At 41.6% G+C, this 72,089-nt stretch overlaps 1 long non-coding RNA gene across 1 annotated transcript; it reads left to right on the top strand.

The window, feature by feature from the left end:
• The first annotated feature begins 36,260 nt into the window (after positions 1-36,260).
• LOC140846761 (uncharacterized) lies at positions 36,261-68,495 on the top strand. Its single transcript, XR_012126156.1, has 4 exons — positions 36,261-36,293; positions 47,309-47,455; positions 55,182-55,260; positions 65,709-68,495. It is a non-coding gene; the product is annotated as an uncharacterized lncRNA (long non-coding RNA).
• The last annotated feature ends 3,594 nt before the right edge of the window (positions 68,496-72,089 follow it).

Genomic DNA, 72,089 nt, shown 5'->3' with positions numbered 1-72,089 from the left:
AGGTGGCTGTGACGGGTGAGGGGTTGGTTCACGGGGTCTCCTGGGGAAAGAGTGAAACAGGCTCTGGGTGAGCTGGTGCTGCTTGTTGGGACATGAAAATCTGCAAGTGCAGGGCATTTTTAGGGGTGGCAGTTGCCAAGTGATCATGATTTTCTGTGCCCTCAACTTAGTGTGTCTGACCTGGAAGTATGACATTCACAAGGATTTCAAAGACGATTCTTATCCCTGGAAACGTCCCGAGGAATTCGGAACTAGAGTCAAAGGGCACGGTGGGTGGGGGTGGGGGGGGTCAGGTAAAGTTTGTGGGTCTCTCTGTGATATTCCTTGGTTCCCTAACAGTAATTTTTGATCTCATCAGGGCAGAGTCAAATAGAAACGCTAGTTCTGAGTTTTTAGGTTGACATACAATAGTAGCATGTGAACATTTGAGGATAATAAATTAGGAAATATGAATGGATTACATCACTGAAAAATCATTTAATCCTTTAAAAATGATATAACAGTAATAGTTTTAATGGACTGCTTAGTTCTTAACCACTAAAAAAGGGGGTGGCTGCAATTACCTAAAAAATCTAAGCCAATCTGTAGTGGGCTTTAGTTGTGGGTCTTCTCGTATCTTTTTTGCTTACTTTTCTATGACCTTCCCAAGGCCCCCGGCCTTCCCAAGAGGTTTCCTTTAGTGGAACCACTCTTTTTCATCCCCAGTCATGTTTTTGGTGGGGAGGCTTTACCTAATCTTCGATTCAAGGTTGAGTTCTGATAATCTTAAATCAAGCTGGCCATCCCATTTTCCTGGTTATAATACATGGCTCAGAGATGGATACAAAAACATACACCAATGAGGAGATGTTTGCTATGTTTTCTGGGAAAAAAACAGCTGCTTTCTTCTGGAACAGTGACTGGGATATGCCTGGGAGCCTCTTGGGTTTGTAACGAGGACATCTATTTAGCTGCCACTATGCGCAGACCCCGTGTGTTGGTGGTGACGGCAGGAGGGGTCGTTGGGCACTGTGTGGTCCCCGTTGATAGTCCTGGGGGACATTTTTGAATGGGACAGTTGATCTCTGCCTTAACTAAGATACTTCTGGTAACAGTTTAACTTTATTAAGCTCATTTGATTTTTGATCTCTTATTACATAAATGGCCCTAACTTGTACAGAATCCTAAGATTTTTATAACAGGAAGTTCAGCCATATGTTTAAAGAGATCACAATTTACTTGACAAGGTGCATCTATTTGTTAGAGAATGGCACACAGTGAAATTATACATTCATATTGGCTCACTGTATTCTGGAGCAGTGGTGCAAGAAGTAAATCTGGGGTCGGTACTGTGGGACCCCTGCTAAACCTCCGCTCACATTTCCTCCCATTTTTCATGATGTAGAAGGAGGGGAGTGGGGTCAGTTTAATTCAGAGCAGCAAATATCTATGGAATGCCTAGCACAGTGGACTTTTCATATTCATTTTGACTACCCAGAATGTAAATCCCCTTCCTATGTTAAGAAATGTCTGAAAAACGTGCTAGGTGTTTGCTTTCTGAGTCCTCCTGCAGCCACGGCCTGGGCACAGGATGTAGGCTCTGCAGATTGGTGAACCAGCCCCGGAACGTTAGGTCAGAAACTAGCGATGTGCAGGAACAGGGCCTCTGGAGGGTTCATTCTGGTCGGGGGTGACAGCAGCAGGAATGCTGACCAAACCTGTCCCCTGGATGAGAGCAGCTGCAGTTTCAGGGTGGGGCCCTTGGTCAGTTTTGTCAGAGGTACAGTGTTCAGTTTATTGTCTAGACCAATGGCAGTAACGTTTTGCTGAATCATTTCTGTGAATCTTAGGTTGGTTAGGTGGCCCTACAACCCAGTGGTTGTCTGAAGTGTCTGGAAAAATCAGAATGTTTATGTAGCTGTGCTAAATGCCAGTTAGAGAATAATAGCAGTCATCCCAAGAACTTTAGAGAAAAATTAGATCCTCTTCTGCAAACAACTCATGTCCTTTTGAGAAAGCTCTTGCTTGGCTCCTAGGGTCTTGTGGGGGGGAGACCAAAAGCCTCACACAGTTCACTGGGTAATCACACAGCAAAAGCTTCCCGTTAGTTAATACATCAGCCTGCAAGGTTGGATATGCCCGTAGGACACCCTTTTCAGATGGAGTGGGAATGTGGGCTCAGGTACAACCAGGGCGTGAACGCGCAGTAAGACACATGACTGGTCAGCTCACACTCATAGTGCGCCTGCTGAACCATGGCTTTGGCCGCAGAGGGTGACTGGGGCGAATCAGCCCGAGATACCTAGAAAGGCAGTGTCCTCCCCTCAGAGGTGCTGTGCAGGGTGGTGGAGAGAAAGATATTCCCATAAGGTAGAAACGCAAAGTGTCTACATTTCCTGGGAGATCCTCCTAGAGGCGTGGATCTGTCCTGGTTTACAGTGTCTGGCAGTCAACTTGTCTGGATGGCCAGGCACCTCGAAGGAACATGAATGAGGGAGGAGGGATGAGGACATGTCTGGGCGGTGTCATCAGAGGCACCGGTGAGAGCGGGCCCCGAGTGGGAGAACGTCACGTCCTGTGTGAGTGCCGCCCAAAGGCCTTCTCTGCAAGCAGGTCACCTGTCTGGCAAATGGCACAAAAGACAATATCTAAATGTTTCCATTAAGCATAGCAAAATGTTTCCTATAAACATAGGAAAATGTGCCCAAACTCATTAGCTAGCAGGAAAATACAAATTAAAGCACCAATAAGTTGCCACTAAACAGCTAATATAATGGCTAAAAATAAGAAGAAGATGGAAAACACTGTCAGTGTTTCACATGTCACATGTTGGCAAGTATGTGGAGTAACCAGGACTCTAACCCTGCTTACGGGGTGCAGGTTGACTATTTCCACTTGGGAAAATTCTTTGACAGTATCTGCTAATGTACAGCACTCATTCAGCAGCACCATGTTTGTTACATACTCACTGTAACTGCGTGCATTTGTGCACCAAACATGCCCAAAGGACTACTTGCAGAAGCTGAAGATTCACAAAGCCCAAAATCTGGAAACAACAAAAATGTCCACTAATTAGGATGGGCAAATAATTGCAATAATCAAGCAATTGAATATTCTATAGTGAAGGGCAAAAGAGACTGCGCCCACTGCCCTACGCCTGACAGCGCAGGCGGATCTCACGCACAGTGCCAATGTAAGGAAGCCGGATAGGAACTCATGCTTCGCATGATCTGTTCATGTGAAGTTCAAAAACATGCAAAACTCACATGACAGACAACAAGATGGGGGGGGTGATGTAGGGGTTTCAGGATTTGCTGGGTGTGCCAGGTGTTTCAATGTGATGGTGGCTACCTGCTCGTGTGCATGCATTTGTTTTGAGGCCAGTAATCAAGTGATACACTGTGGTGCACGTTTCTGTCTGACATTAGATTTCAGAAAAATGTTTATTTAAATAAGAAAATGTATGACAGAAGTAATCACATAATATATGATAGCATTTTAAGTGGAAAAAGCATTAATGATTGCAATGGGCTAAAAAAATATCAAATACATAAAATTCTTGAGTTTATTGTGGTCATCCTAAGAGGACAGCCCATCGATCTTTGGTCGTTACTGGGACACCAACCTACATTTAATGGTTCTGTTTGGGTTAAATGAGCCAGTCTTCCTATCATTTGTAACTGTGGCACTCCTACTATATGCCAGGGATCAGGTTAGGCCCAGGAGGTTCCCAGCGAATAAGCAGCATCAACCTTATTCAGCGTTCTGCGCTGGGCAGCCCGCGCGGCAGCTAGCTCTGGAGATCTCTCGAAGGTTCCGTGTTTTCCTGGCTACTTCATCTTTTCTAACTCTTCATCTAGGAGAAGTGGACGGCTGTCCTTCTGTAATTTAATTAAAGCCAGGGGAGTTTGTATTTGACTGGACATGTGGGATGCCTTCCCATCTGTGAACGTCCAACTGTGGACGCCCAATTTGAGGTGATCACAGCAGAGATGAGGGCTTCCGTGGAAGCAGGTCGGTTATCAGGGGGGCAGACTGCAGGGGGGGGGGGCGCGCAGCAATGGCCCCACCCTTCAGCCTATCCACCGAGCTCCCAGAAAAGGCCAGAAAACAACAGAGGAACAAGCGTGGACAATTCCTGAGATGATGTGCTTGCACAGTTCCCAGGAGGTTGACCCCTAGTTCCCTACCGATCTTTATTTCACTTGTTAATCTTATTTAATTTTTATTAGTCCTCTCAGATGCCCCCTGACAATTTAAAACTCTACGCTTTACATAGTAGCCCAGAATCCAATCAAGAGATAGGCCCATTAATTCAAAAACACTAACTTCTATGACCTTTGGTAAGTTTATGCCATCTCTGTCATCTCTTCCATAGCTGGTATAGTGATACCTGAACTCTGTTTTAAATGAAGGTCAAGTTATCTTTCTTGGAAAAATCTCTTTAAACTCCCTGGGGAAATAACTGGGAATAAACAGACATTTCAAATGTCTTCACACTCCTAGAATTTATCAGATGAAAGACTTGTCAACTCTGATCACAATAGTTAATGTTTCTCTCACATGAAGAGTCTCTAATGCTTCCGCTTTTCGTGCACTAACATTAATCTTAAGCCCACATGGAATTAAAGCTATTTTAATTAAGCATATAATCTGGCACTTACTAACCTTAAGTGTGAAGATGATAAAGCATTTTATAATGGCCAATGAATTAAGCACTCCTGGGGCTTTTATAGATGTGATTAGAAAGGGTAACTATCCAATTATTCTAGATGTAGAACTGAAAGATACAGTATCCAGCATAGAAGTTGAGGCTTTCTGGAAATGGGTGTTTGCAAAGTTGCTGAGCCAAGAATAGCCATTTATAATGTTGGAGAGGACGTATATCCTCAATCATTGATTCCATAAGTATTTATTGTGCATGTACTCTATCATTCTTTCAAGCACTGAAGATGCTGTAGTGGCACAGTTTCACATTCCAGGGGAGGACAGAGAACAAATAGGCAGTGGTTTTGGTTAGGGAAGACTAGTATTTCAAATAAAATAACCCACTGGGTTTAGCTAAAACTCTGGACACACACAAAATCTTCTAGAAGGTCTCAGGGCACTAGCAAGAGATGAGGGAATCCTGCGGCCAGGGTGGAGGGGCGCAGGGGCTTCAGGCAGTGGGCCTCGTGTTTAAATTTGCCCCCTCAGCCACTTGCTCTTTGCCAGGAGGGACATGTACCAACTGGGGCTGGGTGGCTGAACGTGACATCCTCGCAGACTAGGTAGGGCCGTAGTGACCTGGCAGAGAGCTGGACAGCACTTTTAGTAAACTTGGTCTAATAAATGTATTTAAACAGTGCTTCTCTCCCCCTCAGAATAGACATTCCTTTCAAGTACATGTGGAACATTGACAAAGACTGACTGTATGTTTGGCCATAAAGCAAACCTCAGTGCTGTTGAAAAGATTTGAAGGCATACAGTGTATGTTTTATCATAACGCAGTTATGTTAGAAGTCAATAGCAAAAAGATAACTAGAATGTCACTATATATGCTTTGAAGTAAAGAGATACATGTACATATAACCCATGGATCAAAGAAAAAAAACAATAAGATTGAAAATTATTTTGAACTGAATGATAATGGAAAATACTACATATCACAACTTGTGGGATACCAGTAAAGCTGTACTTGGAGGGAAATCTACAGCTGTAAATGCATATATTAGAAATGAAAAAAAAAAACTCTGAAAAGTCAGAGTACAGTATCCATGCCAAGAAGTGAGTAAAGAATATCAAACCCAAAGAGAATAAAAAGTAGGAAATCAGATTTAGGAGGAGAAATTATGGAAATAGAAAACTATGAACAAAAGAGAGGACCGGTGATAATCAGTAAATTCCTGGTGCGACTGAGCAGAAACGAAAGAAGGCACAAATTCCCCAAACCAGGAGCACAGGACACAGTGCTCCCGGCTCTGCAGACCCTGCAATGGCGAGAGGATGTCACGAACAGCTTAATGCCAATATATTTGAACATTTTGATAAAACGGACAACTTAGAAAAATACAGCTTACCAAAAATCATTATAAGAAGAAACAGAAAAGCTGCATAGTCCTTTATCTATTAAAGTAATCAAATTCATAATTTAAAAAAATGCTCACAACGAAAACTGTGGCCCACCAACAAGATGTGCTCCTTGACCAGACGTTAGTCAGGACTCCCTCTACGTCCTCTTCTTGACTAGGCCTCGGCCTCCGGGCTTCCTCCTTCAGTCTGGCATCACCCAGGGTTAGCAAAAGCCTTGCTCAGTCAGTTTGACCAGAATCTTTGCCCTTGAGAGCAGATTCCTCATCTCTTACCCTTGGCATCTGACCACCCCCTGGTCTGCCTGCAGCAAGACACCGAGTCAGCTTAGCCAGAATTCCACTGACCTTTGCTATTGCCCCAGCATTTTCCATCCACTGCCCCCCACCCTGTCCCTTGTCTGTATATCCCCACTTGTCCGTGCTGCATTGGGAGTGAATCAGGTTGCAGACAAGGTCTCTTTTCCCTGTGGCAATAGTTCCTGAATGAAACCTGCTTCGGCGCCCTGCCCTGTCTGGGTCTGACTCTCTAGCATGGCTACCGACTTGCTGTGAATCCTCCCTTCTTCTCTCAGGCTCCTCAGATCTTTACAAAAGCCAATATTAATGCTTTCCCAATATTGTTTCAAGAAAATGGGCTGACAAATTCTTAGTAATCAGAAAAATAAAATGTCACTGTTTTTCTGAAGCCTTACCAGAAGCTCCAAACCATGGAAAGTATCCTTTTCTTTTCCTGTTTCTTCTGTTAATTTAATCAAAACTGTAGGCCTTGTCCTCACAACAGCCACAACAATGGCTAAGAGAGGTTAAGTAACTGCCGTGACAGAACTGTTGAAGCCAGCTTGCAAAGTTGGGCTGAGGCAATTCAGCTTCCCCGTGGCATGCTGCTGCTTATTGTGCAAGCCACACTGGATCAGTACAAACAGGGAAGTCCAACGGGACTGGGCTTGATGGGGAGACGGCATGAACTTACCCCTAGGATGTGGGCTCAGTGCTGGTCAGTTACGATCCTGACCCATTCACTTAGCTTTGGGCCTTGTGTTTTTAAATATGTCAAGATGCATATTATAATACCGACTGCATAAGATTATGGTGAGAACTAAATGAAATTATGTGAGTGTTTTTATGATTATGCCTGACACTTAATAGATGCTTTAGGCTTTTCTTACCTGGATGAAGTGGCTAAACACAGTACATAGGTCTAACTTCTGAGTATTGCCTCATACTATCTCTTTTATCCACATAGAAGAGGTCTGAGCAGTATCTTCTAAAATATAGGCATTTTTCTGCCCTTTTAAAATGGTCTCTTAAAGCTAGTATTACTCCCAAGGAGAGAAAAGCTCATGTCCTTTTTAATTCTTATATCTATATAGGCACCTAGATGCTAATGTGACAAGTAGCTCTGAAATAAACATTTTAAAAAGAGTTTACTGCTTTAATAAACCATTCTCCTGTCTCTTCTTTCTCATTTTTATCAGCAATGCAGGAAAACACCTAGATGGGTTGTCAAGTCTCATCCATCATCAGAAATAAGTCAGGAATCTAATAAGAATCTCTAGGCACTTCCTGCAAAGCTGTTGTCTCTTTAACCACACCTCCATGTTCTTTTCTTTCCAAAGATTTTCCAAGTGTGATGCAGATATACTCCTAAAAATGGCAAGAAAATAGTTAAATCTGTTAAATTCAGGCTGAGGTAGGAATCATCAGACCTGTCATGCTGCGTTGTTCTGTTCCTGCCCAACAGAATCCAAAGCATCAATGAACACAGGGAAGGCAGCAGTGAAAAACTGAACAGCAGTGATGACATGAGTGCAGAATCCTTCAGCTGAGTTTTAAACACAAAATTAGAAGTCTAATTTTTCAACTTTTAGTGTTCTAAAAGCAGAAGAGCATTACAGTTTCTTTGTATCCTTGTAAAAACGTTTTCTGAATATGACTGTATTTTCTTAGAAGGATAATAGGTCAGAGTAAATTAGCAAAAATTCAGGCTTACTGTTTCCCTATATACACATTAGAGAGGTAGTTGTACAACAGCTAAGAAAACATCAGCTTTCAGTTAAGGAAATGTGTGTGGAGGCCCCAGCTCTGCTACTTACTTTAATATTTCAGTACACCAAGCCTCAGGTTCTGCTGCCAGCTCCCCAGCTTGTCTACACAGCCTTCAGTCCGTCCACTGAGCCCTGTGCCTTGGACGCTGGTTAAAATGCAATCTTAGAAATGGTGGAACTTCTAGCCTCCAAATGCTGCATTTGAAAATGAATCTATAGTAGAAAGTATTGTATAATAGCATAAAAAATAGGGTCGCAGGTCTCCTGTAAGTTAAATGAAATTCTTCCTTATTCCCCTCTTTTTCTCCTTTGAGGAAAGCATAGGAAAGTAATTCTGTTTATTGGAATTCCTGTTGTTTGGTTTCTAAGTTATAAGGGGTTTTTCTCTCTTAGTTTTTTGAACTGTGAATTCTAAATTAGTTCTGAATTAATCAGGCTGAAATTGAATTTGTGCTTTCGTTTTCCTACCAGTCGAATCTAAAATGGTTAGTAATGTTTTAAAGAATCATATTATTGCCACCTGGCCAGGGTGCTTCATGGAAACAAGAGAACTAACTGACACACAGTTTTATTCTTTTACTTAAAATTTTTCATCACTTGTAAAGGGTTTCTGCTGAGCTTCTTAGGGGCTTTTGCATTTCTCTCAGGCACTATCCCACCCCTGCTTGTGGTTGAAACCCAAAGGATTCTGATCAGGACACTAGACCAGCATAGCTCCTTGTTTCATATTAAGTTGGGGTATGAATGATTGAGAAGATATGGGGAAACTTAACAGACTCAGCAAGCTGTTTTGACTTAGTAAATTTTATGACATAAATATTACATTTAGAACACACATTAGGGTTACATCTTCTTTAAACTTAAAATTCAAGTGTGTGTGTGTGTGTGTGTGTCTGTGTGGTTGTGCACGTGTGTGTGTGGTCAGCTCATGATTCCAGCCAACGATCGGGTCCCCAGGACTGAGTGGGGCTGACGGAAGCCACAGGATCATTAGTATTTCACATCTGGGTGATTCCGGGCTGAGCGTGGACTGTTGTCTCTGAATAACGGGCCAGCCTGCGGTGCACTGACGGCCTCACTCTCTCCCTCCTCCTTAGCCTCATCACCCTGCCTTCCACCTGCCCCTCTCCTGCCTAGGGAATTTCATGGCTTGTTACTTAGCTTTTACATGTAGCATGTTTAGCAAGTCTGGTGTATTTATGTGAATATATATATAGCAGCATCATGAGCTGGGTATCCTAGGTCAACACTACAATTTACAAAATAAACAAAAATTTGAAAATTATAGAACACGTTCTTTTAAAATGAGCCGGCAGGTTTGTGGCAGGTTTGTAAATGAAGAATAATCAGTGCCCAAAGCTGAATGAAAGTAGGACATGAGAAAGGCAGGTGGAGCACTGGCACTGGACAGGTGGAGCGCGGCAGCCAGGCCTTACCCGAGGGCCCCCCAGCCCGGCGACGGGGCCCTGTTCTCAGGCCTGTGGGGCACAGAGGGGCCAGGGGCAAGGACCAGGCACCGCGCAGTCCACAGGGGCCCGACAACGTGAGGCAGGGGCAGTAAAAGCGTATGCCTTCATGTTAGGGGGAAGGGAGCATGGTCCTCCCATTGTCTCAAGAGAACAGTGGAAAACTGCTGGCTTTGAACCTCACCGCTGAGTGGAGGTAAGAAAATCTGCCTGGGAATTCGAAGCTGACAGACAGCCGCACACAGTTTTGTGGCCTGAATCCGTACTATTTAGATGGTCTCAGAAACAATAAATCACGCCTTTAGCTTAACACCATTCTGAGCTGGTGTCCCCAGGTGCTTGGAAGAAACAGATGCCATCAGTGCTGGGAGAATCCACCTTCAGCATAGGCCTCAAAAATTCCTGCTGATGAAATTTCAAGAAATAGGAGTTCTCAGTGAAAGCTCACAAAAGGCCTGGCACGATGGTGTCAGAGAAAATCAGCACAAGATCAGAATGGAATCTGCAAGGCTTTAGGCATTGGCATTACCAGACACAAAACGGGTAAATTAGATATTTAATTGTTAAAGATGTAAAGGAAGTAACACAAACAGTAAGTAAGGAACAAAAGAGGTTAGAAATGAGCAAGCAGCTTTTCGAGGGAACCAAATAGAATTTCTGGAAATAAAAACTAGTTGAAATAAAAAATTCAGTAGATAATTTTGAGAACAGATTAGATGCTGATGAAAAGAAGATTAATAAAAGGTACCTTTGAAGAGATCAACTAAAATGAGCACAGAAGGACAGACAAATAACAAATTTGAAAGAGAAGTTAAGACTTGTGGAATATAAAGTGAAAATGTCTAAATTTAGTCATGTAGGAGAAAAGGGGAGGTCAAATAGGGCAGAGAAAAATCCGGAGAGCTAAACACTAAGAGTTTTCTGCAGTGGGTGGAAGACATGACTCCTCAAACTCAGGAAGCTCTCAAAGTCCGTGCAGGATGAAGACACATCTAAACGTAATATAGTAAAATTACTGAACATCAGAAAATGAAAGGGAAGCATTTAAGAGCAGCTACAAAAAGATTACTTTCAGCTGCCAACTAGGTTGACACTGGCTTTTCACAACTAAGTAGAAGTGGACGAATATTTTCAATAACCTGAGAGAAAACACTGCGACTTTTGATCTGGAATTTGGATGCAGTGCAAGTATCTGTCATAGAACAAGGCAAGATAAAGAGAGAGACAAACACATACTGGAGCATCTGTGACCAACAGAAACTGAGACGGCAAGCACGGGGAAGGTACTCCAGTCCGAGCAGCCAGGACGCAGGAAGAAAGGCACGGGGTGGTGTGAGGCGCTGAGGTGACACTGGGAGACAGAGGCAGGAACGCCCGCTGGGGCTGAAGGAGCAAGGCCGACCTCACACACGCAGTACTGATAAGGGAAGTCCGCGGGGTGACGGGGCCGAAGGGTTCTAAGGTATCTGTCTTATTTGGGAGAGGGTAAAGAAATTAATAAATTTTATGCTTTGTTAAGTAAGTATGTTAACATGTCTAAGCACACACACACAGAATAGAAATAGAGTATATTATTTCCTGACTAGTTCAAGGAAAAGAAAGGATGAGGAAAAAATAAACTTAAAGGCAGAGAAAAGAAGAGCAACAAAAAATGTGGAAGAGGAATGATAAAAAATAACCAGCAAGGTGGGTGATAGACTGTCTGAGCAATTACAATAAAAATAAGTGGATTAGAAGCTTCAATGAAAACTTTAAGATTATCAGACCAATAAACCAAAATCCTACTGCACGGAATTTACAATTGCCCATCTGGAACTTTAGGGTACAGATAATTTGAAAAAGAAAGAATATCAAATTATATGCCTGAAAGTTACTAACTGAAAGAAAGCTGATAGTGCTGTATAATCACATGGTAAAGAGACTTTAAAGTAAGAGGTGTTACTAAGGATAAAAAAATCTATCTCATAATGATAAAAGCTCAATTAACCAGGAAGATATAATAATCTAGAATTCTGTGCCCCCAATACATGGCTGGAAAACTATATAGAGCCAGAACTGACCAAAACAAGGAAGATTAACAAAACAATACTGATGTGGGAGGTTTTAAACTCATGGATTTTAATGATTGACAGGCTAAGTAGGCAACTGTATCAATGATGACGGAGCATTTGATAGCATGACACTGCAGGATCCATGTCCCTCCTGAGCGCAGGAGTGCCTGTGAGCTTAACACAGAGTGAGTCACAGGACGGGTTTTGGAGGTTGGATTTCATATTCATTTCTTTCTCTGAATGCAATGTAATTATCTTGGAATTTAAGGACTACATGTGTAAGTGGTGCAAGAGATAATTTGAAAAATCCCATATTTTTTGCAGATTTAGAAACATGTGCCTAAATAAATCAGATGTTAAAGAATCATTAATATAAAATAGGAAATATCTTGAACTGAACAATAATTATCTACTGTGTAATAAAAGTTTGGGGATCTTGATAAAGGGAGATTGAAATATCTGTGTTGTAAAAGAAGGAAGGTCTGATGAGTGGCTGGGTGGCTAGTGTGAGTTGGCAGGACACCAGGATAAGCACAGAATGCAGAGGGAGGGAAGCAACAGTGACAATGAGCGAATATAATACATTTAAATGAATAGAAAACAAACATTTAATTGAGTAGATCGACAAAGTCAAAAGTTTCACTTGGAAGGATTATAATATCGATGAATCACTGTCAAGACTGGTCATGAGAAAGGTGTGAAGGCGCCAGAAGCAATAAAAACAGAGACAATTGTAGAGTTACAGAGATTTAAAAAACTGTGTATGAATAACTATGCCAATAAAGGTCAAAGTTTTGATGACAGAAGGACATATTTCTAGGAAAAATGTATCTAAAAAAATGACTGAAGGAAAAACAGAAACTCTTGCTGATCCTATATCTACAAAGGAAATTAAAAGAGCAATTGAAAATATTCCCTCATTGAAAAATATCAGGACCAGAGAGTTCTTACCTATGAGTTCTACCAGCATTCAAGAAACAAGTAATTCCAGTATTGCAAAACGATTGGGGAATATTAGCAAAGAAGGAGTGTACTCAACTCATTTTATGAGGATGCATTTTCTTAGGGTGCAACCCAATCAGGACTATACAAGGAAAGAAAGCTACTGGCCAGTATTACTTATGAACGTAGGAGCAAAAATCCTAAAAATAATATATTAGCAAAATGATTACAACAAATGCATAAAAAGATGACACATTATGACTAATTGGGGGTATTTCCAGAAATGCACAGTTGGGTTGATATAAAATTAATTCACCAAATTAGCAGGTTAAAGGAAGAGAAGCACTAGATGATCTCAATGGAGGCAGGAAAAGAATTTACCAAATTTCAATATGCATTTATAATAAAATCTCTTGGGATATTCTTGATAGAATGAACATTTTCAACTCAATAAAGGAGAACTACAGAAACTATGACCAACATCACACTAGTGGTAAAAGATCGAAAACACTCCCTTTAAGACCAGGAATGTAACAAGATGTCAGCCATCACCACTTCCACTCGGTGTTGCGCTGGAAGTACAAGCTGGTTGAGTAGGAAGAAAGCAAAAATGAAGGGATTAAGATTGGAAGGGAATAAATAACTACCATATCTCACATATGGTTGTATAAATAAAAGTAAAACAGAGAATCTATATGTAAATTATTAGCATTATAAGAGGGTTTTAGCAGAGCAGCTATAAAAAAGTCAATTGTATTTTTATACACTGAGGGTAGAAAATTTTATTAAAAAGCAATTTTAAAAGATAACCACTTAAAATAGCATTAGAATGTAAAGTATTTTAGAATAAATCAAACACAACATAAGCATGAACTTTATGGGATAATCATAGCGCCGTAGTGCTAGACAGTGCACTAAATCTAAGTAAATGAAAGACGAAGACTAGGTCTTGAAAGGCCAGTTGATCTGAGGATCAATCCAGTTACCGTGATGTAATTCGTGCGCTGCTGTAAACCGGACTATAGAGCTGATGCAGTTCCAAGAAAAAGTCCAGCAACTGCTCTGGTGGAACTCGATGAACTGATCCATACATCCAGGAGTGGAAAAGTCCCCACAGGGCCAAAGCACCTCTGAAGTGCAGTGAGGAAGCACATGTCTTACCAGGCAGAAGAAAACTTAGTAAATTAGAAAACGTGGTGCTGGTACAGTGATAGATGAGAAGCCCAATGCGATTGATAGCAGTGCCGTCAGAAAGATGCACACATTTATGCAAACTTAATTTTGGTCAAAGCTAACACAGCAGTCAAGCCGGGGGATAGGAAAGACTTAAAAATGGTGTTGAAGCACTTGTAAACCACCCTAAAGTTTAAAGACATAGGTAAAAGACAAAACTATAAAAATTTTACAAGACATCATGAGGGAATATATATTTATAACCCCCAGGGTAATGAAAAATTTCTTAAACAGCATACAAGCATAAATCCTAAAGGAAATGATAGATGAATTTTCCAAAATTAAAATTAGAACCTCTGTTCATCAAGAGATGCTTGGAAATAAAGAGAATCATCAGCCATAAAGGGAAGAAAATATTTGCAACCAGCAATACCAATAAAGGGTTATAATTCAGCCCCACAGGTTGGATCATGAAAAGACACGCAGTTTAAAAAAGTGGGTCAAAGACAAAGACAAAGACAAAGAGAAAGCACCGCGAGGGTGCGCAGAGCCTGCTTCTGGTGATTTCATGGGAGGTGGCAGGGTTAAGAGCTCTTGTCTGGGCCGCCCTCCTGGGTTCTGGATTCTGCTCCGCTGCTGACCATAACTGTTTAATGTTGTCGTGACTCCAGGGAGGGGAAAATCCTGGGGCAAAATACCTTTGAAACGGAAATCAGCCAAAGACCGAACAAAGGTTAAACCCGTTTACGGCTCACGAGTAGTGGTCCAGTTGCTCTCCTGCTGCAGCAGAAGCGAACAAATCCTCCCCGAGAAAAACAAAACCTCTGCAGTCCAGATAAGCCCTCACTCGTCGGGGTGACTACCCACTGGTCTGGAGACGCCTACTTCTCTCTTCTCTCCACTCCTTGGAAATGCCTGTTGATCTGGAGGTGCACCAAAGCCAGGTGAGAGATTCTGTGAATATTGCAACTTTATCCACATTGTAAAAGCCACAAACTCTCTAAATTAAAATTTCTTGGTCTTTTGAGCATTATTATCAACCAGACATTTTTCTAACACATCTCTAATTCTTAAAACGATCCTATAATGTAAGAATTATTCCTGCTTTACCGACAAGGCAACTAAGGCTCAGTCAGTTAACTGTGTTCGAAGGTCAAGCCCTTTAAGTGGTAAAAAAGGAACCGAAGTCCATCCCCACTGGCCCCAGGGTCGGACAGGTCCTTCACATTTTGTTGTCCTTCCAGGAAGACAGGAAAGAGGAGGCTTTGGGATAAATCGCCGTCGTCCTTGATTCCTCACAGCTCTAAATATTTAGAGTTCCTGCTGCTGTCCTTATTAGCCACTGTCTAATTAGCACCGGTGCTGTGACTGCGTCCATCTCGTTGTAAGTGGACAAATGGACACTGCCATGCAGGCAAGAGGCTTCCATTGCATAACCAGGTTCTATGCTGAGCTTTCAACGACTCACTTAGCTGTTTGCAGCTGCTTCTAAAAGGTTTCAAGGGTTTTTTTTCACTTGGCTAATTATTCTGAACCTTAAGAACCCAAAAGAAAGTCTAATATTTCTAAATTAAGAAGAATTTTTGTGCCACATTTTTGGCATGAAAGAAATAATTTTGGAAATAGATGGGTCAAAAAAGATTTATCTCTGGGACATTTCAGAATTTAATCAAGAAAAGTCAAAACAACACTTGAGATGAAGATTTCATTGTTGCAGATTTCACTTGGACCTCCTTTGCTTTGGAAAATTGGAGTTTGCAAGGGAGTAGGGGGCATTCTGACTGATAAGAATGGCAACTTAGTCATGTAGAGTGTACCACAGAAAAATTCCACTCCTTCAATTTGTTTAAATTTTGGGGAGGCATCAGATATCCCCAACTGCTCTGATTTACCTTTCTACTGGGTGGAAAATTGGGCAACTTCTCCTCTACCTCAAAGGCTCAAGGAAAATGATTAATTTCTTTAAAATATCATTCTTTAAAAATGTTTTCCCTTTCCACTGAAATATAGATGTCTGTACTTCTAATGGAGCAAATAACAAATAGCATGGTTTGGAAATCGAAGAGTCTAGAGTCACACCCCAGTTCTGTGACAATATGGGTGACCTCAGCTCTGAGCCTCTTAGCATCTGTGGCAGGAATGTCAGTGCCTACCTTGCAGGTTTTTTCCCAAGGCTGGATTTAGGAAGTGCACGCTAAGTGCTTGGCCTGTGAGAAGCACTCTTTAAGGGTTGTTATTATCACTAATGTTATTGTGCTATTATTATTGAAATGCACCTCTTTCTCAGGGATGACAGCAGCGCGTGTTCTAGTACCCACTCTAGGATAAAGAACTGAGCATATGGGTTGTAAAACTTCTCTGGTCTAGACGTTTTTTTGAGAAGGGAGTTTAGACTATTTTATGACACTGTATTATGCAAAAGATGTCAGGAATGTCACAGGCCCGTGAGTCAACCACTCCTCCACTCTCCCACTGTGGGCTTTAATATCAGCTCTGCATTAACTCAAACAGAAGTACCTGCAGGGTTTTCTCTTCTGCTGACTTCACTGCAGGAGTTGGGCAAAGCTCCTTTGGTCTGTGTGACTGAAAAGTCATTATTTCTTTTGAATTGGACTAAAGCAGTAAAAGATCATTATTATAGGAATTTCAGAGTATAATTGTAACCTGCGCTGTCACTGTATTTTCTCCAAATAATATATATTTTTTTCTGTAAAACAATGGACTGAATTTTAGTCATGTTCCCTAAGAAAATGGGAAGTGGACATATGAAAGAGAAGTGGTACAGAAGATTTTAATGAAATGCACACATCTATATATACACACACGTATTTTGCTTATGTAAAATCCTTTTGGTACCTTAAATACCTTAAAAATAGGGAACAATCTTCCTAAAAATAAAATGACATATGCTTTTAAATGACCTATGTTAAAAAGCGGGAAAAGTATTTGCTAATGACTGAATTTCAGGAGGAAGCAAAGCACGGAGGGGAAATGCTACAACAGTAAAGAGAGAAAAACAAAATGACATGAAATCCCAGGTGATTGCATTTAATTCCACAACCATTTTCTAACTGGATAAAGAGACTGTGAGAATGGAATACTTGCTTTTCCAGGTGGTCCTAGTCCAGAAGAAAAGACAAAAATATAAGCAGGAATGAGCATCTGGGTGGTGATGCCAGTCACAGACAGGCTTCTGCTGTTGCCCAGATCATAGGATGATGGGTCGTCACAGCTCAGGGGATGACACGGTGGTGGGGGGCAGCAGAGGGTGACCGCCTCCAAAAGTCAGTGTCTGGCCGCTGAGGCAGAGGGGCCCCTGAAGGATCAAACTCTCTGGGCTTCTATTCGGTCATCTGTGAAGGAGGTCAACTGAATGAGATCTAAGGTCACTTAAAAAACATTGTCCTGTGAAATAGGAGAGGTAAGGTGAGCAGGTGGTGGCCCACTTAAATCTCATGGACAGTGGTTCATTCCGTTTAAGTCTCTATTTCTTAGAATTCCAGGGTGAATTTCTTAGCCCTTTATTAATTTATAAACAAGTCTTCAAGACCAAATTAAGATGAGAACATTTTAATTCAAAGTTTTTACCCTAGACGCCATGTGGGATAATCTGGATAGCATGCTTCTTGAAGTCAGGCACACCTGGGTTCAGTTTCTGAAAGCTCTCCCATTTATTTGGGGGGAAGTCATTGGGGTCCCTGGACCTGCAGCTCCACCAGGGAACTTGAATCACGGCAAGTCTCAGGCCCCAGCTCAGACTTCTTAAATCAGAAACACTCTGGGCCCACAGGGACTGGCCCACAGGGACAGGCCCTCGTGCCCAGAGCTCCCTGGCCCCAGCTGGCATGTTCTTCCTGGGGCCCTTAGGAGACCCACAGCCGTGGTTCAAGGTCAGTGTTAGCCCTTGTGGAGGGAGTAAGCGCACCCCCTGGGTGTCCCGCCCAAGTGGCTGCAGCACCCCCAGCTCTGGCCCCGGGGCCCGGCTGAGCCCAGTGACCTCTGAGCTTCATTTCCCTCACCAGGAGGAGGCCATGCTCTGCGGCCGCACAGATTGCTGTAGGGTCACATGAGATCATGTATTTGGAAGCACTTTATAAAACATAGTTTTATCTACACTGTATGTGCAGCATTATGTATTAACATGAACAGTATAAATTATTCATTCTTAAAATATTTCTTTCGGTTATAGAGTTTGGTCATAAAGCATAACGGTTTCGTGTGCTTGTAAGCTTTAGTGAGTTTTCAGCTTGCTTTAACCTGGGTTTTCTGTTTTCCTTTGACCTGTAATACCTTGTGCGAGGTGCTTTGAGCGGGCTCAGTGAGACCACTTCTAGCACGGGGGTCATTCTTCATCGGAGCTGTTTCTGCTATAAGTCGTTGACAAACTATTTTTTGTTCTTTGAGGCCTGGATAAATGCAAATAAATTTTTCTGGGTTTTCACTACTTGAAATTCACAAGAAGGTGTTCAAAAATAAAATTTATGCAATCAGTATGGTGTGAGGTTATTCATGCCCAGACACCCAGTCACCTTGGACAGATGAACCCTGAGTATTTATTGTTCTTACATAGTGTTACAGCTTGTTGGACCAGTTTTCTGACAGAATAAAACCCATATATTTTCTTACAATGCATTCCATACTCTACTCCATTACCCACATTTCAAAATCACTCAGGCCTCACCACCTCTGGTTCTCAAAACATTGTTACAGGGAAAGAAATGCAGAATTACTGCCAAATGTATTTCTGACAAATGCCTCTCAGGTGATAGTATGTATTACCCCTCATTTATTCATCTGATAAGAATTTAGGTAGCCTTGACTTAGACAAAGTATCATGTCTTTTTCACAAAAGTGCTTAAATCCAAACATTTTGTACATGCTCCTGGGATCTGTGTAGTAACGAAGGGTCATCACAAGTTTGTATTTCTAAGCAACTATGGGAGAGATCGAGGATGTCTGTGGCACAGCAGTGACAGCCTGGCCACGTGCTCAAGGCCCTGCAGTGAAAGGAAGCACCCTCAGCTATGTCCACTCTTGTTATGAGTGGTTGGCAGGTGTCCTTGTACATCCAGTGCCATAGGGTGGACAGAGCGCTTTGACCTCCGACAGACCTGGGCTGGGATTCTTGGCCTGCCACACTGGGGCCAAGAATTCATCACCTTTACAATGAAGTGTTACACAGTTTAAATTAAATGCTGTTTATGAAACACCACTGCACAGCGTCTGCCAAAAAAGGTGACATTTAACAACTAGTCATGGAGTTTTAGTTCCTGAGAATTCCTGAAAATGCTGTTACTGTCAGCTCGAGGGTGAAGGCTGAGGAGTCGTGTGTCCCTGTGAAGGGCCAGCGCCTGTGGCAAGAGTGAGGAGAGTCCTGAATGGCAGCTGCTGAGCGGGGTCCCTGTCTGTCCCAGCCCTCGGCTGTCCCCACCCAGGTGGGGAAGCTCTTGGTCTCTGGTCCGTGGGTACTGCTGTGGATCGTTACTGATTCGTTCTGTCTGGACAGCGAGTGGCAGGGGTCAGCCAGGAATCAGGGTGAGAGTGATGACCCCATGCCTGTTCACGTGCAAACGTCAGAGGTTGGCAGTGGAATGCTTTAGTGCCATTTATGGAATTCACTGCAGTCTGATTAGCGTTTGCCTGGCCTTGGTGGGAGCTCTGACCTCCCTCATAGGTCTAGTTGATCCAGGAAGTTCTGAAAGTTGAAGTCTCATTATTTACCTTAATGCTGAAGAGGGATCCATAGATTTTCAAAGAAAAAATTGCTTTTTGGAAGTTCTAAGTCTTACTTGTGCCTGGGTGGTCCCGTGGGCACTGCTAGCCCTAAGCAGTCGCCAGTTCTCACTGCTCATGGTTACGCGAAGCAGCACCGGGCAGGAGCGGGGGCCGCGGGGTGTGGGGTGCGGACCTTCCAGAGAAAGGGCCGTGGAAGCCCTTTGTTTATACGTTCACCCTAAGGGGGAGGTATTCCGTTTTAAACTAAAGAGATGATGTTTTAGAAGATTAGAATACAAATTTCCATTTTGATGAAATATAATGTAAAAAAGAAAGGTTTTCATTACTCCTTTTGAGACCAATGGCATAAAACTTCTTAAACTGAGTATTTTGGAAAGAAATAACAAAATGACTAGTAACAAATTAAAAAATAACAAAGTACTTGCATTGAGCTGTAGTGTAGGACTTCTTTATATTCTTCAGTTCAATTTCAAATACTGAGTATTTTAAGAGAACTGTAGATAGGATGGGGTCAGTGTCTTATGTGTGAACACACTATGTAGAAGGATTTTTGTACTGATTAGATAGCAGTTCTACCAAGTGGTATTTAATTCTTGTATACACATCTAGGTCCCCTGATAGACTGTGCAGAGATTACATAATATATATATAGTTGTACATTCTCAGCCCTAACAAGCTTAGGTATTTAATAGGGATTTAATTAATATTTAATTTAAATAACCATAATGTGCTATAATGTTGGCAAAGGGCACTATATATTAAGAAAAACTTCTTTTAATAACTAGGCAAGATCAGTGTTTTCTTTGATCTTAGAGGTTGGACTAAGCTGAGAATTTGGTTGGAAAAAAAATGATAGTATATGGAGTTTTTATTTAGGTAACTTTAAATATAGTTATAGTCATAAATTCTTGGCTCAATATTTTAGAAATAAATAAAGAAGGCCTGGTCAATATGGACTATGACTATAATATTCTGAAGCAGTTAGAAAATGCAGTTAGAAAAACACAGTCCAGGAAACAAATGTATGTGCATTGTGATCATGACTACAAGGGCGTTCCTGGTTTTCCCTTCATTGGGAAATTCAGAAATGATGCAGAAAATGTGAAAGCAATCCATGGTCTGTTTTTATGCCAGAAGCAACCTTACCAAGTGAAAACTATGTACAAATTTCACCTGGCACCTGTCCTGCCTAATTAGGAGCATTTTCTGAGGTTTGAAGCTTTTCCTGCCATCAATGACATAATGAACGGGGGGGGGGGGGGGGGGGTGATGATGTAATGAATGGGTGGAGCTGTGGTTTCCACTGGAGCTGCTTGTACTTCTTGGAGCAAATGCACACAAATGGGTTGCTGGGCAGCAGGATTAATCTGGAACTTTTGGGTCCGATTTGATTCAGTTCTGATTTGATTCAATTCTAATAAAATCTGAAGGTCATTCATTAAAGGTTGTTTCTTAGCGATTTTAAAGCTTATTTCTCCATTTTTAAAGCACTCATTTATTAAAACATTAAAATGGTCAGATTGCATTCTAGAAACCACAACATCCTTTATATATATATTTTCTACATTTCATTTTACTTTAGATCATTGAATAGGTGCTTTATATTTTGGGAAAGGCAGATTTCAAAATGTACATCAAGTATATGGTACTTTGAAAATACTGCATGAATTTTTAATAGGTGTCAATACTGATAAATATAATTAAGAATTAAAAAAAAATATTCCATATCTCCTTGGTTTGATGTGCTGAAAACAGATGTGAGTCACCAGGCTTGTGATATATTCTTAATAAAACAGATAATATGATGTGTCACAGCTCTGAGAAAGAACAACTTACTGCCTATTCAGTCAGTGTTACTACGCTTCTATTTTTTGTGACATCTGTGTTTGTCAGTATGTTTGAGACTTCCAGTTGTCTGCTCAATAGCCATTTTCATCTTTGAAAATAGTCACAGATTCCTCACTTTTCCAGGAAGGAACATGCTCAACTAAAAGACCATATTTCTCAATCTTCTTTGTAGTTACAGGTGGCCAATTACATGTTAGTAAAAGTAATTGGGTGGTTCTAAGGCTCCTTAATTGAAAACCAGCCAGCTGGCATGTTTTGTTTTCCTCTTTAAATTTTCTCCTTCCTGCTGCCTGGCAAGTCACAATGGTTGGGGCTCCAGCAGCCATTCTGGGCCAAGAAATGACCTTGACAATGGAAGCTGTGTGTATCATGTCATGCGGAAGTAAAAAAGTAACTCATTCCCTCAGTTTAACTAAACTATAGGCAGGTTTCTTTCTGACCATAGGTTTCTTTCCTCCCTTTTCTTTGAGCATTCACTTTAGAAAGCAATTGTAAATTCTTTCTCTGCCCCTGTGAGGTGTAGATCTTGTCTCAGCTTCCTATCAGTTTTATAGCCCAGGAATGTTACCCTTGGTGACGTGGGAGCCATCCCTTTGAAATCTAATAATCAGGAAAGAGAGCTGGCCTATCTCTCAGTCTCTGTGAGAGGGTAGGAGCTTAACCAACTAACAAACTAACTAACCAGCTAATTAAGGAACACAGAAGGCCTGACCACATCGGACCTCCCCTGACCCTTGCCCTGGCCTATGTTCTCTAGTACCTTTCCACTGGGTCATCCCAGTGCTTAAAAATCCTGCTGTCTTTTGTTTCAGCAGAGTTGAATTCAGATTCCCCTATTGGAATAATCTTGAATAAAGTCTTCTTTGTTTAACTTTGTCCAGTGAAAATTTCCTTTGGGAGCCCAGGACATCTTTATGCTAGAGGAGCTCATCTTTACAGAGATGGCTAGTTAATAAATGGAGCAGGAATGACAGACAGTTGCCCTGTTATGACTGTTTAGCCAAAGACCATCAACAGGTGTTGTCACCGTTAGGTGAAAAGTTGTAGGGGAACAAGACACATCAGCCTGGTTCCAAACGGACACTATTCAGGTCACTTATGAATCGTAAAGAACAATGTACCGTTACAATACAGAGTTCTGGTAATCATCGGTTTATTAGATGGGCTCACTTAGCCATCACTAGTAAGGAACAGTCTGACACCGTGCGCCTCCTGATGTGACATAACATGAACTTTCCTTGCCAAAAGCATTGTCCTGAACCCAGCTATCACTAGGCCTATGTACAGGTTTATAGGGTGTCACTGTTTGAAAAATGAAAATGCTTCTTGTTTAGAAGGTAGAAGACTAATTAGGAGAGTAAATATTCTCCTTTGCTCTGCACAATGAGAGGTGGTAGAGCCCGAAGATAGCAGGGGGCTGGACTCTTTGTGCTGCTTGGATTTATTTGCCTTATCTGGACCACAGAACTGCGGGCTTACTGTAGGTGGTGCAGAGATAAGCGATCTTATGTAAGGCACTGTATTTTGGAGTTTCCATTATATGAAATAGAAAGTGATATAAACAGAAAGTTTGGAAATCTGACTCATCAGTCATCTAAATCAGCAAAAACTACTACGCTGAGCAAAGTCTGTTCTCTGTCAGTGAGGCACAGCCACCTCAAGGGTGCCGGGCGGACAAACCCGCTCATGCACACTTAACACAGAGCAGTCCAGGCAGGGCAGACTCGTGTTGATCGCATAATCAAAAAACCTAATTAGCATCACACAAGAATAAAGTATAGTGAATAATAAATAAGTAGCTAAATGTTGGTGAAAACGTAAAATCTTAGAAATGCGAAAGAACGAAAAGGTCTTTAGTTCAACCTTCTTTTCCTACAAATGGGAAAACTATTTCCAGGAATGCGGTGACATCCCCATGGCCACCTCATTAGTAGCCTGGTTGGGACTAAAACATCAGCCTTTGTGCTGCTGCCAGGGCACATTTTCCGCCACCGGCTGTCCCTGAATGAGGACGCGAGCAGGACCTCAGGGGCTGAATCTACTGTAGAAGTTCCACTGAATGTAATAAAGAGGGATCAGAAGTCAGGAGAATTTCCTAATAGCTTAGATGGAATTCGAACAGGATTTTGAAAAAGAAGATAAAAATAATTCTCAACATTTCATCAGAGTGATACAAATATAAGGTTTCTATCACTTATCAAGAAAGGATGAATGTATTAATAAAAAATATAATAACATGAAAAACATGTGTTCCAAATATTAGAATCAGAAACTCTTCTATTTTGACCAAAAGAAAATTGGCAACAAATTAATATTATCTCTTTTTCAAGGGCAAGTAAATATTTGATGATACTTTTCTACCCAGTGATCAATTTCTCTGCTATTAATTTCTGGAAACAAAACTCTCTATCAAGACTTATGAACTATTACTCAAACCCTGCGGGGGTCTTCCTCGCCTTTCTTCACTTCTCTCCACCCAATTCCACGTTTTAATGCAAGCATTAATTAAGGGTAGCATCGATGTTATACTCCCTGTCTTGGGATTGTCAAGAACTGGCCATTTGGGAAAGGTTTACTTTGGGATGGACATTGCAGTCACAGGTCAGTCACAGGTCCTGTGGCTTGAGAACTTCCCTGTTTGCCAGACATTTGTACGGCCCGTGGAGTGTTCTTTACGATCTTTTATGCTAGCCCTTCCCTGCAATGATTTTGTTGATAGTCTTCTGTAGATGTCTGTATTCAGGACATTAATATTCACAAGTTAAAATTTCTCATGAGCAATAATATACAGGGTTCCAGATATGGTAACTGAGGGTTCCAGAGGGTAACTGATATGGTAAAACAAGCTGACATTGGGAGAATAAACTACAAACAATGAAAATGCAAAACGAAAGACAAAACTGAGCATAAAACAAAGAGCTAAGCCTGAAATGTGAGCAAACCCTGAGGATGAATGGCTTGTAGGAATGGCAGACGATTCTGGGCAGACAGCTCCCAGGGCCTGTGGGGCACGACTCCTGCTGAAGAGTTCAGGGTCTAAAATACGAACAGAATGAGGCTCAGGAGGCATAATAAAATGTGAAATATGTTAATTATGTTGTAAATGTTCAGAGAAATGGGGGGAGGAATTGATTCACAGGCCAAGAACAGAAATTAATGAAAAAAAAATTACATAGAAATTCTAAAAATAAGAAAGCATAGTCAGTGAAATTAAGTAGATTGTTTTACAGCATATTACACATGTATCTGGAAGGAATTAGTAAATTAGAAAATTCAAGGAAATTAATGAGGCCAGTGCTTCTCTAAGTGTGGTCTATGGATCAGCATAATTCTAACATTTCCAGACTGAAAGGAAATTAGCATGGAAATTGATAGTAATCATTTTGAGTGTTTCATAACAAGGTGACAGAATAATTTGATGTTGAATCTAGTAACAAAAAAATTGAGACCTGACTTTTGACTTAAACTTTTTTTTCTAATCAATTGTTATGTTTTATAAAACTCTCTGCAATAGATTGGCAATAATGAGACTGGTCTTTCACTTCATATAGCTTGAGAGGAACTCAACTAGACTATACCAGACAGTGATAAAGGAGTGAAAGTTATAAAAGAGAAATCTAGACATGCAAGGGATTTATCATCCGTCAGACCTTGAACTGGTGATACCCATGGGACCTGTATAATTATGTTCCAAATCAGATGGAGGGCGGTATTTCTAAATTTTTACAACATAATTAATATAAATCAGAATAGTTCCAAGGAAATCAGCACTTACGGGCACTCTCTTGATGCTGTCTTTTTACAGCGGCATATTCTAAAGGCCTCAATGGAGAATCACCTGGATACAGAAGGCAAGTTGGGGAACCCTATTTTACACACTGGGGCCCAAAGCAGCTTCTTTTTCCTTCCCCATTCCATTGTTCCATAGTTCTCGTAACTTTAACCCAACATCTTCTATGAGAGCCACATTTCCAGCATCTTTTAAAATTGAGGTCATAAAAAATAATACATTTTTACAAACAATCCATTGTATAATCTTGACATACATAGTTTTACAATTTGTTTCATAATGATTTTAATGTACATTAATTCCTTAATTTTAAATGTGTAAATACATATAATTCTATAGCATTTCCCTTAAAATATTAAGAGCAATCTATGGGCAAAACAATTGGCCAATTCTTGCTTAATGGTATTTTTAATTTTAATTTTCTTATTGCTCATATGAGGGGTGAAATACATGTATTTTGAAATATATTTAGAGTTATATTTAAACATTCTCATTCTGTTACACTGAGGGAAAAAAACACTCCAGTAGAGATGAAAACTGAAGGCTTATAAAAGACAATGGTTATCAAATTTATCCAGCGTTTCTCTTCTGCACTCGGTATCCAAGATACAAAACAGCTATAAACATCAAGGACTTCAAAGCTGGAAATATTACCAGGGAAAAAGGTAAAACACGGTTTTGTACAATTAGGCCTCATTCACTTTGTTTACCATATTTTATGTTTTCATTTGCCTGGAAAAATAGGATGTGTCTTGGGGATATCAGGATATATGGAAATATATCTATTGCATGCTTTTATATGCATTGTGCTGTAGGTGGTAATCTTAATGATTATATTAGTGCCATAAAAAAAACGCTACTCTCAGATCCTAACCACGTCCATGAAAAACATCTAAGTTAGCAAAGCAAAATTTTTGCTGGCTGAAAAGCAGTGATGTTGCTTGGTTAAGTAAATATGATCAATGTAAGATAAGGTCACAAGAGAGGTGACACCAGTGTTTTGTGTACATTTTAAGAAAATTGTAAGAATTTTTTATTTAAGCGTACATACAAAAGTTTTGTAAGCCTAACCATTTAAAATCAGGTTGAATTTAATTAATTTAAAATTATTTTAATTTACATGAAAAGATTTCCTAAATGATGATTCTTTAATATTTTACGATAGAATGAGTATAGCATCTGGATTAGAGAGACTTGAATATGAATCCTTGAAAGTTCTCACTCTAAATCTCAGGCTCAACAATCAAACCCCAGAATAACAGCAGCTTTGCGGGCTTTGCGGGCTGTGGATGGGCTTTGTTTGCAAACGGAGTGTTTTCTGAGTGTTAACCTCAGACCTGGAGCACAGGCGGAAGCAAGAATGCCCACATGGATGCCAGTGCTCTGATGGGCATTATTGTCTCCTTGTGTGCATATCATCAAGTCACATATTCCAAGAGGTTCTGCCAGTACAGACAGTCCTTGTTAGGATGTCCTCAGCTGTGACAACGTGTCTGTGCTCTCCTGGCTGCTTTTTCTTAACATTTAATGATTTCTCATAACGCACCCAATGTCCTCATCCACAGGCTGGTATTCGCTCTAGTTAACTCCAGTCACTGAATAATGCGTTTATAGTAAATGTCATGGACTGCTTTTTTCTATGATCAAGAAATATCTGAGTGTTTCCCTCTTTCATTTCCATGTGTTCTGTTCAGCACATTTGGAAATTTTGGAGCCTGGAGATTTATATCGTCAAATTGCATGCAAAGGGAATCAGTTGTCAAAATAAAATGATTTGGGTTCTTTTTGGTTTTGTCCCAGGCATCAGAATTTTTCAAGTACTAGAGAAAAAATCTTCAGGTGAAACATGGTCCAAAAGTCTGAATTCCAGATGTGAGTTGAGATGGTTATGGAATGTCGTGTTTGTTAGTGCATCTCAGTGCAGCGGCACCCCAAAATCTGACATGAAGTTACTACCAATAAGTGGAACTGACACCTAAACCCACCCTTGGAGGATGTTACATTTGACTTTTATGTGATCCTTCCTTACAATAAAAACTGAATGCTTTGTATTTCTGACATGTCTGCACTTGAGGGTAATTTTCAGGCTCAAAGATGGAGTCCCAGCCAAAACGGATTGTAATCTGCGTATTTTGAGTGGCTGGAGAAGGATGATTAAGAAGCTCCTTTCTGCTAAAGGAGTCGTCCCAGCAGATTAGTGTTAGGATGGGAGGAGTTGAACTGAGAAGGTGCAGAGAGCAGGAAAGTTGCCAACACAGATGCATCCTTCCCAAAAGTGAACAGTGAGAGATCTAATGCTCTCAGAGGGCAAACCCTTCCGCCTTCAGAAGAATGCTTACTTGTCTATGTGTGTGTACGTTTCAACAAATGATCCTTGAAAAGGGATTTGATGGCAGGCCATCTGCAAGTTCACAGCATCATAGGTGGATCACACGGCTCTTTTTGTGCCCAATCATCTGGCCTAGAATTTCTGGAGTTGTTAGCATTAAGGCCGTTGAAATGTTCTATACAGTCTTCGATTCCAAGTGTAAAATGGTTGGCTTTGCAATTTATTGCTCTTCCCCTCAAAGTTTTCTTGGGGAATGATGTTGGGAGCTCGGCAGCCCGTCTGGGACCCTGGGCCACATAAGCGGCCCCCTGGGTTCGGAGGGAGGGAGGGACGTGGGACGAGGGGCAGGCGGTCCTGCTCCTCTCCGGGCGTTCTGGGAGGCGAGTAGTCTCACAATACGCTAGAACCAAGCTCTGGGATTAAACAAATGAGTTGGATGGGCTTCTGACCTACTGTCTTTGGCTCTGCCAGAATATTTGGCCTTCTCTGTGGGAAAGCTTGGTGAGGCGGACTTGGAACTTTTATATAAAATTCATCCACACCTTGTTAGCTCCAAGGCAAAAGCCAGTATCTGGCTCTTTTGTAGATTTAAAATCCAGAATCTGTGATCCTTCTTCTCAGGTTTGAGATCGGAGCTTTGTGGATTTAAATATCATTGCTTGTTTACACAATCCTGTGTTATATCATAATACTTTTTATAGCAACAATGTTCACAATTATTAATTGCTGAATTTTATATTCTATAATTAGGTTTGCTTTGTATATTTTGTCAACATATGACTAAATTATTTCAGTTGCTATGAATTATTGTCACTTAAATAGTTTTGGCTTATTTAAAAAGTATTATTAATACCCTATATTTTTATAGACAATTTTATAAATCATAAAATTCTAAAGAAGAAACACAATATCCAAAACACAATACCCAGAGATAAAGCATAGTTTGATGTATTTTTTAGTCACTTTTTCTTATTTCTTACACACACACACAGAAACATGTATATTTGTTTTCAACTAAATAGGAATTATACTGCATAAACAGATGTCTTGTCTCTGCTATTTCATTTTGTATCATGAACATTTTCCCATTTGGTATCACAAATGATACTGTATCTTGATTACATTACTCATTTCATTAATTAATTAAACCCCAATATTTAATTGTTGCATGTAAATTTTCCCCTGGAATCTAAGGTAGCATTGAATCAAATAACAGACATACATACTTTTCTACCAGCTCAACAGCTTGTTACTACAGAAATTTGTTAGCTATGTTGAGATTTTATTCAGGTGCTGTGCGAGCCAGTTCATGAATATTAAAGTGTTACCAGCATGCTAAATAATTAACTGAGGGCTTTAATTTCTAAGAAAACATTTGATGAGTTATAAACTAATATGTGCATTTTAACTGAATTTACAGACTTGTGGATTTTCGATAACTCTACTGATTAAATTCACTCATTCCTCCTGAAACAGATGTTTACTGAGCGCCCCCATGTTCAGCACACTGTCTAGGCTCTAGAAATAAATGGGCAAGTTAAATTCCCTGCCTCTTGGAGCTCATATTATAGCAGGAAACAAGAAAGAAAGTGCATGTGGTTATATCAGGTAAGAGCTATGCCAAAACAAGGAGAGCAAAGGGACCAGGTTGAGAGCCCCTGGGTAAGCTTGGGGGCACCCAAGTCAGGAGGCCTGAGGCTCCGTCCTGCAGACCCCTCTAAGGAAGGGCTGTTCGAGCAGCAGAGCTGCTGAGGTCTGTTGGCAAGGACAGGCTGCTTTCTCTCCCTTCACCAATCATATCTTTATCTTATGGGATAATTTTCCGGAGACAGCAGTTGGCATATATTATGCTTTAATAATCAGTTAAACAATCAAATTCCAAAAACCAAAAACCCAAACAACCGCAGCAGCAGACGTGCAGCATCTCTGAGCATGTGGCGGGGACAGCAGGCCAGGTGCTCCGTGCCCGGCACCTGCATCCCAGGCGGCCTCCTGTCTCACCTGCCATGCGTACCTTCCACACCGACACACGGATTTATTTCTTGCCTGGAAACATGCTCCATCCCTTCCTCTGGCATTTCTTCTTCTTTCTGTTGGAAATGTCTTCCTACTTTCCCAAAATAATCTGTTTTTCAAGACTCAACCTCAAGCCACTTTCTTAAATAATTTTGCATTGAATTTAGATTTATGAATAATGATTCTCTTTGAGGGAGGTGTGTGTGTGTTTTGTTCAGGTCCGTTTTATTTTACGGGCTGTGTTCTGAATCAGCTCCGGGACATGGAGAGCCAGTGCGGCCCGGCTTAGCCAGTGAGACCAGCAGCTGTGAAACAAGAGGCGGGCAGCTGTGCAGTGGCTGCAGGGTGGGACGGACAGAGGCTGTCTTGTCGGGGCCGGTCCCTGTCCTAAGCGCCAGACGGAGGCGAGGCAGGGAGAAAGCTGAGACGCCCAGAGACGGCATCTGAGTGGCAGCTCTCTGTGGAAGTGGCAGAATGAATTGAATTTTTAAAACAAGAATACATTCATTGTTTAGGGACAGGTTTTGGTGTATGTAGAGGATATTTGGATGGGAAATCTTAACATACTTTTGATTACCTAAAAATGTCTAAAATGTTATCTAAAAACCTTGAGGTGTTTTTAAAAGGGGCAGGAGAAGAGATGAGCACAGTGCCTGGCACATGCATGTTCTCAATATATGTTTTTTTAGCAAATCTATAAGCAGTGTATAGGGCCTTATTTACTATCCTATTTTTTTCAGTGTTTGGTAGGTTGAGAGGAGTTATGATTATAATACAAAGGTTCTGTGTTTTGGAAAAAACCTAAGAAACAAAAATATGATGTTTTGCAAATTTTGCGCTCAAATTATCAGGACTTAATGGGGAAAATAGAGTGAGGATAAGGGGAGGCCACTCACACTGGTGTAACTTTGTGACCAGATAATTACCCAAAAGTGTAATTAGTGCCCTGGGAGATCACAGCCCACTCAGGCAGGCAGTTCAGTATGGCTAGAGTCTATCACAGAGGATATGACAAGATACAGACAAAATACAGTGGAAATGCAGGCAATTCCTTAATGAGCAAAGGGCTGGCAGGTAGACAGAGGTAGAGGTCTAAGCCAGTGGCGCTGCTTTGAAGGCATGCACAGAGGGGAGGGCAGCATGCCAGGAGGAAGGGCATCGGGGCTGGGGAGCTCCTCTCCAGCAGGGTGTCCCTGGTATAAGACTCACTTTAATTCTCTGGTAGTGGAGCTGATGGAGGCCCTGCTGTTCGAGCAGGTACAGGCCGAGGGCTCTATCCTTCACGGCTGGAGGTTCTGTTTCCATTCCTGCTTTTCCAGTTCCTCTCGCCTCGGAAAAAGTTACATACAAACAAGATTATTTCCACATTGTATGACATAATTCCTCTGTTTCCCCATTGTGTTTGAGCTAATTGGTGTTGAAGAAATGCCTTGTATAGTAGAACAGACTTTTAGTGGCTTAGAATTTTGTAAAGAATGAATCAGACCCTAGACTGTTAGGTCCATGGGAATTCTAGTAGCCATTCAACAAGTCCCATTTTATAAACAAGGAAACAACTAGAGAAATTACATGCTTTGTGCAAGGCCCTATAGTAATTCAGTATTTACAAATTAAAAAGAATTAAGCCATAATACTAGGGGTACTTTGTAAATTTATCTTAGGTGAAAGAAACAAAATACAATTTTAAGAAATCTTATAATTAAATTAGTTCATTTCAACAGCAATTAATAATTGCTACTATATCAAATACAAATACTCTGCTTTTATAGGTGGCTTTATGAAGTATTAAAGCAAAAATCACCCTGGAAAAAGTTTAACAGGCAAGGAAGACTGTTTTTAAGACTATTGCAATAGGGGAGAGACACTGAAACTGAGAGGAGCTGGACCACCCAGGGACAGAGGGCTGCTTTTAAGAGTTCCGTGTTTTATAATCAGCCTCACTCAGAGAAAGAGTAAACTCTCTTGTCTTCATAACAGGTGGCTCCTGACCTTCCACACAGACGTGGGGTAGGGGTGCTACCTTCCTCCATGCTTCACCTTGTTTCAAAGGGTGGTTTCCAGGTCTTTGAGAAAGTCAGTTTTGGGCTGTAAAACTGGCAAGAAGCTTTGAAAAAGGATTTACAATGAAAACTTTTCTAGAGTAAATGATGTAAAATAAGCAAAGGGGGGCCAGGAACCTAGACTCAGGGGAAGCCTGCCTGAAGCTCTGTGATGCCGGAGGCACCACGGCCGTCTGAGAGGTCGGTACTTACAACGCTTTCTATGGCCCAGTGTCATCGGACCCTTCTCGGAACTGTGATATATTCTCGTTGTCTAATTGTTCTAGCTCCCTCTTCTTCAATGTTAAGTCTAATAGGACATGTATTTATTGTTATGTTAAAGGGACTTGATAGTCTCCCACTTTGCTGTCAGGGAAGAAAATTGATGTAAGCCTTTGTCAGGACAATTTACGCATATGCATCAAGGGCTTGAAAAATCTTCCTATTTTCAACTCTCAGCCCTTTTAAGGTCACTTTAAGCAATAGTCCTAAAGGAATAACCAGAGATGTCCTCAAATATATGCACATGAGTATAATGATTATGGTATTTGTTGTAATAGTGAAAACCTGGAAATAGCCCATGGGTCCAGAAGTAGGAGATAGCTAAAATTTTTAAAAAGCAAAAAAATTAAATTCACATTCATATTATTATGGAACTATTTTCAGCTATAAAAAATGAATGTGGAAAAGCACCTAAGAGCAAGCTAATACACTTTAAGTAAAAAAAGAACAGCGTTTCTCCAGTCTTGTTAAATATTGACATATAAATATATAATCTATGATGACAATATATGGTAATTTATAATAGAATTTTCTTATTCTTCCTTCAAGTTTCCATTCTCGCGGTTAACTTCCTCTTCAAATGTGGCGTCTACAGAACGCCAAGGTCCTCCTCCTGGTGCCCTTCACTCCACTCCACTAAAATGTGGAGGGTACTCTGATTTCTCCTAGGCGTCGTCAACACTGCAGTTGCGTGGAGCAGACCGCTCGTGCGGAATGTCTGAGGGCAGTGGAGAAGGTTCTGGCAACCAAGCTGTCAAATCAAATGGTAACATCCCTCCTCCCAGAGTCCCTGACCCGTCGCAGATCCCCTTAAGGGAGATCTTTAGAGATGAGGATGGATGGAAGCCTCTGTCTGCAGCGCGCAAACCCAGCTCCTTATCGCTTGTCTGCTTGTGACGTGGGTGAACTGTTCAGAGAGCTGTGACGGAGACGATGCTGTGACGATGCTCAGCTGCCACTGAGGGTTTGTTGTATTCCACAACCCTTAGGCTCTAGAATGCTTACCTCATTTATTTTGCTTCTCATATTGATTCCTTTCTTATGACACTGTACAAGGCTGCATATAGAAATAAAATGGATTTTTGTCTGCGTGTTAATGAAGGTTTTTAATAAGCTTAAGAATCAAGGAAATATTTGAGCTGTTCTGGCCGGGCAAAGACCTTCTAGTGATTTCACACTTATTGACCAAGATGTTGCTCAGTTTTCTGGCTGCATTCTGGAGAATGGCACAAATCAGAGGACGGCACCAATCAGAGGATGAAATTCACTGCCAAGTTCTGAGGAATTTGAGAAAGGAAAATGCAAATAACCATCACCCTAAGAAGTTGAACAAAGCTGTCCTTTGTTGATTGGTGGTTGCTTGTATTGATCTTCCCCTCCTACTCCCACTCCTCTGTCTCAGCAGACACCTGGCTATATTGAAATAATGGGTGAGAACTAGTGTTAATTAATTACCTCCTAGAATCCTGTGGATAATTTACTTCTCAGGGGACCTCTCAGATGGGCGGTATCAAAGCTCCTTTGGCTGCACATCAAGGGAATTCTCTTCTGGTAGGAACGTTACAGCCATTACAAGACATTCTCTTCCTCAGAAGCAGGTTCAGACTTTGTCTTTCGGGGTCATTCTGATAATATGTGTGGCAGCCCGTCTCTGAAGCGTGCTTAGTCGTGCTCATCTCTAACGTACACACATGTACACACACAGCCTGTAATTCCTCACATTCTCCTACAAAGATCTCTTTCTGAGCTTTGATTTTAGGTGTTTGGGAAAGGCTCTCATTTGTGCCAGCTGGCCCTCAGTATCCCCAGTTACCCTAAAGACTAGAGACACATTCTTGTGTGCACGGAAGGGTTAACCCAGTGGGTCTGGGTGGCCCAAGGCCTGCCTATTCCTCATAAAGGTTTGGCACTTGCCAGTCTCTTGAGACGACCTCTAAGCTTTTGGAATAACCTGCCTGATCAGAGTGTCATTGCTTAGACACTGGGAGCCCTGGGCCACACCAGGTAGTCTCTGCTGACGACGTGTTACATGGGGGCCTCGAGCCAGGTGGTCCCGGCTTGACCTTTGCAGTAGCCATACCCGTATGACTCACCCCCCTTAGGAACCACAGATGCTGCAGTGAGCTTCCCTGGTGGGCAAGGGGTACTGTCCCAGCCTGTTACTGGGTCTGCATGACCCCACGGTGGGGGACAACCAGAGCCTGTGCCTGGTCTTCCCTGGACCCGCCTGTGTGCATTTTCCTGCTGAAGATCTTGGTCTGTGTTCTTCGCTGTCATACACTGACCACGAGTATACTAGCTTTGCTGAGGCTGTAGGTCCTTCCGGCGAGTCACGAACCTGAGGATGGTTTTGGGGATCTCTGAACACAGATTGCGATATATATATTTGGGATAAAATGTATCCTTCAAGGTTTCTTTTCAAAGCTAGTTATTTCACTACAAAAAGTATAAAATGGTAAGCCCTTGTTACTACAGTGTGAACTTCCCTACTGTGGTTAGATGAAGGACAACGTCCACTTACTCATTTATCAGATATTTATTGAGCACCTGCTGTATGCCAGGATATGTGCTAGGAGCTGAGGACATTGCAAAGAGCAAGATACAAAACATTCCAGCCCTCCTGGAGATTAGGAAAGAAGTAAGTAAGTAAGTAAGTAAGTAAGTAAGTAAGGCCCTTATGGTCGTGTTAAACGGTGCAGGTGAAATTAGTGAGATGATCCGGAGAACACATGGGAGGTTCACTTTGAGTCAGAAAACTTCTCTGGGAAGACATTTCCCCCACCGGCAGAGGCGGAATGATGCGGACTGTGTAAAGGCGCTGGGGGCCGTCCGCAGCAGAGGCCCTGGTGGGTCCTCAGCGGAGACGGGAGGCTGGTGAGGCCGGCAGGTGCTGACAGGGGAGACGAGGGAGGGAGACGAGCCTAGAGAGGGGCAGGAACCCGAGCAGGGGCGCCTGTAGGCACAAGTAAGAAGCTTATGGTTTATTTTAAGAGCAATGGGGAGGCATCTAAGAAATGTGGGTAGTTTTCTGTTTCCACAGTTGTTCCTGATTTTTTTAGATCCCATCATCCAGTTATAAAATATACATCATCTCATCCTCCTGGGAGGGTTCTGGCACCGTACCCAGGACCGGGGAGGGGGCACTGAGGTGCAGCCAGTCCCCTGTCCACCCTGGCACCCGCTGGGGCATGTCCTGCCGCCCGTCCTTGGTCGGGACTCAGGCAGCGGCTGCTTTTGCTGCCCTCCCAGCCTTCGGGACTCTCTAGATGCCAACTCTCAGGCTCTTTTTGCCCTTCTCGGGGACACAGGGCATATTTTGTGGCTTTCCTGTGACCTGGGGCTGAGGGAAACTTGCAGAGGTCTCCCCTGTCCCTGGGGTTTAGATCTGGGCAGTGGGACATGCGGCCTCTTCTCCCTCCTCCCTGCTGGACCAGGCCTGGCCCAGGAAACCGGGCTTGCACAGCCTTCCCGGGTCCTGCGCTCCTGAGAAGGGACACAGGGTCCTTTATTGTTCTCAGGTTCTCCAAACGTGCCCAGACTTGTGGGCTTAGCTGGGCCTGGACTTAGCTCAGGGGGCGGCCGAGGCCTGAGGCTGCCTCTCAAGGTTCTAATTCTCCCCACAAGAGAATCTTTATCTTGTCCACGGCTGACAGTACATTTTTTCATCTGTTTACAGTATAAATTTCATGCCCTCAAACCTTTGCAACTCAAAACGTCCTTTTGTTTTTTAAAATAAACACCTCTGCCAACAGCTTCAAAAGCCCTTTTCCCTTGCTGTCATTCTTTCCCTGAGGCAATAAGCATAAAATGTCCTGGCAGCTGCCAGAGCTGGGCTATTACAGGAAATATGGAAGAAGCCACTTTGGTGTGTCTAAAATAATGGCTAGTTATTAATGTCAAGATACTCTCTAAACATTTCACAGCTATTTACTTCACGTACAAAATAATTCTGTGACGGAAGGAGGCTCAACGCACTTACTTTGTAGATGACGAAACAGAGGCCAAGAAAGTGAAGTGACTTGCTGGTGGTCTCACAGCTGGGAAAGGGACAGATCTTGGAATTCAAACCCACGAAGTGACAGATCTGATTACATGGTGAAATTATTTTTCCTGCTGAGAGAGGAGCAAGCGTAAAGCAGATGGGCCACCAAAGAGACCCTTACGGGAGGCAGGTAGAAAGTGCGGGCTGGGCGCACGCATGGGCATGTTGAGGTCTGGCTTGGTGGAGATGAAAACATTAGCTCACAATTTGATGTGGACCAACTCTGACTTTTAATGACAACCAGTACATATATACATATTTGACAGCTAAATATATACATATTTGACAGCAGTATTTCCAGAATCTCTAGCCTGGCTTTAGTATATCTGCATATCAATAGGTGTTCCCAAGGGGTGGAGAGTTTTAGTGCATCTACATATCAGTAGGTAATTACAACGGCGTGAGAGGGTTTATCTGGACTGGAGAGGTGGGGTGGAGCCCTCTTCTGCGGCGGCGGCTCAAGAGAGAGGTGGGACGACTGCTTGTAAGAAATAAACGGGTTTCTTAACTTTATTTCTCCCTTTGACTAATTTTGGTTTCAAAGGTATTTTGCCCAAGGATTTTCCCCCTGGAGATACAATAGGAGGGCATAATTTTAAAAAAGGCCCCAATTTGGTCAAATTATTAGCAAATGTAGGTAGGGTGTTTCTGTTCATAAAATTCAGGATACTTAGAATGTTAAAATGTTTCTGTCAAACTTTTTTTCCTTTGTGTTGCTGTGGCACTGATTCGATTTTTCTTTGCTGTCACGCAGGAAATGGTTATGTAGTTGGTGGTTGGGAAATATTACGTGGATGTTCCAAAGAGCTTAAATGAATATAAGTGTACTTAGCAACAGTTAAAATAAGAGCTCCATACATAATGGGTAGGGAAGGGAGTTTATTCCATGCGGTATGACCCACCTACCTGGGGTCCTTATTGGGAGAGATGAGGAATTTTACTTCTTGCTTATGGCATTTTTCTCCTGATATTTTATTACTTGTAGTGAAAATGTTGGAGTGATGTATCTCTCCTGCTGTAAGTTAAAAATGCTTTTTCTCTGGGACAGTCAGAATTGAAGTAAAGGGTTATTGTTTCATCTGCTGCTCTGTGTAGAAAGTTTTTCTTGTTGGTCAGGATTACTTTTGTAACTAATACTTTTATCCTTTAGAAACAAGTTCCCTCTCTGAAGCTGGACTGCCTGTTTGGTCAGCTGTTACAGCCAAGAGCAGCACACATGGGTCTGGAAAAGACTCTAATAGTTGAGAGTGTTCAGATAAATTCATGTGGGACTGTGTGCTTTCATTACTTAGTCGAGAATATGAATTTTTCTCCACAACCATGTGAATACTGCTAGTTTTTGCATTGCTTGAGAGAATGACAGTCATCTTTGTTAGCTTTCTCATTTGAAGAAAACAAATTTTCAGCCAAGTTTTCATGAAAGAGATTATTCCCCTTACTCCAGGGAGCCCTTTAAGATCTGTTGTAGATCAGAAAGTTGAACCAGGCGACAAAGACGCCTTCAGAGCCTTAATTTGCTTGTTGAGATTCTGCCAACCTTATTCTTTTTCCCTCACTCTTGAGATTCTTTTATTTTCCTTTGTTTTGAGCAGCCACAACAGGAATTTCATCTGTTCTGATCTTCCCTCTCAGTGTCAGATCTTTTCCTTTGATCAGTGTGTTAATTTATAATGAAAGTCGTCCAGCATGACTGCATCTGGTACGTGAAGCCTGGTGGCGGCTTCACAAGGCACGGTCTCTGGCGCTTCCAAGTTTACTGAGGCTGAGCATGTGGTGAACTTGCTGGAGTCCCACCTAAGCTGGGACCCACAACTTCACTTTACTTCATAAGTTTCTGAATGCCTAATTTTCCAACTTCCTCAAATAACCAACATTATTTGAAATGCTCTAATTTCTTCATTTAAGTATAAGGACCTAGGGGCTGAGTTGTATTTTCAAGTCATTATTTATGCAAAACTTCCCATAGGAAAAGCTTTCAATTTGTTTTTTAATACTCTATTTTATTTTTTCTGTTTTAAACTTGATTTCTAACAATTTAAAAATCTGGGAACTACTTAGGTAACGTAAAAAAAAAGAAAGTTGTCCCAAATCACATGAAGCGTAATTGCTCTTGATTAAAGAGCTGACCTATTTATTTTCCTACTGTATATTTGTGAGTGTGCATGACATCTGTGTATTTACACATGCACGTGCATAACTTCTACATTATCTAACCATAGTTTCAGATTGGTATTTGTAGGTAACTTCTAAAGTCGATCTAGTTTTAAACTTACAATTTGCAATATGAGCACAAAGAAGAGCAGATTCAACAATCGGTTACTTTTTCTCCATTTGTGAACAGTTTTATAACTTGATCTGTTACATAGAAAAATAACACATTTTCTGGCATTTACCACATACAATCGTATTGTGTCGTTCTAATGATAACGCGGCTGACGTTGGTCACAGCGATGATGATGGTCCTGTGTGCAAGGGACCAGGCATGCGTATCGCCTGGCTCGATCCTCAGGTATCTCTAGAAGGCATGCATTGTTACTACCATCTAGAAAGTGTATTAATACCTCTAAGAGGTGTTACATTATGCTAAAAGACCAAAAATCAGAGCACAAAGAAGTGAGACAACACAAAACTGGCAGCTGAAGAGGGAGGAGCTGGTTAGAGGAACCCGTGCCCCACAGCAGAGGCGCTGAAGGCAGCCCAGGGTTCCCCGCACACCCAAACAGGATGGCGCATCACCTGTAGCAAGAAGCCCGTGCATCAACAATGCCAGGTGGCCTGGCTTGAAGTCCCACAGTGTGACTCGATGGCCCGGGGTATAGCTGCTGGGCACAGGGATTTCCTCCACTCCAGGGAGCCCAGGATGAGGGCTGAGTACCCTGCGTGGTGCACAGGTCCCTCCTGAGCCATCTGACGGTCGTCGCGCTGTGGCTGCCTTGACCTACTTAACTGCCTGTGTGTCTTGCTACCCAAACTGTATCAGGTCAGGGCAGGTGAGACTTCTTCCCAGGCACCCTGAGCCCGGGCCGGCCACAATGCTGGGGCCACAGCCAGATGCCCCTCCCAGCCAATTGGTAATTAGGTTAATCAAGTCCACATGATCAATTATATTATGATATCTTCCATCTCATTTTATAAGTTTACTATGAATTATCTAATTCCATGGTTTGGGCCATAAAGTGTTTCTCTCTCCTTTTTAACCAGAGAAATAAAGCAATGATAAATATCTTTCACATAAAAGATCTGCTGGTTATCTGCTTTGAGTAAATTTCTTGAACTGGAATGGTTGCCTCAAAGATAATGTGTATTTTAAATTTTTTCCTATAGTGCCAAATCATAGCCCAGAAATATTTCAGCAGCATTTCCTACAGATATAATAATATTGTCTCCTCCTTCCTGGTATTTACACCCCAATATATCAGATAACCTTTCCTTGTCTTACTGAACTGGTCATAAAATCCAGAACAATGTTATTGGCATATTTATCTAAGCGAAGATCCATTTTTAATGGAAATTTTGTTTTCAAGTGATTTATTGCCTGTCCAGACAGCAAGCCTTGTTAAACTGAATTTACTTGCTCTCCTATTTAGTCTCCTCGAAGGTTCAGAACGTAGACTAATCTATGGAGTTGTTAAAGTCAGTGTTTTATAAAGCAAAGACAAGAATATCTTCTCTCCATGAAACCAGAGCTACATGTAGCGGTGTTTGTTTACTCTGTATTCTGTCCTTACAGATTCTCAGAAGTGGCTGCTGTCACACGCTTCATTTATTTTCTTGTAATGGAATAAGTGAAGATCATTAGGAATAAGGAAGTTTTGCTCACATTTAATTTTCAGGTTTCTTCAGGTTCTGGGGCCATCCTCTGCCAGCCATTCTGTTCCTGTTGCATGATATTTTCATCCATTTCATTCATTCCTCTCCAGGAAGCTAGGCTGTAACTGCAGTTCGCATAAGATTTCTCTGCCTGGGTCGTTGCTCAGGATTCATTTGAATTTGAGTCTTTATCAGGGCCTTGCCAGGGAGTTCTTTTTCTCTCCACAATGCTCTGCAGAACGCCTGCCCCCGATCGCGCCCCGCCGTCTGAGAGGCCCCGCGGCTCTGCTTGTCTGCTTGTTTCTCTGCCTTTACCGGCCGCTGGCCTTTAGCGTTTGCACCTCCTGTGGCCAGTGGCTGACACGAGAAGGTCAGAGCCCTAATGTGGCTGAAATGTTTGGTGGGGTGTCAACCCGAGAGGGTACTGATGAGTCCCTGTGATGGGAGATGGCCCTCAGAATGCTTCTCCGTTTTTAGTATTTATCTGGACACAAAAATTTAAAGTTTTGACCTTTTGAGAAGTAAAATAGAATTGAATAAGCAGTACCTTATTTAATGTCACTGTATGTTGTGTCTCATCACACTGTGATGTCAGAATTTCCTTCCTCTCGGACACTTAGGGACCCAAGAGAAGGCTGATGTTACCTGAGGGGGGCCACCAGGACTTCCACGGGCTGCTGGGGCTGCAGGCACGGCTCCTGCGCAGCAGAGGGGGCTCCACGGTTTACATTACAGCTGCTCCGGCCTCTGCACCGGTGTGATGTCCTGCAGAGCCTCCGAAGGGGGCATTAGGCAGGTCCCCTCGGGGTCCTGCACATGGGCTGTGGGAATCTAGTCTGGCTGTGCCAGTGCCCTTTGTAGTCATGCCTTAAAAAACCCCTCATGTTGTTTCCTATTTCATTTCAAGCATTCATGTTCTGTTGATCAGGTCAAGAGGTTTTTTGTTTTAGTTTTTCCCTTTTCTTTGTCTTTTTTCTGTAATCGTAGACTTTGGTGAAATGCTTGTTGATGTTGCTTGGTTTGGGTAAAGCCAGGCCGGAAGACTTGGCATGTCGCGCTGTCTCACGGGCTCGCCGGGCTGACTGGTCAGAGCTGGACCTGCCACTCCTACCAGGACCCCTTCCTGGGTTCTGGGCTCCATATCATCTGCCTTAGTTTGAAGGCCTGGAAGAAAGCTAATGGGCAGCAGGGCACATGTCTTCAGCTTACTCGTGTGTGCCCTTCCCAAGGCACGGGTCTAGGTTCTCCTGTAAGGTGTTGCTTATTAGCTAGGCTGCAGCTGGCGTGCAGTGCACAGTGCGGACGTTCCTGAAGGGCCCGTGGCGGATGGCTCCCTTCTGCCCCCTAGCTACTCACGCATATTACTTTTCTAAATGTTAGGATACTGCTGTTTTTTTTTTTTTTTTTTTTTTTTTACCCCCAATCAGGACATGAGCCTTAAGTTGCAGATATATGATCATTCAGTAATTCAGAATTTATATTTGGGCAAACCACATTAATTTCGTGATCTGTAACATGGCAATTTTAGCATTCTAGCCCTGCCTTCCTCTCAATCTCCAGAGAGTAAATTCCTGTCTCAAATTTCCTTCTGTTGCTGTTTCACAAGTTGTAATCTGCATATTCTGACTTTCACATCACTTGGAGCTTCACTTTCTGTGGAAATGTGATCTGAATTGTCAGGGCAGCAGCGATAGCTGGATTGTTCTGCTGTCGTCAGACTGAAGCTGCGGGTCCCCGCTCCTCCGTGGAGGGGTCCTCACTGCTGCCCAGCGGTGTCCACTTCAGTTCACCCCATTGTGCATTTTTTAAAATGTGAATTTAATTGTAATTTCCTTTCTCGTATTAATTTCTGTTGTCCCTAAGGCTATTTTGGCTGCAAATAAGTGCAATTTACTCAAAGCAGTTTAAACAAAAGAGCAGAAGTTATCATTACAAACTGATATTTCATGGGCGCCTCAGACAGGAAGTGTATTAGGTTTCAGGAAGGAAAAAAACAGGCCATCCTCTTCCTTTCCTCTCAGTTGAAGTCCCATCTCTGTGCACGTATTTCATTCATTTCTCTCTGCAGACCAGTATTCTGTGTGGCCACTACACCAGCTCTGGCTAAGATGTCTTCAGCCATAGTGTCTGTGTCCCCATCCCACCCTCAGCTGACTGGTCTGACTGGTCTGACAGGTTCAGGAGGCATTCGTGTCCAGCTGCTCTGGCCTGAGAGGTCTACACCGGACAGAGAGAGTGCGTAGTAATAGGAACCCCAGGGCAACATTTAGAATGGGGTTCACGGTGTGGTAAACATCCAGAAAGTAATCTACTGCATTTTTCATTGGATAGAAGCATAGAAACCATGAGACAGCACGAAACATCATCTCTCAGAGAGTGACAATTTTATCCATATTGCTATGCAGGCTGCACTTGGTTTCAAGGATAATTTCAAACATTTAATGCAAAATAGCATTACTATTTCATTTTTATTCCCTAGTGTCTGCATAATACCCACATATGTGCAGCCTTAGTTCAGTGTTCAAGCTGGTTTTTAAGCTCACCCCATCTAGCTTAGTGTTTCTTAGTTTCTTTATGTCACATCATGTTTTCTCAGCTGGACTCCACCGGCCAGCAGCCTTAGGAGCGAAGCGCACAGGCGCTGTCACTCCTCAAGCCCGTCTGTGGCACCTCTCAGCTCCCCCTTCTGTGCGTGTGTGTGAGGTTGACAGTGTGTTGGCAGTGCTCATGAAATCTCTAGATATAGGGCTAGAAATCTGGTTGTTTCTCCTTGTTATTTTCCTGCGATTCTTCACATTGAATTGGGCTACAGTGCTGAACTTCACACCAAACTGCTCCACTGTCCCTCATGCCCCCAGAATTGTCACCTTGACCAATGATTTCATAGGCCCTGGAAGCGTGTGACACTAACTCTCTCCCTTTTACAAAATTTTAATCAACTCTATTGAGGCACAATTTACATACAATAAAATGCACATATTTTAAGGGTGAAAGAGTCAGGTGGGAGCGAAAGTCTTCAGTAATGAAGAGTGATGGCAGAGAGGCGCGTAGATTAAAACAGCAGAGAGAAGCGGGCAGTTATTGCTGGAAGAAATTGGTATCCACGGATCTGCAGCTTTGAGGAACAGCAGAGAAACGGCCTGGGGGCGGTGACGGGGGGTCAGGGAGAGCGGCTCACCCGCTTGCAGGCATTGTGGTGAATGGAAGGTTAGACAGGAAGTGGCCTTGCCTCTCGCACTGGGTAGGAAAATGGGAGTATGAACGAGGCGTGACTGCTTATGAAACAGTCCTACTTCCATGTACACTTAGGTATTTTAACTTCCTAAGTTAATCTTTATGAAAGTAAAACCTGTCGATGTTTTACAAAGTCAAAAACATTGTAAGACTTATTTTATAACAGAAATAGTCATCCACTTTCCCACCCCTTCTAATTCTGAGATTGTGTCACCAAAGGCAAGAGTCTCTTCTGCTTTTATCTTCGTATTTTGGAGTAACAGCCTCTACTGCTGTTTCATAATCATGTTGCACTTCTGGATAGCTTTGCTGACTTTTTGTACGAATGTCCTCTCACACAAACTCTTCCTTCCTCCATCCTCCTGAAACGGTTGTATCAAAGTTTCTGGGTGAATATGCAGTGCATCTACTATGATGGCCAATAAGCATTATTACTCAGCTGGTTAAAGTATGCTTTGTATATAAATTTCTTATTCTTTGTGGTGCAATTCTCTGAAGTTCATTTTTGCACCATTTAAAGTTGTATTTTTAATACATCTCTTGGTAATCCACCTATAAACTCCCCACCCACAACTTCTCCAATGTAACTGTAAATATTCCAATACATTCAAAGCCATATACAATACATGAGTTCTATTCTTTTCCTGAAAGGGTCCGTCCTGGAGCCCCTTCTCTCCATACTGCAGTGAGAACAGCAGTCGCATGGCTGTTCTCCTAGAATTGTTCCCTTTGCTTCCGTTCTCTGTGGGATTCCCCGTTTGCTCCATTTCCTCTTCTTGGTTTACTGACGGCCTGTGCTGGCACTCCCATCATCTAGTAGCTCATTAAAAAATGATATAATAGAGCAAAGTTTTGAGAACTTGTATATTTGAAAATGTCTTTGTCTTTCCCTCAAAATTAACTGATAATCTGGCTGGGTATAGAACACTGGGTTGAGAATCATTGAGCTGAAGGATTTTGAAGGCTTTATTATTTTAAGCTTCCATGGTTGATACTGAGAAGTGAGGTGATGTGTGAATTCTTAGCCTTTGTATTTAAAATTTTTTCTTCATAGCCTTCTAATTTTCTCTGGGGTTCTCAAACTTTTGATGCTGTTACTTAGTGAAGACAGTATTTATTCATCTATTTTGCCTGGCATTTGGTGGTCTCTTATATTTCACATCTAGAAAAATTGTTTGTGTTTTTTATTTGAGAATTTTTACCCTACAAATGATATTTTCCCAGACTGAATTCCTTTTAATTTGATACTGAATATTGTAGATTGCCACAAATATTCTCATTTCTTCTCTTATGTTCATTCTCACATCTTTAAAAAAACTTTTTGAGACATTTTAACAACTTCACTGAATTGAAATTATTTATGTAATCATATTTTTGATATCTAAGAATTCTTATATTCTGGAATGCTTCTTTTTAGATAGCATCACCTTTAAGTAGATACGGTATGCAGTAGATTAATCATACTGGATTTGAAATATTACTAGTTCATAGATGCAGTATATATAATTATCTGTGTGCATATGTGTTTATATAGATTATAAATTATATGCATAATATTACAAATTATATATTTCATGTTTTTTTAAATCTCAGCATAGTCTCTCTTGTCTCTGGTTATTTGTTTTGGTATCTGCATTTAATTATATAATCTTTTTGCAACTGTCAGGTGATTCTTAGCCGTCTTTTTATATTTCAAAGTGAAACCCTGTAAAATTCAGACTGTAACTCTCGCTGAGTTTACATACTTGTTGAGTCTGGATCTCACCGATCAGTCAGGGATTGCAGTAAGGGGTCCACAGTAATCAATATCTGTGGGCGTTGTCTCTTGTCCTAAGAGCATATACTCAACTTCAACCCTGGAGATGTAAGCCAGGGGTCTGGGAGCCTCAGTGGGTCTTACTCATCATATGTGATCTTCTGCTCACATTCCCAGTTTTGGGTTCCAGCACCTCCCCTTGGCTCTGCCTAGTGTGTTGAGTCAAGAGGCGCAGTTGATCCCTAGAGAGTCAGTGGACAAGCCTCCCCAGGTGGAGAACAACTGCTTGGCTCTGCCCAAGTGATCCAGGGGCCAGCTGCCCCCTGTGACGATCTGCAGCCACTCCCTCCATTCGGAGACGGCACAGCATTCCCGCTTCCAGGGAGAGCTCTAATTCTTGTACCCCTGCACCTCCAAATCTGGAAACTTCCCAGGATCCTGAGATGTGCATTTTCTGATTTCTTGGCTTCCACACCCATGAACTCCTAAGTAGCATCTTTCTCTGCTTCTCTGTTCTGTGTAGTTAGCTCTCCTGCTTCTAAAATTTTGTTAAATCTCTTGTAATCTGAGATATACTCTTCTCTTTCTCATTGTCTTTATATATTAGTATCTTATTTATTCCTTTATTATAATTGTAGTAGAGTTTTAAGAAGGGTTGGTGATAAATGCATATATTTAATCTGTAGTGTTCCATTGGAAAAGCTCATATCCACATTAAAGACCTCAATTTTACTGAAAAGAGAGAGCCTTTTATTTTTAGCATCTATGTGAAATGGATTAGAGGTAGTACTCAAGTACTTCATGTTCTGAGAATGATAGGTGTAGTTCACTCTGCCAAGGATCAGATATATTCCTATTAAGTCCTACAGTTTCAAGGAGAAACCTTAGAAGCAAAGGCTTTCTTTGGTAATGGAAAACTATATATTGTTGTTAACCAAAATACTAGGACTTTCTCCACAATGCTGACTGAATCAATTCTTTCAACGCCTTTGGCTTGAAATGCTGCCGGTGGGAAAAGGGATATAGTACAAGCACTAGAGTACTGATTTCAGATGAATTTATAGAGAGAAAGAATTATTCCTAACTAAACCTAAACTTTCAGACTGCATTTAAAATTTGCATTATTTTGTGGTTTCCCCTTTTTTTGATTTGTTTGACCTTTAGAAAAATTCATGCACACTAATATTGAAGTAAACTTTCATAGAACTGTGCAAATAACTATTATTTTTGTATTAACAACTGCAAGGACCTTCCAGGGCTGTGCTAGATACTACTCTGTGGTAGCTTTCCAGAAAAATCCAAATATATTGACTTTTATTTGATGATTGAAATTTTACATTATTTTTCCTTCTAAAGCAAATTTTTGTAAGTAATGCTTTTATGGTGCTTTTTAATGCTGGATTTCCTTGATACTAAAATGTAGTTCATAATATGAGCCATCTCAGATATATTTTTTCACATTTATTTAACAAAAGAATGAAGAGAAACACTCCATTAAATGTTTATATTAGTGGGTTAAGATACTTCAACATTTCATAAATATTCAACTGTAAAAATTATTCTAGAGTCAGTGAAATATGATAATTTATGTATATATTAACTACCTTTGTATATATAATAAGTTCTGGAATCAAACAATAAAACAATATTTTAAGCATAAATAAGCAAGTGGTTAAGTGTTATGAAATCTGTAAATGTTTTCTATAACTAAATAACAGAATTTATTATATGTTGTTTTCTATTAAGACTTGGGGTTGCTACCTACTGTTTTATTCTCTATGTTACTGACAGCATAGGCTTTAGGACGAATGGACAGACAGGAGAATTCCAGGCTACAGACGTCCTCGTTGCTCAGGTGGAAATAGTGGTACTTCCCAAGCAACGGTTAGGAGGGTTAAATAAGGCAGTCTATGCTTAGGGTTCTGTGCTGCATGTAGTAAGTGCTAGTGTGTGTGTGTGTGTGTGTGTGTGTGTGTGTGTGCGCGCGCGTGTGCGCATGCACACCATGCGCTGCATTCATTATCAGTAGTACTGCTGTTACGATGTCTAGCCAACCTGTACAATAGGCATTCTGCCTGCAGCCCCATCTGTGACGGGTCCAGGCTTTGAGAGGGGAGATGGGCTGTGGGCTCGGGCATGGCAGGTGGTGAATTCAGGCTTCATGGCTCACAGATCTGTGTTCTTGTGTGAGTTTTTTTAATTCTCTGGGCTGCAACTTTTATTCTGTAAAATGGTTCTTATAATAATGATCATCCAGGTTATAATAATGACTGTAAAATGCTTCCAAGGGATGCAAAACTCTTACTGCATGGCAGACAACCTGCCGGTATTCAGCGATGCTGTCCCCTCCCTGTCATTCCCTCACTCCTTTCTCTCCACCACTGCCTCTTGTCACGTCCCGACTGGACCGACTTCCTTTTCTTGCTTCTTTCCCTTCCCTTCCCTTCCCTTCTTTCCTTCCTTCCTTTTTTTTTTTTTTTTTACCAGTAGTAGCCTTATGCCCTCGCACCATTTTATTTGTATGGTGACTCCTTCACAGGAGATTGTTATGTTTTACCAATAACAACCACTGTTCTATTCTAATATTATAGTCCTGATTGTTATATTTGCTATTAAATTTTATTATGCAGTTTGGGCTTCTACCTGAAGAGAATAAGCACTAATAGCTATCTCAACTTGTGTTTTCCTGATCTTTATAGATGCAGAATTGGAGTGCAACTTTAAGGATTAATTTCTACTCTGATGGTCCCATTCATTTTTCATGATTTTGGGAATCATTCAGGACAGCCACCTCACTTGCCCCCAGATGGGACATCTTTTGCTGTTACACTGCTGACAACCTTCCAGTGAGTGACACGCCTTAGTATGCTTTTTACCTTGTCTAAGTGCCTGGAATTCTAGAGAACCTTCAAATGGATTTTATTTTTGCATCTCTCCTTTAATAACAAACTCTCTTTGAAAAAGGGTAACCTGGTAGAGAAAGTTCAGGAAAATAAGGTATAATTGATTGACTCTTGGATTGGTATAATTTGTCAATAGATTTAAGCTGGATAATTTTAAAATTCATTTTTCATTCATTTTTTTGTTTTTGTATATTTATTCCCTGGGAATAATGAGCTTTCTCTGTGTGCAGCACATGTAACTGATAGTATGCAGGCAGAATACCTCTATGTTTTACTTTGTATTTTAAGAGATTCCTCTAAGTTTTTTATTACATGCAGGGTTGGATCCTAGTTTTGTCTTGCCTGAAGATTATATCATTGTTGGAGATGCTCTTTAATAAAAAGAATTCAAAATATAAAATATGAAGTTAGGTATAAATGTGAACATTTACATGGAATAAGAAAAAAACAACAATTCAAAATTTTTAAAGGCCTAAATATTCTATAAATATTCAAAAATCTAGAAAATAACCTACAATCATATATTTATTAACTGCCTCACAAAGCTCTGTAATAATAGCCCTGCATATTTAGTTGAATGCTCTTTGATTACCTCAGTATAGGAAAATGATTTTATATTTCTCTATACAGACTACAGAAAGACAATTTAACTTTTTCCTACTGTGACTGACTAAAATTTGTTTTTTATCAGTGATAGTTGCAGTGCAGTCAGCATGAGACTTCACAATGAGCTGCACTCAACCATCTGTAGGCCTGTTCTTGGGCTGTGTAACATAAATACAGGAATTCTAATAAATTCTATTTTGAGAGATTCCTATAAAACATTATGGTGTACTGATGATTACACATGCCACATTACTGAGAATATTCCTGAAGGAACAGAACTTCCATTCTGATCGAAATCAAGTCTGTCCCAACAATCTGCGTATTTGATAATTAGAAGAATTCTCCGCATCCTAGATTCCTGCTCCTTATATTTCGAACCTTATTTCTTCTCTATGCTCACAAATATCCTGTGCTGGGAACCACAGGGCATGTTGATACGCGTATGATCTCTGGACACACAGTTTCATTTCAGTGATGACCGAGCCAGCAACACCTCTACTGTACATGGAAAAACCTGTGAGACATGCATACATCAGACCCAAGGAAATATACCCTCAACTCTGCTTTCCCTTAGCCAGATTCTAAAATGCCCACAGGTATTCCATTGCTACCCAATTCTGGGAGTTTCATGTTGTAGGGGAAGTCAGTGTGCAAAGGGACTGCAGCCTAACCAATTGGTGTTAAAATATCTAAATTCTGAAAAGTTTTGAAAACCAGTGATGAGCTGAATAGGTTGCAAGGGAACTGCCAGGGGCCTTGTGAAGGCTTCAGCTAAGTGAGGCTTCATGAGCTTCTCAGTCAACCTGCCTCTGAATGCAGGAACTTCTGAGTGAGGTTTGCCCCAGAAGGACCTGCTTTTTCCAGGCAGATACACCACACTGGATTTTGTGTCTGATTATGTTTTCCTATTCAGATTTTTCTCCAGAGGTACTGAGATTATGGCTCTCAAACTGTTCCCTGCTTCTTAGATCACCAATTCCATGTGGACCGTTAAAAAATGAATGACTCGCAGGATTGTAGACAGTTGGAAGGAAGCAAAGAGGGCATCCTGAGCCCAGAGAGGGGAGGCCGGGTTCGAACCGCTGCTGGGAAGGGCGTGTCAGAGCCCGGAGGCTCCCGGAGGGCGCGCACGGGCTGCCTGACCACGGGGCTGCGACAGGCCAGCAGCTGTCCGGAATCTCGCTGCCAGCCTTCCAGGCACAAGCTGCAGGGCCAGAGGCAGCAGGAAGTGGGGCCGGGACATTGCCCCCTCCCCACCACCCTCCACCCAAACACGCTCACGCTTATTTATATATAATGAGCTTCTCAGTAAAATTTTGTTTGGGAAAAAAGTGAATAGAGTGTGTTGCTACAAAATACTCTTGAGAACAGCTGCCACTGACAGAATTGGGCAAGGCTGGAGGAAAGATATGATAGATTTCTGCCCAAGAGCAGAATTCCCTTTGGGCTCTGGCTGTGTCCTGCCGGCCCGAGTATCATGTCCATTCTGGGTGCGGACGCTGACTAACCAGCACCTCCGTGAGCTAGTCATCCTCAGTCTCCAGGGCCAGTTCACGTTCACAGCAGGTCAGGGCTCAGCCTCACCCAGCGAGTGGCTGCGGAACCCACTGCCTGCCCCCACCCGGGGCTCAGAGAGGCTGTGCGCCTCATCTTGGAGGGCATCCTGAAAGGCATCATTTTTTTCTGGAAGCTTTTTTAAGCAGGCATAACATGGATTTTATTCTGTTTATCTTTGGAGTTGGAATCATCACTAAAATTTTTAACTATTTAAAAGATGCAAATGCATAGGAGAAGTCAGGTCTTACTTAATGCTGTTTCCTTCCACTGGTGCCCGTATCTCCCTTGTCCCTCGTGGAGGGCACTGCTTGGTTTCTGTTTGGCCAGAAGCCCTTGCCCATCTTCCGGAGACGGCAGCTCTCTCTCCTTTGGGGAAATGCGCCCCCTTACTCCGTGGGTTCTGGAGAGGAGCGTGTGGGTGCCAGCCTCCTGGACGGGCCGAGGGTGAATCCCAGGGTCCAGCCGGCTACTCAGATTTCTCATGGGATTTACGTTTTCTATAGCAGAGAAGTTTCTCTTTCCCATGGGCTTTGCCAAACTGAGATGAGGTGAGCGCATGTGATTAGTGAGCAGCCCGTTCTTAGCTTGCTCAGATTTGCTCTGTTTTTTGTCTGTATGGTAGGAGGGATGGTGTACATGTTCTTATGGTAAGAATCTTGGGGTGGCAAGGAGTCTATTTCCTTGGCAGAATGACTGACTCTACCTAGGAACTTGTTTCTGTAAAGCAGAGATTTCTGTTTCTGAGATTTTCTAAATTTTTGGAAAATAGAGATTTCTGTAAAGGAGAGGTTTCTGTTTCTGTAAAATAGAGATTTCTATTTCTGAGTCTTTCCCTTTCAAAACACTGTCATCTTCTTGCTTCAGAAAAACTTTGGAATGGAAAGTAAAGTTTTATGATAGGCTGCTGCTCCGCTGCTCTGGGATACAGAAGCAAGTGGCATCTAATGGCTCTTATCTCATGACTCCCTCCTGTGTGTGGCGTCCCGATCAAGTGCACACTTCCTGCTGCGCACGCAGTGCCCGTGACCTGCGGCCCGCCGCTCGTGTGAGCTCAGAGGAGGCGCTGCGCTCGCCCTGCGCTTGTATCCCTTGTCCCCCGGCTCATATCAGGCCCTTTCATGTCCTGTGAGTTAGCTTCTACCTTTCAAACTCCTTTGTGCCCCATGAAAAGTAGAATGGGAAAGACACACTGCAAATAAGGACCCCACCGAAGTCACCTGCTGTCCTGGTGAGCCGAGAGCTGGAGAGAGGCCATCACTTTGGTCCTGTCACTCAACTTGTCTGTGTCCTTCTATTCATCTTTAAAAAGCGATTGTGAATAGGCATCATTTTAGCAGAGTGTCTCATCAATAATAAAAATGAAACTAAGCTTTGGGCTTTCTTTATTCTAGAGACACAGTTGAAGTGTGTCATTCCATTGCTTGCTTCTCTGGTGCTGTGAGAGCAGGAGATGCTGTGGCAGCCAGTGGGCTCCAGGGCTCCAGCAGGCTCTTCCCTTCCGGCATTGCTGCCCCCTGGCACCCAAGATCCCTTTCCCACCCATCAGGCAAAGGCGTTCTGGAAGCTGGAGGTAAAATGCACAGTTAATCATGTGTCATGTCTAAGCATTTTAGTTGTAAATGTGATGTTGGAATCTAAATCTGAGATGCCTTGAAATGACACACGATTTAGAAATAAAAGTTTGTAACATTTCTTTCTTGCTGGGTCAGATTCCCCAGGAAAATGTTTATGGTTTGAACTAAGTGTAGTGCTCCCCAGACAGTTATGTTTATAGTTCAACAAATAATTTAGCTCCTGAAAAGTCAGAGCAGTAACAGGTGTTCACAGATATATCTGGAAGAAATGACAATGTTTAATAGTGCTTAACATTGTGTCTGGTGAATTTTCCTATGCAGATATTTACAAAAATTTACTTACATGAAAAGAAACACATTCAGCAACCCAAGTATCAACTATAGGTGAAGGGAAAGCCATCTCCTCACAGAGTTAGGGATTCTCACAAATGACATAATCAGAGGATAAATTAATAAATCTTACTGTCATTGCCCAAATGCTAGAATGAGGTGGTTGTTATTGAAAACCTAACTGTGATGTATATTCTGAAGGAATTCACATATACTGCAGTGAAAGACCCTGAAAAAAGCCCTAAATACTTCAGAAATGTCAGAACCCCCAAGGTTATGCTGGGTTTGCACTAATGAGTAGCTGCAGATACCACTGAGGGATATTCTTACCATCAGAGGTTGCTCACGGGACAGCCACTACAGGCCTACAATCACCATGACATTCACATACACTGTGATCAAAATGTATAATTTTCCTAGCTCCCTGGACAAACAATGCTTTGCACTATTTCAGCATCATGTAATGAAACCTTCGTGAGTGTGCAGCATGAAGGAAAAAGGAACGAATGCCACGAATGTTTTAGCTCAAGCTGAGGAGATTTTGAGCTGGGAGACAGAGCAGTGTTAAAGCTCTCTTTCTTTAGGAAGTAAAGGTGTTTTTCTTGTCTAAATGTATCTTAGGGCAAATTAGGTTTGATGTTTGCATCTGGAAGAGGCAAATGATGAAACCAAAGAAGAATTTCTATCTAGTCCGTTAACCACGTTAATAAAAACACCTCTCCTGAGGTAACCTATCTGGCACCTTCACGGGTCATTGAGAGTACGTGAGAGGCTTAGCCACGTGTGACCTTGAGGTCCTTTCGTTTAGAACCTTCCTAGGGAGGAAATGTAAGCTTCCTTCCCAAGGGCTCCAAATCTTACTTTGGAAACCTAGGCAGGTTTTCACTTGCCTTGTGAGACTTGCCACCCCACTCCTGTTTTAGGACAAAGCCATTTGCCTTGTCTGTCCCAGCTAGCATTCTGAACCTCTTTGCCATGTTGGGGTGGTGGCGGTGAGGGTGGGATGCGCCTCCGTTTCCCTGAGTCAGGGCTGAGTGCCTCCGCTCCTGTCTCCCATCAGCTCTTCCTGCAGGATCAGAGCCCCCAGGTCCTCAATGCTTATTGTAGGAATTAGTCTGGAGACTTGACCTAGGTTTTCTTTTCAATATACAAGCATGTGTATTATCTTAAATGGGCCTCTAAATGGAGAGAGGGCTCATGGCTAAGTGGGTAAGAAGGGGCTCCACTTGTTTGTCTGTTGCCTACTTGTGTGTATAAACTTAGAGACAGTTGGACCGTCTCCTCCTCAGAAGGGCTGTGGCACTTTGTTCTAAGGGAACATGATTTGATTATTAATTTCTCATTATCACTACACTATTTATTTTCCACCTGCTGTAATGTTGGTTTAGACATTGGATCTAAAATGAATTCAAGCTTCCAGGATAAATGGGGACATGAGAGCAAGTTTCTAACCGTGTCCTACAAACTCACTAAAAATCACCAGAAAAAAGGCTGACATCTCCACCAGTCCTGAGCGCGAGTATGCCCGCTCTTCTCCTCCCCGGGTGAGGCATCCCCCCAGTGTGGTATGGCCAAGGGCTGGGGGCGTGTGCAGCAGGCCCCGTCCCACTTCCCCTCCTTGGGGGGCCATATAACATCGTGTGATTATCTGACAGAGCCTGTGGATGACTGACCTGAAGGCCTAAGAGCTTGGCAGTCATAGCACGCCGGAGGTGGGCGTGCTCTGCCCAGGATTCTCCTTTTCCAGCACTGCTTGGCAGAGGAGGGGATGGGAGAGGCAGACTATAGGCCTTTTTCCTGGCTTTATGTGGTTTATGTTCTGAAAGTTTTGGTAGGTAGGTTCCAACCTGGAGGGGAGCCCTCCCTGTGGGAGGGGAGGTCTGAAGGGAAGGGGGGCGGGGATGGCTGACCTTACATCATTTCAGTAAAGACAGCTCCAGTGGGGTCACAGAGGGCACCGGAGACCGGCTGCGAGGTGGGGTCTGAGTGGGGTCTGAGCTGCTGCTAGGTGACAGAAAATGCTCAGGCATAGGCCTTCAGGCCCACACGCAGCTAAGCGGGAGACACAAGTTGTGCTACGTTCACACGACAGAACACAGCACAGTGATGGGAAACACATACTGCACGGAGGAATCTGGGCCATTCATCCTGAGTCAGACCCAGAAGAGCAACGCCGCAGGGTTCCACCTCTTCAGGGCTCAAACACAAGCAAAAGCCTTGCGTCTGGTAGACATGAGAACGGGCGTTGACTCCGAGCAGGGTAATGCCAGGCCGACAGCAGGAGGGAGGTGTTGGGGCTTCCATATTTTGATTCGTGTAATGGGTATAAGGACTGTTTACTTTGTTGCAGTGCAATGAGTTGAGGTCCACCCTTATAGTTTATGTGCTTTATTATATTCATATTTTATATCATACTTTGAAAACATTGCAAATCCCACTTTGAAGCAAGGAGAAGAACGGAAAGTACTTCAAGGAAAAGTGGAGCTATCTACAGCCGCCTAAAGGCTTGTGCTGAGACGGGGACGTGATGAGGAAGCAAGGAGCTCCCGGGCCACCCGCCTCGGCCTGGCCCCTTCCCCCCCCACCGCCCCGCTGCCTGCACCCGTTAGTGCCTTGCCCGGAGTCCAGCTCTTCTCCTGCCGCTTGTGCTTGCTTGCGGTCACCACCTTCCCACATCCTTTCACATAGAGAACACCTTCTGACACTCCAGGCCCCTCCTTCCCTACGAAGGCCCTGAGATGTGGCCCCCAGGGACGACCGCCCTTGGGAAGGTGCCCACCAAGGCGGAGCGTGGGCACTCGAGCTGCCGAGAACACGGCCTGGAAGGGCTCCCTCTGGGCGGCGCGGGCAGGTCAGCGCGACCCTCAGCCCCCACCCGTCCCACCGGCCTGCCTCCCTCCCGCTGATGCGGTCTCACAGCTGGGGCTTCCTGGCGCCGTCCGGCCGCTGCGTCCTCACTGTGCTGGGCTCCGCTTGATCTCCTTCCGCAGGAGCTGAGATTTTAGAACTTGAACATTTGTGGCAACCCTGCTTTGAGCAAGTCTGTTAGTGCCATTTTCCAACAGCATGTGCCCACTTCATGTCTGTCACATGTTTGGTGACGCTTGCAATATTTCAGACTTTTTCATGATTATATCTGTTATGGTGATCAGTGATCTCTGATGTTATTATTGTAATCTTGGAGGGCACCATGAACCGTGGTCATGTATGATGTGAATTTAATTGACAGTATTGTGTGTGTTCTGACTGTTGTGGGACACAGCACATGACAGAAATAGCAGGAGACCTAGAGTCAGAAGTGGGGCCTGCAGACGGGATGGACCTGTGCCTGGGGGGGCTGCTGCCTGCGGATGAGGGTGAGCGAGCTCTTCTCAAGATGGGGTCCGCTCCTGGTGAAGGTTCCGGGAAGTGCTGAAAATGCAAGAGGATTTAGAATTTGACATAAACTTAGCTGATAAAGCGGCAGCAGGTTTGAGAGGACGGACTCCAGTTTCGAGAAGTTCTGTGGATAAAATGTTACCGACCAGCATCACGTGCTACAGAGAAATTGTTGGTGCACAGAAGCGTCAATCAACACAGCGAATTTCATTGTCTTATTTTAGGAAATGGCCGCAGCACCCTGACCTTCAGCAACCACCTTCCTGGCCGTCAACACAGAGGCAAGACCCTCCCCCAGCGAAGGTAATAGCTCCCTGAAAGCTCAGGGGACGGTTAGAATTTTTTAGCATGAGAGTCTTTCTGAATTGAGGTATGGACATTGTTTTTAGACATAATGCTATCGTACACTTAACAAACTAAGTGCAAACATCAGTTTTACACTCACTGGGGAAGCCATAAGATGCTCGAGAGCCATGTTCTTGCGCTCGGCTGTGTTCGTGGGCTGGGGCCGGGGGTGTCCTCGCGGGGAGACGCGGGGCTGCTCCGGGGAGGACCCGGGTTACCGCTGCTCCTTCTTTGGTCCTTTTTATAACCCAAGTTGTTACAATCAGCCAATAATCATTTTATAATCAGAAAAAAAGGCAATTTCTATTAAAAAACAATTGGATTTGAAAGAATCAAGAGGATGAATCTGGCCTCCCGAGATAGTTTAAAGTACACGAGTATCTGGTATCGTTGACGTGCTGTGGCTGGAGACCAGTGTTCGGGACCCGGTCCTGGAGTTGCAGGGAACCTGCTGGGGGTCGCTGAGAATGAAAAGGGGGCAGGGGCGCCCACCCACCTGGGGGTAGCGCGGGCCGGCGGGCAGGGGGGCTGCGGGGAGGCCGGCATGCGCATCCCGAGGGCCGCCCGCCCTGCCCCTGCCGTGGCCTCCCTCCAGCCGTGAAAACAAATGGCAGGAGAGTGTGAGAAATCGGGGGTTTTATAAAAAGCTACCGAGTGGCGGCTGTCAGCGCATGAAACCTGCGGGCGCTTCCCTGAACCCAGAGCCATGGGGGGCGAGGCGGGGCGGGACGCCGGGCAGGCCGGGGGCGTGCTCCTCCCGACAGTTCTCTGCGTCTGCACGATTTGGGGTAAAAAGGTGATTTTCTGTATTTTTTGTAGACTTTATTTTAAATTTATTTTGTAGAAATACAATATTTGGAGAATTATCAGAGCCACTAAGATTTCCAAAGCATCTGCCAACTTTTCTTATTCTAATGACTTATTTTGTGAGGGATGTTTCTGGATAAGAAACACACTAATGCCTCCTTCCTGACGTTGAGTTGAGGTCTGTTGTGTGTGAATTCCTTTTCCCAAAGAGAGGCACCAAGCCGTGTGTGCAGTTAAGACTTTTTTGGTTGCCCACATTAACATTGCTTTGTAACTTAGTCACTGGGGTCAATGATCATTTATGTACATGTCAGACTGCCATGATTTAGCTTTTGTTTTACTGAAAAATGGTTGCATTTTAATTTTGGCAGTGTGAAAAATATCATCTCCATTTTCCTGTTCGGGGTCTCAGTTTACATCCAGCTGCTACTATTTACATCTCCTGCTATTTTTGCAATGAATAATTGCCTAAACCCTGAGAAAACAATTTCCCTTTGAAAAGAATTGAAGTCATCCATCATAAATATGTTCTTTCATTTGTGAAGCTAGTCTTTGATAAAAGTTTGGAAAAACCCATGGTAAATGTTTATACATGCTGGCTGTATAATCAAATTATTAATCAGTGCACACTGGTGAGGGAATTGCCACCTGCTCTCTCTCTCCCTCTCTCCCTGCAGTTTTAGTCCTAGTTTCTTCTCTTATTTCACATTCTTGTTTTTCCGTTCTTCTTCAACTTTCCTTACTCCAAGGCTGGAGGTATTTTACTCCCCAACTTGTACTGAAATTTTAGTGACTCATTAGAATTTTAGGTGGTTAGAAGGAATTAAAAAACTCAAAAAAGGGACAGTTCATAAAAACAAAACAAAAATTCATCCATGGCAGAGTTTTAAGGCTTTCTCTAAATTCAATTGTTGCTATTTTGTTAGCTGCACCTGCAGCACCAACACGTTCTGAACATCAGCCTCACTCCTCACGGGGCAGTTCTTGAGTGTATGACCTCTAGTCTTGGCACCATCTAGGCTACTGACCCTACACATCTGGTACAGGAGAAGATATCCGTTCTGCAGACAAAGGAACTGCAAAGAAGACTGGCTATGCACCTACGATGATCTAGATGATGGGGGCAGAAATCCACCTTCCACTGTCCTAGCTGGCCGTTTGGTGTCCTAGCCATTGGGCCAGGACCTGAGCTGAGGCTCCTCCGACAGCTGTGGTCAGCAGTTCTCAGCTGGTAGAAGCAGCTGGGAATATGCAAAATTATAGCCTGAGTTTGTATGTATAACATAAATATGTAGTTTAAACATACATTTCAGTACACAAAATTCTTGCAGAAGCTAAAGACTGAGAAGCCCTTTCCTAGAACATAGAACAATCCGAGCGTACTTGCTACTGAGGCTGTCATGTATCATTAAGGTGCAGATATACAAATATGTATTTATTTTACTTTTCAATATCCAGGTGTATTTGATTCCATGTTTTAGAAGAACAATATGAACCATTATGAGAAATACCTGATTTTCTATTTGACTTCTATTTCCATTTCTATTGACTTCTGTTCTAATGATTTGGATATAAAACCAGCATCCTTTAAACATTTGTGAAGTTCTACCTCCGCTGATGAAGCCAAATGCATTAGAACCATACCGATGATCATAAAATAAGCATTTTCTTTTTCAATGTACTCATTTGGCAGCAACAAATTAAAAAATGAAAGAGCATGTGTAATTAATTATTAAAGTCTGAATTTCTGATTCTCAAGAGAGTTGATGATTGTGTAATTTGTACTTTCTATCTGTAAATATTTACATCCATCACAGGGACTCTAGTGATACTTTATGATCACATAAGACCAGAAGACAGAGATGCACTTTCACACCAAGGATGCATCAGCTTCTACTCAAAATATTAGGATCGATTGTAAGAGGATTATGCAAACAGGCAATAATTTAATACATGCAGTCACAGAAGATACATTTACACGTCAGTCTGTGAAACATGACTTTTCATTTAGATCAAATGACAGTTGTCCTGTTTTGATTTGCTTTTTCTGATTCCAGATTTTTATGAGCATGTTTACAGTTGCCATTGCATTTGGTTTCATCAGCAGAGGCATAGCTTCACAATGTTTAAATGATGCTGGCTTTATATCCACATCTTTAGAATAGAAATCAATAGAAAGGAAAATGGAAATTAAATAGAAAATCAGGTATTTCTCATAATGGTTCATAGTGTTCTTCCTAGACACAAAATCAGATATATTTGTTGATTTTTGTTGAGGATGAATCATTTCACAATATTGGGATTGCTGTTATAAATTTGGTAGAAAATTCAACATTAAAGATAAATGTATTTGTTTTTGAGGTGGTGATAGGACACATTTTGATGGGTTTGCAGCATAGTGGTAAAAGTAATGTTGTTGTTAAATTAAGACTGAAAATGAACTTGGAATTCACTTTTCTGAGCACGTAACTTATAATTACACCCAAATAAACTGCAATCATCTACTGGTAAAATTAACAGTATAGTTGACAAAACTTAAAAATATTTTTAGATATGAACAAAGTAACTGAACTATAAAAAATATTATGGCATAGTGGAACATGCTTTCTCTTTTTTTTGTCCATGTAATATCAAATTTTTAAAATATTTGATTTCTACAAAACACTTTACTAATCAATGTAAGTGTCCAATAATGGTATTAAAACATTTTATAAATGAGTCTTGTAAATACTTTTTCATTTTGCTCAAAATCAGTGGGAAATATTCAATAAGTAAGGTATTAAAACTTCAACTTCTTAATACTTTCAGGAAATTGTGATTATTGACACTAAACATATAAACAGGAAGGCACTGAATCTCTACCTAAAAAAAGTAGGTGGAAAAATTTGACAAATAAACATGAGAGTACAGATTGTATAAAAGGTTTAATTTTGAAATTCTAAAGTTGTATTTAGACATCTTGGTTGTGGGAAGTCCTTTGATGGAGCATCTATTTATAGTCAGAAAGATGTAGATTCTGTGCCTAATTGAATGAAATCAAGAAAGCTTACAGTTTTACAGCATCTAAACTTGGTGATACTTTGAAAAGAATCATAAGTAGAGATAAGATGTTGGGAAGTTGTGTATGACAAAAATATTTGTTGAAGAGAGGAACTTTGAACAGAGGGAAGATTTCCTACAAAAATATTTGGGCTGAAATACACATTTTAAAACAAAATGTAGAGTTGAAATATTCTTTACTTAGCAGAATTTTCATTGAGTTTTGCAGTAGTTGTACAGAGGGTTTTATCTTGATTAAAAATGCTATGGTATACCTAAAATAGTCAATTGAGGATCTCAACATATGCAAATTTATAATATAATTCAACTCTGATCTAGGCTACAGGTAAAATGTATCACAATTTTAAAATAATAAGATCCTATTTGAAAGTACATTCTTCAGAACCATAGCTGTGACATAGTAGTCACACAGACAGGTAAGAAACTGATTATAGTACATTAGTGTGTATCAGGCTTTACCATTTCGCTTATAACTTCTTAAAAGCGACGTGAAGACTACCTTGTTATAATACATATTGATATCTATGGATATGTGGTATTTTATGTTCACTCAATATTTTGTTTTTAAAATTAGTTTTTGGTAAGAACCATTTTGTAAATAAGCCTGTTTTGCAGCATTAAATCTTTTAGCCCACTCATCACTTCTTCATTGTATTCCGACTTAGTTGTTATGATAGGCTGAGACTCTTTATTGTGTCTAACAATGGATTTTTAAGAAGGCTTTCTCCCTGCAAGTCACTGCATGCTGTAGGCGCTAAGGGGTGGCCCCTCGTGGAGCTGAGGAAGGGGCCGAGCAGGCAGAGGGGTTCTTGCTGTCAGGGTCCACGCAGGCATTCTCTCTAGGTATTTCCAACAGAGGGAATTTAATACAGGGAGGTACTTACAGGGTAATGGAAGGGTTGGAGAACCAGGCAGAACGGTGAGGCAGCCCAGGGAGTAACGATAAGAGGAAGCTGATACCACTGGTTCTGGTGGTGCCATCAGAACCGGGAACTGGGAAGAACTGGGCCCGTGTAGAGAGTGGCTGTACAACCTGAAAAAGTGCCATGTAAAGCGGAGTTGAGTGGTGTGCGAGCAGATCACGGACTTACCCTCCACCAGTTCTTCCGGTGCCCCTGCCACTGTGAACCTTCAAATCTATCGGTGACTAGAGGGGAGGGAGCGGGAGTGGGTCTGGGAGCAGGAAGCAACCCGCCAGCATAGAGGCGACCCATGTGTGTGACACTTACCCCAAGGATCAGAATGGGTCTTCTCGATGTTCACCGCATCTACATCAGTAAAATAGGACACATGGCCACAGCCATCTGGCAACCCCAGATAATATGAACAACAGTTAGTACTTTTAAAAAATAAACGTACGACAGCCAAGTATTTTATTCATGGGCCTTCGCTCTGAGTCTATTTATTTACTCTAATTTTGCACATAATCATCCTGTGTACTAACTGAAAGCAGACAAGACACAGCTGTTTAGAAAAGTGAAATGGGCCAGCAGGTGTCAACAGGGACAGATCCAAAGGTGGAATATTAACAATCTGACAATGATGGAGAGAACAGAAAAAAATACCCCATACAATTGAAACAAAATAATTAAAGGGCTTTCTGTGCTTGTTTAATATAAAAAACAATTCATCATCCCAACTTGAGAACCCTCGAGGGCATGTCCCTGAGCCTTGAAACCTTGCATTTATTGATGTTGTTAAAGGTGGACATGAATCACCGAGAAAAGGTTAAATTATTCAGCCGCATTTTAAGATTTATAATAGTATTAAGTGTTGGCAGGTTCAGTTTCTCCGGAGGCCTCCCTCCCGGCTTGCAGATAACCGCCTTCTCGCCCTGTGCCTGCTTGGTCCTTCCTGTGGGCCTGTGTCCACCTGTTGTCTGTGTGTCCAAATTCCCTCCTCATAAAACTTGTTTTTGTTATTGAAGAATAGCTGTCATGCGATATTATGTTTCAAATGTACAACATAGTGCTTTGATGATTATATTCATGACAAATCTGCAAGTGCTGTTGGCCTGTCACCACATAACGTTATTGCTGTGATTGGCCACAGCATCAGCTGTTTAAGTGAAGAGAAATATAAAACTTATACAGGTCAGTAGTCCAGTGGTATCTTTCCCCTAGTTGGAAAACTAATGTATTTTGAACAGTCATAACATCTATTAACATTTACAATATACGTAAACTAATATACTTTGAACACTTCATAACACATATATGTGGTATTACTTAAGTAAGAAATGTAAAAACATTACATGTGATGATTGCAGGAAGATCACTGTTAGCAAGGAAAACAAATGAAATGCTGCGCAAACTCCCCTTAAACACGCACACAAACACAAATCTCAGAATGAAGAATGAAGAATCTAAAAGCAACATTAATTCATTTATTCTACAAATATTTATTGAGCACATACTACAGGTCAGACACATCTAATAATATTTTATTATTATTATTATTTTTTAATTTTGGTATCATTAATGTACAATTACTTGAACAACATTATGGTTACTAGACTCCCCCCATTATCAAGTTCCCCCCACATACCCCATTACAGTCACTGTCCATCAGTGTAGTAAGATGCTACAGAATCACTACTTGTCTTCTCTCTGTGTTATACTGCCTTCCCGTGCCACCCACCCACTACATTGTATGTGCTAACTGTAATGCCCATTTTTCCCCCTTATCCCTCCCTACCCACCCATCCTCCCCAGTCCCTTTCCCTTTGGTAACTGTTAGTCCATTCTTGGGTTCTGTGAGTCTGCCGCTGTTTCATTGCTTCAGCTTTTTCTTTGTTCTTATACTCCACAGATGAGTGAAATCATTTGGTACTTGTCACATCTTTGAATGTTTTGAATATTTGTTCAATTGACTTAGTATCCAGAAAATCATCTCACAGGGTAACTACATAAGACTCAGCCAGATGAAGTGTGAATGTGCTGTAACTGCATCGTTTCTACTGAGATTGACTTGCGGAAGTATCTGGACGTGTGTGAGACATTCTCTCTTGCTTCTTTTCTGATATAGAAGTACCCAGCTTACTGGGGACAAGCTTATCAACTGAAATAAATTGACAGTCGCTTCAAAGATGATGTCAAGGGGTATTTGGCAAGGATGGCAGATGATTTATTAAAGAAAAGAGGTAAAGCCAGTATTTGCATATTATGGCAAAAAAACTACAATGTTCATTGAACGTATCTTGGTGAAGCCATTTTAAAGAAGTGGAATAGGAAAGCAGGTGAGAGACAGAGATGGAGGCTGCGTCCCTGACTCCGTCAGTGCCACCAGTGTCCCCACCCCGCGTGGTTCATAAAGTGCGTTTATGCTCAGTTGCATATTTCTGGAGAGAAATTTGTTAGCCTTCGTCAGACTTAAGACCTCCAAATGGTAAAGCACCTTTGAACTAGGTAACTTCAATATACTCTTTCATGATCTCAAATGAAAGATACACTAAGAATTACTGTGGAAAAATACCTCATTTGTGGGTTCAGTTGTTTGTATCTCCTAATGTATTGATTATTGATGGAAGTGTCATGGTTGTTTCTGCAAATATAGCCACACACGTTTCGATGAGGAATTAACACATTAAAATCAGTTTGGTTTTCCAATGTCATGTTTTCCATTGATTATTAAATTCCAAGTCAATTATTGAGCTAAAATTCAGTGTATCCTTTAGAAGACATGTGGAAAGATGGCACTTCTTCATTTGTAAAAGTTAAGTGGTGGAAAATGGAATTTCATTATTTAATGACTTGTAATTTAATCAATGAGAGATTAAAGATATTTATCATCTCACAGATAGATATATGTTATGTGTCTAATTTATTCCTATCCTGAATAGTCTCAAATTATTAAACATGAAAAAAGTTTACAAAATCCAGAGTTTTCGAACATAGTCTTAGTATTATGTGCATTTAATTTGGTGCTGATTAATTTCCAACCAGTGGACACCAAATTTACTTAATTTAAACTTTACCTATAAATTTTTCTTTTCACATGTGTCGATAAATATGGGGAGGTATTGTCATTGTAAGCCTGAAGATTTTAATACTGTAAATACCTCCAATCCTACTATTCCGCCATCAGTTTAATGAGGTCAGCCCATGTGTTGTTGAATCTTGAGTCTACCGACCAAGAAAGGAGAGTGGCAGGTGCCCATTTATGTCTCAGCATTTCTCCACTTTATTTCTCACCCTTACCTTGACTTCTGGTCCTACCGTCCTGCCCCTTAGCTTCTGATCTCATGCTGATTCTGTTCATTGTGGTCTGGCACCTCGGTCCCTCAGGAACTGGGGTCATCTCCAGTTCTTGGGACCATATTTCTCAAGCCCTTCTACCTGTGTCGAAGTCATCTTCAGTGACAAACCTTGATACACTAATTGTGCTGTCATATTTCTTCTGTAAGTGCCCCCCCACCCCCAGGGCTTGTATCCTAACTCTAATGTGATCAAAATGGTGTGACATGGAGTATATATCATGAAGTTTAAGTGGCATTTCTTTAATAGTTACATAACTTCTGTTTTACATATTTTATTTAATGAGTGCTATAGAATATAAAGTGATCTAGCTATCAGAGACACAGTAGTTGTTTTTAATAATGTGTATTATTAATTCTGTACTATTCAGTATTATAGTCTTTAGTACATATTTAAGTTGGTACCGCAGAAGTATTTAACTTGGGAGTGTATGATTTATCCAGCTGCATTCCAACGGAATTTGAGCTCAAGCTGAGGGATTTGAACAGGCCTGATCTTCGACTTTGAAGACATAATCATGTGAGATATATAGGATGTCTAGCGATTAAGTGGTAGTTAGTCTGTTCTGAGGTAATCTGTCTCTCCTAACAGGCTCTCCATTTAATGTTGTGTGAACAACCACAGAATGATCACTACCAGTGCAGTTAAATGCTTTTATAATTAAATCTCCATTGAGTAGATTTCTTTGTCTTTCCTAGGCAGTTTCCTTTGTTTGTTTAAACTTGCTGCAGTTTAGTATACAATCATGGAAAACGTAAAGTGTGTCCAAATGAAATGGAACTGCGTGCTGTGGCAGGAGAAATACATTTTTGCCTAATAAATTGGCATTGAATTGCAGTCATTTATCAAATTATGTAACTCGTAATGCCAGTCACACCATGGGAAAGATGATACCTTTTGTGAAATCTATAGAAAATATGATTATTATGTATCTTGGCAAACAATATGGAAATGTTTATAATGATCACTTTTGCTGTATAATCCTCCTGAGTACTCACAGGAAGCTAAATTCATAGAATGCACTGATTCAAGAGTTAAAATGAATTTAAGTTCTGATTGTTCTATTTACTAGCAACATAAGCTGGGTTATTTATTTATCATTTGTAAGCTGTCAAATGGGACAAATAATAGTACCCATGGCATAGATACACTTGAAATTTAAATGTGAAGATGTGTATGTAAACTGCCTAGTAGGGTCTGGTTCTTGATGAAGTTGAGCTGTTGTGATCTCCTTCTGTTACTAAATAATCTCTCAACATGGAATTATATTGTGATTTATTTAGGAAAAGTATATGGATGTACATTTCAAGTTAGCCCACAAATTAGGGAACAGATAGTCAAAGAAAATATTTATTTTCTTTAAAAATTTTATCATATTTCCTATCTCAAAATGGTCTGTTACTTTCACCAAAAATTGAGTTATATACAAATGTATTCATTTACCTATACAGTAAGGTCCACAAGATAGTTAAAGGAGTACTTTTGCTTAATTCTCCAGGTTTTCTTTCAAAACTGTTGGTAGGATTATTAATTTTATAGCATAATATGAATATTTGAATATGTGTGAATGTTTGAAAATATTTATTTGCAAAAAGTAAAAATGGGCAAAAATAGTTTTAGTAGACACAATTTGTGGCTGTGTTTATAGTTATGGCTGAATATATGCATCTAAATTTGTCGTGCAAAATCAGTAGTTCACATCTGAGTGTTCAAGCGTGACAGGGAATGTCGTCTGCACTTGGCTTCTTGTTCACTTTGTGCTTCTAAACGTCGCTTGGGACTTTTTCTCATTGGAGGGGGTGGTCATATTTCTAGAATTCCTACCACTGCAGCTCATGTCTCATGAGATTTAAATTGAAATGACTGTTCCGAACCCATTACACTATTTTGAGGCAATGGGTAGAAAGGAGAAAAAGGGAGATTTCCCATATTATCACATAGTTCCAAACGTTCTGGGAATTAAAAGTTCAGACGTGTGAATGTAAAACATTTTAAATGTTCATTAAAATGCGATTTGGTGATAGGAATTGTCAAAGACAATGGACAGATTTTGGTGTTCCGTTCCAGCTGGCACAAATACAAACTTACTAAAATACACTAACATTTTGGTTTATTTGGGAAGACCAGGCACCGGCCTGCCGCAGTGCGACCTGACCCGGCTGCCTCTGCACTGGCTCCTTGTACACTCATGTAAATAAACTGGAAATGAGGTTAAAAGTTTCAGTTTTTCTCTCTATAAGCAGTGTCCTCTGGTCTGAATCTTGCATCTTTTCTCCAATCCAGGTGGGCAGACATTCTAAACTCAGAAAGATCAAAACGTAACTCAGTCCTCTGGGAGTCATGCAAACCTGTGGGTCAATGTCAGCTTACTTCTTCCCAGTGAAGAGAATGGAAGCAGAGACATGGACTTGACTAAGGGAAGACGTGGGGGAAGCATTTCACAGTTAACAGTGAATTGAGACTGCGCCTTATTATTTTAGAATCACCTGAGCAAGATGGAGGTCGTCAGCACGGTGTCCGCATGAAATACTGTTCGCATCGTTCTGCTCCAGAAACTATAGACGCTCTTCTTTCTGTTAGCTGGTGATACGCAGTGTGCATACATCACACGGTGTGGGTACTAACTGGCAATGCTGTATCTCTGTAGTCCACACATAACGTGCCTGTTGCTGCCCGGAAAATACCTACATCTTACCATTTTGTGATGTCCACTGAGTTATGAATGCCTTGCAGTATTTTGAAAAGAGCTTTGGCTTTGATGTGAGCTCACAGCTCACCAATTCCTTCCTGTGGGCTTCAGTGCCTTTGCTCATGAACTAGAGCTATTCAAAGACTAGAGTGGGCAGGTAAGGTAACCATTCAGATTACTTCTATGATACGGTGGTTATTTCTATTTGGGGTTCTCGTCCATTCCCAGTTTTTACATTTGCAGCAATGCCTGGTGAGGCTCGTCAGGATTCCTAAGCTCATATCAAACTGGACTTGCCAGGGATGATGGAGCCACTATTTTGGAATATCTTCCTGTGTTATCTTTAAAGCCACGTGCTTGAGGACGTGTGGAATAGAAGGAGTGAAGTGCACTCGAGACCCGGAGACCCGAGCGGGTACTGCGTGCCTCCAGCCTACCGGGTGTGTGACTCCTCTGGGCGCAGACCCTGCCCTGTAGGAGGACAGTGGTAACAAGGGCCTGTTGTCTGATGTGATGAGACCAATCTGAGATCGTTTAAAAATGCTCCTTGTATGGGAAAGTAATCTGCAAATGCAGTCTGTCCTCTTGATCCAGCTGTTTACAGTAATGGGTTCCTGTTTGTGGAAGGATTGAATACCGGGTCTGTTTTTACCTTTCTTGACATACTGTGCTGTGGTCTCACACTGACCCCTTCAGGGTGGCTGCCTGCAGCGGAAAGGGCAGCCTCGTGTCCTCACTGCAGAGCTGTGATCAGAGGTCTGTGCTACATGTCACCGCTCAGAAGGTAATTTCGCGTTTTCCAAACACATCTGTGGAATTTCGACAGCTAATGTACGATAGGGAATTCGGTGATGGTGACTAAGGAGCACGCATGGGTTAATGACTCTCAAAAAATTCATTAGAAATTTGATTTTACCTACTCGTCAAGTATAATGATTTACTTTTTGAACTCTTATTACAACTATTATTGCTTATCGGTGAGATCTAATGCCCTTGAATTTCACAGGCATCTACAAGGTTTTATGTTTCCTATATATCTGGCAGAGATCCGGCCTTCCTAAATAGAGTCATGTAATAGTAGTAGTTAAAGCAGAGTTTTATTTAAGCTAGCAAAAAATTACCCTTCACAATAGACCTATCATCAGACCCTTGATGACTCAGTTGGTTATTGGTTGTTTGCTGGTTATGGAAATGAGTTAAAATGGCTTTTAGCCTAACGTAAGCCTTTAGTTTTGACTAAATGTCATAGTGACGAGCTCCGTTCATATATTATTTCAGTTAGGCAAAGAGAGCCCTCATGTAATTTCTCTGGTGATTTTAATACTTGTAGTTCTTAGGTTCTGTTGAAGCATGTTTTTCTCAAAGGGACTGTGGAAAGCACTGACCGTGTGCTGGCATTGGGGTGATCAGGTATCTTTCAGTAACGGCCTGAAAATAGTCCTGAGGTCACAGGAGGGCTAACCAGTTTGTGGCCATGTTAATGGATGCAGACTAGCTGACTGTTGCTTTGGGAGTGTTTTGTTCTTTTCCAGAATTTCTGAGGCCATCATGATATCCATTTGTAGAGCCTGATGTCACACTGAAGACCAGGAGCTCCTGGACTTTTGGCATTTGCATTTTAACATCTTATAAGACGGCATGAGTGAGATGGATGGTTCGCTGATGCCTAAACTGTCATTTCTAATAAAGAGAAACCAGATAAAAAATAAAATCATCTAAACGCCACTTATCTTTACTCAAGCCATTACATAACATTTTTAAAATGCAGTCATATGTGTAGAGTCTTGCTTCTCACTCAACACTTGAGAGCATGTGTATGCAAATTATTTTTCTTGCCACCTACTGTGGCATTGTCCCCAGGTGCTGCTTCAGAAACAGTGGTTATAAGGAGCAGAGATTTTTGGAGAGGGAAGCTTGAGAATGATGTTTCTTTGTAAATAAATTCGTGGTGTGGGTGCACACAATGCAAAAACATGGCGACAGTGCCGTCTCCGCGCCCAGAACACGAAGCATGTAGGTCTCCTTCCAGGCAGCAATGCCAAGTATGTTTTCTCTAGAAACCTCCATAAAAAATAATATGCTTTTCAACTAATAACAAACACTGCTTGCTTTTTAGAGGAATGGACCAAAGATATAACAACTGATGGCTGTAACCATTTGAAAGATGTATAATACTATTGAAATTTACTGGAAAACAAACTTAAAAATAGCTCTGTTATTATCTTGTTACCCATAGGATTAACAAAAATGTTAAATTCCGACAATATCACGTGTTGATGTTTTCTGGAAAACATCTGTTTTCCCACACTGCTGGCGGGATGCATGGGGGCAGCTTTGGAGGCTGTAACATGAAATGTGTACCTTGTGACATCAGTTTTAGTTCTGGGTGTCTGCAAACGAGAGTGGAACATCTGCGGGTGTGCCACTGCATCAGCAGGGATGACCTGGGGACACACACTCATCAAAAGGGAAAAGGATACATAAAGTGTGTGAACTCCTGCATGGAGGTACCATCTACCATGAGCAAGATTGGCAGAGGTGACAAGATGCAGAATCAGACTCCTACAGAGATGAGAGGCCTTGGAATGATCAGATAAAGAATATGAGTGAGGGTGCTGTGTTGAAAGAGTAAAGGACAGAATTCAAAGTATGATTATTCACCAGGAAGATTTTTTTTAAAAAAGAAGAAATGTATTTTTAGAAATCAAAACCATCTAGTAAGGGATACAAAAGCAACTTGTTACAGAATTAAAGATGTAATTGTTAAAAAAACAAAGGTGGAGCAGAAGATACTATTCATAGTAAAACTAAAAGAGAAATGAAAAAAGTGAAAGTGAGATTAAACACACAAAGATTAGAGACAGTTAATTCAGTGTGTGTGTAAAAGGGTTCCAGAAAAAGGTAGTAGGAGGTAGAGAGCTGGTATTATGTGAGATTAGAGCTGAGTTTTTTCCCCCAGAACTGAATAATGACACAAATCTTCAGATTCAGAAAGGCACACACATCTCAAGCAGGATAGAAAACCCACACATAGATGAAATGTAGTAAAGCTGAAGAAGCCAGGAGACAGAAAGATCTTAAAACCAGTCAGAGAAGAAAGACTGATTACCTAAAAATTGACTGTTAAGGTTTAAACAACAGTGGAAGCTAAAAACAATGGAAGTATCTTTCTTGGGCTGAGGGAAGGTCACCAGTCATAAGTGTAAACTGAGAAACACTACCTTTCCATAAAGACATCGGAATAAAGGCGTCATTAGGCAGCAGACATCGCGTGTTCATCATGCGCAGCTCCTCTCACAAAGTTCCTTGCCCTAAAGGAATTCTTCCATTTTACAGGGTCCAGGGAAAGAGCAATGACCACAGGAAATAGGTCTGGGATAAAAAAGGGAATATCAACAAATGAAATGCAAATTGGTGAGAAAATTGAACAAACATGACTTGTAAAAAAAATAATAGAGATATATCTAACATGTAGGGTTATAATCAAGCTAGAATTGAAATCCTAGAAAAGAATGTAGAAACTGGGAGTAGAAGTGGCATTTGTTTAAACATCCCAATCTACTTACATTTTTTTCAGGAAAAGGGCCAAGATACTGATTATTATTGAATTTTAGTAAGAGTCAAGTATGTCTGTGAAAATATCTTGGATAATCACTAATAGAAATCCAAGTAAGGCAGGAAGATTGTTAGAGTATAAGGAAAATGATGGGACAGATAGGAAACACAAAATTAGGTGACAGAAGTGAATACAGATACATGAATAATCATAACCATTGAGGTGGTCTCCACTCTTATAATAAAAGATGCTGCATGTCCAAAGTCCATCAAACTACTTGTGTAAAAGACGGAGCGGAACTACAAGGCTGGGGAAAGGCAAGCGGACTGTAAAAGATGGGAACCCCTGTATCAAGTACAAATCAACTAAAGAAAGCACTTGTGCCTCATACTAGTACTTTACAAAATAGATATTAAGGCAAAAACCTTTAAAAGGGGAAAGGGACTGTATTTTTTAAAAAAGATTCCCTACCCCCTGAAGATAGTTTCAATATACAGATGGCTTTTATAGTTTTAAAACATATAAAGCAAAAGTTGACATAACTTCAAAGAGAAATAGAAAGATGTATCATCATAGTGAGGGGGTTGAAACACTTTTTTTTAAGAAAGAACTAGATTAAGTTATCAAATAAAACATGAAGGATTTATGCTTCAAAATGGATTTTATCTAATGGGCATATACATTTCAGCAATGTTTAGTTACCTGATTCTCTAATTAAATCTCTTCTTTAAAGCGCAAGGGCGTGGTTTCTTGTCCTAGACTCAGGTGAAGACCCAGATCCTTTGCATGTTTTTGTCTTTATGCTGTAGAGAATTGTACTTCCAGCCGTGGATTTGACAGCAGAATCAGTGACAGTATGAGCTGTGCTGATTCGTCTTCACAGGAATCCCTGAGTATCACTGCAGAGATAGCTGATCATTCAAGGTCTACAAACAGCAGCGATTTCAATTTGGCAGGTCTCGCTGTCAAGATGAGTCTTGCTACACCACTTTCCGTGGCACAGGTTTCCTCCAGCCGCCTCTGTCAGGTATGTGCAGGTAAAATCCTCTGCCTGAGCACAACAGGGCTGCCTGTCGAGATGTATCCCTATGGCTGACCAAGTACAATACTAGGAACGTCTTTTGTGTTTTTTCTCAGTTGAAGCCTGACTATTTGTTTAAAAAAAACAATCAGTGGGTCTGATTACATTATAGTTCTTCATGTTCGTGTTTGATGGGGTTGCTAAACCAGCCAATTTATTCATGGCTCCAGTGAGCTACCAATTCATTAATAAAAATAAGGTTCCGCCCTGAGGGATGTGTTAACCCAGGTATTGCTCCTGGAGAGAATTAATGGGTGACAAGTGGCCTTTTATCAGAATGCATAACTTGCCACTCAGTTTTGCCTCAGTATAATCTCAGGGTCTGAATTTTTAGACAAGTTTGGTATAAAATAATCCCAGAGGATTTGAGCGCTTGCTGTCAGCTGGTCTCCTTGCCCAAAAGATACATTGTGCTTCTCCTATTTTTTTTTTTTTTGCATTAGTTTCAAGGGAACTAAGATAAGACTTGAGTTTTACTAGTCAGCCAATGTTTTCCAGTTAAATATATTACACATTTAATTCTTTTTTCATTTAGACAATGTCTATAAATACCTTTTCCCTCTGAAAACGAATTTGTTTTTGGAGATTTATGAGCTGGTTTTAGATAACCTTTTAATTAGTGACCATGATTTGGTGCTGTCACTCCCATGGCCATAGGACAGGAGTGCAAGCCTCAGGACGTGTGAACTAACACGCAGAGTTGCGTCATCACGTCAGATCCTGCTCCTGGGAGGTCTTTCCTGTAGCATGCTTTACCAATGATTCCCAGGTCACTAGCCATCAGAAGGCACAGACTGGGCACAGACAGGGCACAGACGGGGCACAAGAAGTCTTGCTGTGTCCCGTGTGCCTCCGCAGGTCATTCCTTCTAACACTGGTAATACTTTCTCTGGCCCAGGAAAATAAATGATGTTTCTAGTGAGGTTGACAGTCTGTCTGACACAGTGAGAGTTTAGTATATAATATCTCCATTTTCTACCCCAAATAGTACTAAGGCCTATGCATCATTTTCAGGAAGCCATGACTCATGAATCCCTAAGCTGGTGCACCTAACAATTCTAAGTCAGAGACAGTGACGTCTTGCCGACAGTATTCCACAGGAAAGATTGTCTTTGTAGCTAATGCCATTGGTATAATTACTAGGGGAACCAGATATCAGGTTGTTTGGAAATTAATTAGGACACACTGCCTGTCTTTCTTTCCTGGGGGAATTCCTCTTTGATTCTTGCAATCAACAGGAAAATTGATCATTAGCCAACCGTTTCTCCTCTCCAGGGTATAAATGAGGGTGGCTTCTTTCACTATTATGCTTGATAACTTCTTGTAGAACTTTTTATT

This window comes from Manis javanica, chromosome 16 (assembly GCF_040802235.1).
Source record: "Manis javanica isolate MJ-LG chromosome 16, MJ_LKY, whole genome shotgun sequence".
In the NCBI taxonomy this organism is placed as follows: domain Eukaryota; kingdom Metazoa; phylum Chordata; class Mammalia; order Pholidota; family Manidae; genus Manis; species Manis javanica.
This window is presented reverse-complemented; position numbering and strand designations above follow the sequence as displayed.